The 70899-nt window shown below is 44.6% G+C and overlaps 5 protein-coding genes across 6 annotated transcripts in view; 2 read left to right on the top strand and 3 right to left on the bottom strand.

Moving 5' to 3' along the window:
* LOC311119553 (lymphoid enhancer-binding factor 1-like) overlaps window positions 1–23473 on the top strand; it is a gene marked incomplete at both ends in the record, with an annotated part of 37904 nt that extends 14431 nt beyond the window's left edge. The window contains 8 exons of the mRNA XM_084194231.1: window positions 10392–10524; window positions 17257–17377; window positions 17958–18077; window positions 18821–18986; window positions 20113–20220; window positions 22344–22392; window positions 22827–22892; window positions 23439–23473. Of these exons, the coding sequence (XP_084050357.1) occupies window positions 10392–10524; window positions 17257–17377; window positions 17958–18077; window positions 18821–18986; window positions 20113–20220; window positions 22344–22392; window positions 22827–22892; window positions 23439–23473 (798 nt within the window). The remainder of the gene's footprint in view (window positions 1–10391; window positions 10525–17256; window positions 17378–17957; window positions 18078–18820; window positions 18987–20112; window positions 20221–22343; window positions 22393–22826; window positions 22893–23438) is intronic.
* A 13297-nt stretch (window positions 23474–36770) lies between these two features.
* LOC311119554 (hydroxyacyl-coenzyme A dehydrogenase, mitochondrial-like) lies at window positions 36771–40080 on the bottom strand. Its single transcript, XM_084194232.1, has 8 exons — window positions 39885–40080; window positions 39181–39309; window positions 38908–39065; window positions 38288–38414; window positions 38038–38127; window positions 37807–37879; window positions 37488–37604; window positions 36771–37228 (listed from the first exon to the last, which is right to left on the bottom strand). Exons 1-8 carry the CDS (start codon window positions 39999–40001, stop codon window positions 37110–37112), a joined length of 930 nt encoding a protein of 309 aa, XP_084050358.1. The 5' UTR covers window positions 40002–40080; the 3' UTR covers window positions 36771–37109.
* A 1656-nt stretch (window positions 40081–41736) lies between these two features.
* LOC311119555 (cytochrome P450 2U1-like) lies at window positions 41737–49855 on the bottom strand. Of its 2 annotated transcripts, XR_014611997.1 has the most exons (7): window positions 49286–49855; window positions 47341–47659; window positions 46795–47129; window positions 46417–46578; window positions 46017–46184; window positions 45313–45579; window positions 41737–41997 (listed from the first exon to the last, which is right to left on the bottom strand). XR_014611997.1 is itself a non-coding variant. In XM_084194233.1 (6 exons), exons 1-6 carry the CDS (start codon window positions 49734–49736, stop codon window positions 45398–45400), a joined length of 1617 nt encoding a protein of 538 aa, XP_084050359.1. In that variant the 5' UTR covers window positions 49737–49855; the 3' UTR covers window positions 43287–45397. The 2 variants fall into 2 exon arrangements, 1 of the variants encoding a protein (XP_084050359.1); XM_084194233.1 differs by lacking the exon at window positions 41737–41997 and having other exon boundaries at window positions 43287–45579.
* Window positions 49856–50288: 433 nt separating this feature from the next.
* LOC311119556 (phosphatidylcholine:ceramide cholinephosphotransferase 2-like) lies at window positions 50289–67978 on the bottom strand. Its single transcript, XM_084194234.1, has 6 exons — window positions 67931–67978; window positions 56908–57525; window positions 56366–56483; window positions 55599–55752; window positions 54234–54400; window positions 50289–51067 (listed from the first exon to the last, which is right to left on the bottom strand). Exons 2-6 carry the CDS (start codon window positions 57360–57362, stop codon window positions 50882–50884), a joined length of 1080 nt encoding a protein of 359 aa, XP_084050360.1. The 5' UTR covers window positions 57363–57525; window positions 67931–67978; the 3' UTR covers window positions 50289–50881.
* A 1169-nt stretch (window positions 67979–69147) lies between these two features.
* On the top strand, window positions 69148–70893 carry LOC311119557 (bifunctional 3'-phosphoadenosine 5'-phosphosulfate synthase 1-like; the record flags this gene model as incomplete). Its single annotated transcript, XM_084194235.1, has 3 exons — window positions 69148–69331; window positions 70009–70123; window positions 70658–70893. Coding segments are annotated over exons 1-3 (414 nt in total), but the record flags the coding sequence as incomplete, so codon positions are not given.
* Between the last annotated feature and the right edge of the window lie 6 nt (window positions 70894–70899).

The following is a 70899-nucleotide window of genomic DNA, read 5'->3' as shown; positions in this document are numbered from 1 at the left end:
CAACACATCGCTCAAACAAACTTCACACAACCACAACACATCCCCCACTGAGCTTCAAAACATTGGCCCATCCCCCACACACAACCCAAACGCAACTTTCACAGAACTCAACCACCACTGAGCTTCAGAACATTGGCCCAACCCCCAATATAGCTGTAGTGAATCTTTTTAACCCATTTGACGGGGACTAGCATTTCTATAGTCCTTTTTAAGTGTTTCCCTATAGAGAGTTCTTGTTATAACTCAGTGCTTCTAATGGCCTAGTTTCCCAAAACACAAGGAAAGAACAGAGTTTCTACACTTTGAGAAAATGTTACCTGGGTCTTTTCATCAGAGCGGGCCTATTTCACACACATTATCCCAACTGGCACCTTCATGAGAGGAGAGTGTGAGCCAGTGTGATTGGTTTGCTTGGGGCAATACACTTGAAGCCAGAGGGTCAATGGTTTGGGTTATGAAACCCCCATTCAGCCTCTGTTGAATCCTCAATCTGAAAACTCAAGGATGTTGGGTAATACATCCTAATTCATCTGTGTCCTATTCAGAGCTTCTGTTGGTGATATGGAAAGATGACACTTAGCTGTAAATGGGGCCCCTTTTGTTTGCATATGCAGGCAGAGCAGGAGGGCTGTGGGGAGGTGGGTGGGTGGGGTGGGTACACATGGGAGTCTCTACTGTAGAATGTGTGTGTACATTAGTGTTTGTTTTGCAGGCTGTGTGTTCTTAGCGTTTCGCCCGTCGTGGCGTCTCGCTGCGCATTTAATGTACTGTGTTTGTGTGTTCTCCCGGTGGCGTTTGTTATTTAAGAGGGGTCTTATGATGAGTGACTGGTTCTTCACGTGTTAGATTTCCACAGTAATTCAGTCAACATCACCGTAGCATTGAAAATGGGATTTGGTCAATGCAAATAAATGTAAAGGGAGAAGTTTAAACTGAAAGGCAAAAAAAACTGGGTGTCAATGTTAATCTAAGGTTGTTCTAAATATGGATGGACACTTCTGAATAACTAGTTCAGGCAGCAATGAGCTGGCTTGAACTATTGGACTGACGCTATGAGATTGAGGACAGGGGAATGGGGGGGGGTTCCAGTTCATGGATGTACATTTCTCTCCAGGGCAGGCTTTCATTTCCTCCTCCACTCCTCTCTATCCCCTCGTTCGTTCACTCCTCCGCTCCCCTCGTACTTCTCATTACCCTGGGCGCGTGGCGCTCCCCCTTTCCCTCCCTCCCTCCATCCCTCGCTGGCGGCCTGGCTTTCTTCTCTTATTAATTGGGTTTCGTTACATTAAGCCCCCTGGCCTAAAGGCCATCCTGCCAATAAAACGTTCAATTTTTAACACTTCACTGAGAGCTGGGCTGGCTGACTGACTTCCTGGGGGTTCGAACCACTCTGGGAATGGTAATTGGTTATTTATTTAAACTTCACCCGGGTTGGTAGTGTGTTTTGGTGGAGAGGTAGTGGAGAGAGGAGAGTGGCGGTCCCTTTCTTTGTGGCCTATAAACAGAGAGAAACTGGGAGGGGGACGTTTTTGGAGGGGGTGTGTTTGGTCACCTTTGTTGTGCAAAGGTCTGGCATTATACACACACACGCAGAGCCACTGAGAGGAAACACCTGGCCAGACTATGTATGTCTCCATAGGGATTAAGTACGCCCCACACCCACAGTTCTCTCTATGTACCGTCTTTGTGTTCACAGCTTTTTACAGTAGCCCTGTACGGAGTCATCAGTGGCACTGTCTGAGAACAAGTGTTCAAACATGCTAGGAGAGCCAGGATCAGGGTTGGTTTTGCTGTCGTCTTAGTTGATCTCCCCCGTTTTCTACTTTCAGAATCCTTTTCTCTCAGCTGAGAGAGACTGATGAGAGAATTTCAGTAGAGGCTGAAGTGTCATGTTGAACTAGTCTACATGAATGTACTGTATGTATACACTGTGATTGTCCTCTCTACTGTATGTCTACACTGTGATTGTCCTCTCTACTGTATGTCTACACTGGGATTGTCCTCTCTACTGTATGTCTACACTGGGATTGTCCTCTCTACTGTATGTCTACACTGGGATTGTCCTCTCTACTGTATGTCTACACTGTGATTGTCCTCTCTACTGTATGTCTACACTGTGATTGTCCTCTCTACTGTATGTCTACACTGTGATTGTCCTCTCTACTGTATGTCTACACTGTGATTGTCCTCTCTACTGTATGTCTACACTGTGATTGTCCTCTCTACTGTATGTCTACACTGTGATTGTCCTCTCTACTGTATGTATACACTGTGATTGTCCTCTCTACTGTATGTCTACACTGTGATTGTCCTCTCTACTGTATGTCTACACTGTGATGGTCCTCTACTGTATGTCTACACTGTGATTGTCCTCTCTACTGTATGTCTACACTGTGATTGTCCTCTCTACTGTATGTCTACACTGTGATTGTCCTCTCTACTGTATGTCTACACTGTGATTGTCCTCTACTGTATGTCTACACTGTGATTGTCCTCTCTACTGTATGTCTACACTGTGATTGTTCTCTCTACTGTATGTATACACTGTGATTGTCCTCTCTACTGTATGTATACACTGTGATTGTCCTCTCTACTGTATGTATACACTGTGATTGTCCTCTCTACTGTATGTATACACTGTGATTGTCCTCTCTACTGTATGTCTACACTGTGATTGTCCTCTCTACTGTATGTCTACACTGTGATTGTCCTCTACTGTATGTCTACACTGTGATTGTCCTCTCTACTGTATGTATACACTGTGATTGTCCTCTCTACTGTATGTCTACACTGTGATTGTTCTCTAACATGCTAGTATGTTCTGACTGACTCATAGACAGACTGTGTGTAGCTTGTCATCAAACAGTCCCGCCTGAAACACAGACCGGCAGGTCACATGTGGTCAAGCAGGTGTGCAGCAATCCAGACATCAGAATAGCAGAGCGGGAATATGGGTGAAAACTCTCCAAGAAGAGTAATCGTCAAGCTGACCAGCACATTAACTTAACGTAGCAGGCGTAAAAGAAAGACCTGATTGGGGTCAGATGAAACCGGAAGCATCCGGTTTTCAGGCTTCGCCTCTTCTCTGCTTTCCCCCTAAAAACCGGATGCTTCCGGTTTCATCTGACCCGCTGAGGGTGCCAACACATTAACACATTCTGTTGTGTCTGCAGTTATACCTTTTTATCTCTCTCGGTTTCAGTATGTCTGTGTTTTTACAATGGTGTTTGTTCTTCACTGGTCGACCTTGTGGCAAGAGGTCACATCTTGCTGCTGTGATGGCACACTGGTATTTCACCTAATAGATATGGGAGTTTATCAAAATTGGATTTGTTTCTCTCTCTCTCTTCGATCTCTCTCTTCTTTCTCTCTCTCTGTGTGTGTTCAGGTGTGGCTGTTAAAGGGCCCTGGCTGCATAACAGAACAGCCAGAAGCTGAGGAAGGGCTTTTCAGTCGGCGGATTTAGCAGCATGGGGAATCATGGGAATCTGCCACTTTAGTCTCTCCGTCCCCGACTGTTTGTGGAAACGCCTCACGTGGTTCCGGCACACACTTGATTGTAGCTACGGGCACGCTGAGTCCTCATTGCATATAAATTACAGAAGTGGGAAGCGATTATTATAAACGTCCCCCTTTTTTCGTTTTCCCTCCCCCCTCACTCGGCAGGCGAGGGATAATGGAGTGGAGTACAAAAGGCAAGTGGTGACCGGGGAAGAAGAGTTAGAGATGCCAAGCAGGCAGTAGGGGAAGGGGGGGGGTTAGCCAACTGTCGACTAGCGCTGTACACTATGTAAGGGAAGGGGTGGCGATATTAGTGTTAGGCATTAGCAGTGTGCTTAAGGTTAGGTTTAAAATCAGATTTTATGACTTTTTGGCTGTCGCATAGTGACTACTGCAGAGCTGCCTCCTGAACCAGATTCTTGACAAAAAATGCTAACCTCCGTTTAAAAAGGCTTCTAAAGTTTGTTATTTCCACTTTAAAATGTCAGACTTGATTTATCCTTACTGAAAATGTATCAACCCCTACAAAAATGACAATTAAAAATTATAATCCACATAATAATTCACATTTCCTGTTGCTGCAGGATTCTTTTTCTGCTATGAGAAACTGATCAAATTAAGATGGGACATCTGAATACCCATGCAGGTATACACGCATGCATTCACAAGCACATACACAAAAATATGGACTTGGGTGCACAAACACACTGATTTGTACCAGCAGAAAGACTATGCTCCTCCACAGTGGTACCCATACTAGACCCTGACTCTGTGTGGAATACAACCTTAAATCTAACAGTAGTGGGGTCAGCCAGAAAAAGAACCGGACTGTATCCGACCACCCATCCATCCAACCGCCTTCACACAAGACACCAGTTTTCTTTACCCAAGCAACACCCCCCATTTTTGACACACACACACACACACACACACACACAGAGCAGCGCCCCAAGGCATTGAGCCTCCCTGTTCTCTTACAAAGCAAAGCGTTGGAGCTGGAGTTTCTCCTCTCAAGCACCGTAGCGCTCTGCCAGCTCCAGTTCCGCGCAATGAATTTCTCTTCAAACCACATCTAAGGCCGCTTGAAAAGGGCCGGCCAAGCCTGGTTATAAAATTCTCAAATGGAACGTTTATTTTCAAATCCGTGCCCTCTCTCTCTCTGTCTCTCTCTGTCTCTGTGTGTGAAATATGAATAGAAAAGAGAACCTAAGCCTATTATTTCTTCCCTGACAATAAAAAAGACCTCCAATATGGCCGCCAGCCGCTCCGCTGCCACAGTTTGAGCCATCGTCACGGGGATAAGAAGGGGCGATCAAATCGAGGCGACATTGCATGACCATCCACGGTCGTGGTCAAGTCGGAGCTGTGCAACCACTTTTTAAAAATCTATTCTTTGTAAACTTGGCATAAAGCAGGAAGTGATTTTAAAGGAAGGCGTGGCGCGGCTAGTCCATAAGAAACCACCTGGAGCTATTAAAGTTTTAAAATGGCAGCTCCTTCAGTGATGCCGGGTCACCTCGAATGACTTGGGTTTTCTGGGGGAACAGAAATACCCCTCCCTTCTCTTTGTGCAAGTCAACTCCCCCAAAACTCTCCTTGTCCATTTTAACATTGTGACAATTTAACATTTTATTTTGGCGTCTGTATACAGACATCTTGGTGCTGTGATTTAGGTAGAGGATGGTGCTGGTTAGTAGTGGAGCTATGGTTTAGGTAGAGGATGGTGCTGGTTAGTAGTGGAGCTATGGTTTAGGTAGAGGATGGTGCTGGCTAGTAGTGGGCTATGTTTTAGGTAGAGGATGGTGCTGGTTAGTAGTGGTACTATGGTTTAGGTAGAGGATGGTGCTGGCTAGTGGCTAGTAGTGGGCTATGTTTTAGGTAGAGGATGGTGCTGGCTAGTGGCTAGTAGTGGTGCTATGGTTTAGGTAGAGGATGGTGCTGGCTAGTGGCTAGTAGTGGAGCTATGGTTTAGGTAGAGGATGGTGCTGGCTAGTGGCTAGTAGTGGAGCTATGGTTTAGGTAGAGGATGGTGCTGGCTAGTGGCTAGTAGTGGGCTATGGTTTAGGTAGAGGATGGTGCTGGCTAGTGGCTAGTAGTGGGCTATGGTTTAGGTAGAGGATGGTGCTGGCTAGTAGTAGTGGTTCTTTGGTTTAGGTAGAGGATGGTGCTGGCTAGTAGTAGTGGTACTATGGTTTAGGTAGAGTATGGTGCTGGCTAGTAGTAGTGGTACTATGGTTTAGGTAGAGGATGGTGCTGGCTAGTAGTAGTGGTACTATGGTTTAGGTAGAGTATGGTAGTGGAGCTATTGTTTAGGTAGAGGATGCATGTGTGCCTCCTAGATTCAGTAAAAGCTGTGTCGGTCACAGAAGCCCTCAGGTTTCCCCTGGTGGATTTTGCCTTTAGCCTTAAGGACGGTACACAATGGAGGCACAGTTTATTAAGAAGTTGAGAGAAATGGGCTGTGACAGCTGCGACTGGGAGAGCACGAAAGAGGTCTTCTCCAACATGGTGGAGGCTAGGGCATTTCAAAAGCTCCTCGGCTTTCTCAGGTGCCAGAGAGTCGGTCAGCAATCGGGCCGTGTTGGTTTTTCTGCCATGGGATGGAGCTGGAGATATGGGGGGAAGTGGGTTTGTCTTTGTACCTGCATCTGACTGCATGCTTGTTAAATTGTCTCATTTTTATATATATGGTTTAGAATCCTCCCTTCTCTCTCCCTCTGTCGGAGAAGAGAACCCGAAGACTGGAGCGCTTAAATAAAAATCCTCCATCCAGGTTCTTATCTCGTTCCCACAGGGAAGCAAATGGGACCTGAAAGGCGTAATAATTAAGCGAAGAGGGGTGAGGATGGTATAATTTTAGCCCCAACTAGTATAGGCATGTCCCTGGCTGCTCCAGGCCCAAATCAGGCCCTCTATTAGGGAGTCCTCTCCAGTCCTCATCCTGGTGGGATAAAGTGCCATTAAAGCTATTTCCAGCACACAGATTATCCCCTGACCTTTGATTCTGGCTGACCTGGGTTCTCCTGGGACTTCAGGACTTTAGAGTCAGGGTTTAGGGACTAATTAGTTGCTATGAGTGAGCTAATTTTGTTTGTTTGAAGTTGGATTGAGATTATAATTTTTTTGTTGATGCTCACTCTGTTTTCGATCGGAACCCCTTTTTTGGGTGTTTTTCATCACTATGGAAATTAGTTCTGAAAATGTTGGACTATTTTGAGGCAAGATCCAACATTACGTAAGAGGTGGTTAAGCCAAATGCACTTGATATGTTCGATGCTGGAGAGTGTGTGTGTGTGTGTGTGAGCAAAAGAGAGAGGGCTGGAGACCTGGGAGTCTTGCTGCTTAACCAGGCTCCGGAATCTGACACTGATGAAGCCCCCCCCCCCCCCTTTTAGTAAGGTGTGCATAGCTGAGATCCTTGGCCAGGGTGCAGACCTAAACCCCTCCACCCCACCCTACTGCTAAACCCCTGGTTAGGACATTCCCAGATGGGGTAGGAGGAGAGGTGGTAGAGTGGTGCCAGTCTGTGAGGGTCCGGTCCGGCAACACAGGAAATTCCAGGGGGGTGGTGGACCTGCCACAAATTAGCTTGCTGAGAATGTCACCTTAGCATGAATCGCCTTGCTGCAAATGAAGCCAATGAAAGTCACCTAGTGCTGTTTATATATATATATATATATATATATATATATATATATATAATATATTTTATTTATTTATTTAGGGATATCATTTGCTAGCATTTTTTATATGTTGGGCAAGATTGGGTGTAGTCAAAATGTATAGGATGGGTTGATGGATGACTTTCAGATCAAGCGTATAGCCTTTTGAAATATCATGCTATACGTTTACCCATCATTCTTACACACACCAAAATAGATTGACAGTTTTTTCAGACAAAGCAGTATATCCTTTAGAAATGCTGTTTTGACTGTACAAGTCAAGCAGATCCAGGGCCAGTGCTGGGTGCTCTGATCGTGAATAGTAGATTTAGCATGGCTAAGCAGTACCATGTGTTCAGTGCTGTTGGAGCGTGTAAGCGGCTGGGGGTCTGGCCAGGGTGGAGGGGGTTGTGCAGGTCTCTGTGTCAGCCCAGAGGTGGGGGGTGGTAGGGAAGGGGGTGCTGTGGCCAGACCACTGCTGACGTGATTAACCCTGCCTTTTGGTTCTACCGCAGACGTCTCTAAGAGATCTCTCTCTCCTTCTCTTTCTTGTTCTCCTCTTTCAATTCAAGGGGCTTTATTGGCATGGGAAACATATGTTATTTCTCTCTCTCATCCTCCTTCCCTCTTTCTCTTGCCCTATCTTTTTCTCTCTATCACCCCTCCTCCATCCCTCATCCCTCCTTCTCCCCTCCTTCCCCCCGGCGCTGGCTCTGTAATGAACTCCTCTTATTCACCGGCTAATGACTGCCTTTGATCTCACCGTTAAGACCTCTGCTCTAACTCTACCCTGTGGGGCTCTCTCTTTCACTCTCCCCCTTCTTTCCTCCCCCCTCTGCCCTTAAGCAGGAAATAGGGGCAGTACTCACTGACCAAGGCTAAACAAAGTTTTGAGGTGTTGGGGAAAGGCTGGAAGGGGAGGACATTGAGACCTCCCTTGCAAGAAGGTGTTTTATTTTTTACTGCGCCATTAAAGCCCCCATGCAGTTTTATTTTATTTTACGTATGTCTAATAAATCTGTTTATTTCATGAAAATAACTCCATGCCACCTGAACAAAATATATTTGTAATAATTTATTTCCCTGAAATGCTCAGTCTGATTGTGTGGGCGTGTTGATACAAATGTAAATATATTTACATACACAACCCTGATTGGCGGATAGGATGGTCTAGACTCTAGAGCCTACCCCACTTACCCCTTCAAAGTAGGAGGATACATGCAGTGGGGAGAACAAGTATTTGATACACTGCCGATTTTGCAGGTTGTCCTACTTACAAAGCATGTAGAGGTCTGTAATTTTTATCATAGGTACACTTCAACTGTGAGAGACGGAATCTAAAACAAAAATCCAGAAAATCACATTGTATGATTTTTAAGTAATGAATTTGCATTTTATTGCATGACATAAGTATTTGATACATCAGAAAATAAGAACTTAATATTTGGTACAGAAACCTTTGTTTGCAATTACAGAGATCATACGTTTCCTGTAGGTCTTGACCAGGTTTGCACACACTGCAGCAGGGATTTTGGCCCACTCCTCCATACAGACCTTCTCCAGATCCTTCAGGTTTCGGGGCTGTCGCTGGGCAATACGGACTTTCAGCTCCCTCCAAAGATTTTCTATTCGGTTCAGGTCTGGAGACTGGCTAGGCCACTCCAGGACCTTGAGATGCTTCTTACGGAGCCACTCCTTAGTTGCCCTGGCTGTGTGTTTCGGGTCGTTGTCATGCTGGAAGACCCAGCCACGACCCATCTTCAATGCTCTTACTGAGGGAAGGAGGTTGTTGGCCAAGATCTCGCGATACATGGCCCCATCCATCCTCCCCTCAATACGGTGCAGTCGTCCTGTCCCCTTTGCAGAAAAGCATCCCCAAAGAATGATGTTTCCACCTCCATGCTTTACGGTTGGGATGGTGTTCTTGGGGTTGTACTCATCCTTCTTCTTCCTCCAAACACGGCGAGTGGAGTTTAGACCAAAAAGCTCTATTTTTGTCTCATCAGACCACATGACCTTCTCCCATTCCTCCTCTGGATCATCCAGATGGTCATTGGCAAACTTCAGACGGGCCTGGACATGCGCTGGCTTGAGCAGGGGGACCTTGTGTGCGCTGCAGGATTTTAATTCATGACGGCATAGTGTGTTACTAATGGTTTTCTTTGAGACTGTGGTCCCAGCTCTCTTCAGGTCATTGGCCAGGTCATTGGCCTGTGTAGTTCTGGGCTGATCCCTCACCTTCCTCATGATCATTGATGCCCCACGAGGTGAGATCTTGCATGGAGCCCCAGACCGAGGGTGATTGATCGTCATCTTGAACTTCTTCCATTTTCTAATAATTGTGCCAACAGTTGTTGCCTTCTCACCAAGCTGCTTGCCTATTGTCCTGTAGCCCATCCCAGCCTTGTGCAGGTCTACAATTTTATCCCTGATGTCCTTACACAGCTCTCTGGTCTTGGCCATTGTGGAGAGGTTGGAGTCTGTTTGATTGAGTGTGGACAGGTGTCTTTTATACAGGTAACGAGTTCAAACAGGTGCAGTTAATACAGGTAATGAGTGGAGAACAGGAGGGCTTCTTAAAGAAAAACTAACAGGTCTGTGAGCGCCGGAATTCTTACTGGTTGGTAGGTGATCAAATACTTATGTCAGGCAATAAAATGCAAATTAATTACTTAAAAATCATACAATGTGATTTTCTGGATTTTTGTTTTATATTCAGTCTCTCACAGTTGAAGTGTACCTATGATAAAAATTACAGACCTCTACATGCTTTGTAAGTAGGAAAACCTGCAAAATCGGCAGTGTATCAAATACTTGTTCTCCCCACTGTATGCATTGGTCCAGAATAATCAGATCGTGATGTCATGCTGTGGGCCAAAAACTCCATGCCACCTGAACAGGCTGAAATTACAGGTGTTTTTCCTCCCCTCCAAAATCTCTTACACTAAAAGGGCATTATAATTTTCACAATTTCAGAGTCTTATTTCGACCTCATGGAAATATAATTAAAAACAGGAAAATTGTGACTGCACCGGCTCTTTCATCTTACCAGCTCCTTTGTGTGTGTGCTACACAAATCCCCAAACGGCCGTACCCTTGTCATTTGAGAGAGGGCCGGGACTTGATTTAGCGCTGGAAAACTCTGGAAATGCTAGCTGCTAACTGACTTGAGGAAAGGTAATGTAATGCCTTATCTAATGTGCTTCTCTCTCTCCCCCCCCTCTCCAGTCCAATAAGGTTCCGGTGGTGCAGCCGTCGCATGCGGTCCATCCTCTCACCCCTCTCATCACGTATAGCGACGAACACTTCGCCCCGGGACCCCACTCCGGACACCACCCCCAGGATGTCAACCCCAAACAAGGTAGGCAATGCCCCGCTCCACTCAAATCACTAAACCAGTGGACATCATTAACCATGATAGTCCCACTAAGCACAAACCAGATTGGATGGCGTATCGCTGCAGAATGCTGTGGTAGACATGCTGGTTAAGTGTGCCTTGAATTCTAAATAAATCACAGACCGTGTCACCAGCAAAGCACCCCCACACCATAACACCTCCTCCATGCTTTACGGTGGTAACTACACATGCAGAGATAATCCGTTCACCCACACTGCATCTCACAAAGACACGGCGGTTGGAACCAAAAATCTCCAATTTGGACTCCATTGCTCGTGTTTCTTGGCCCAAGCAGGTCTCTTCTTATTGGTGTCCTTTAGTAGTGGTTTCTTTGCAGCAATTCAACCATGAAGGCCTGATTCACACAGTCCCCTCTGAACAGTTGATGGTGAGATGTGTCTGTTACTTGAACTCTGAAGCATTTATTTGGGCTGCAATTTCTGAGGCTGGTAACTCTAATGAACTTATCCTCTGCAGCAGAGGTAACTCTGGGTCTTCCATTCCTGTGGCGGTCCTCATGAGAGCCAGTTTCATCATAGCGCTTGATGGTTTTTGCAACTGCACTTGAAGAAACTTTCGAAGTTCTTGAAGTTTTCCGTATTGACTGACCTTCATGTCTTAAAGTAATGATGGACTGTCGTTTCTCTTTGCTTATTTGAGCTGTTCTTCCCATAATATGGACTTGGTCTTTTACCAAATAGGGATATCTTCTGTATACCCCCCCTACTTTGTCACAACACAACTGATTGGCTCAAACACATTAAGAAGGAAATAAATTCCACAAATTAACTTTTTAAGAAGGCACACCTGTTAATTGAAATGCATTCCAGGTGACTACCTCATGAAGCTGGTTGAGAGGATGCCAAGAGTGTGCAAAGCTGTCATCAAGGCAAAGGGTGGCTATTTGAAGAATCTCAAATATAACAACTATTTTGATTTGTTTAACACTTTGTTGGTTACTACATGATTCCATATGTGTTATTTCATAGTTTTGATGTCTTCACTATGATTCTACAATTAAAAAAATAGTAAAAATAAAGAAAAACCCTTGAATGAGTAACTAGGTGTTCTAAAACTTTTGACCGGTAGATGTCTCATGTTTTGAGGGAGCATGCAATTGGCATGCTGACTGCAGGAATGTCCACCAGAGCTGTTGCCAGAGAATTCAATGTTCATTTCTCTAGCATAAGTCGCCTCCAACGTCGTTTTAGAGAATTTGGCAGAACGTCCAACCAGCCTCACAATAGCAGACCACATCCGGCTTCTTCACCCGCGGGATCGTCTGAGACCAGCCACCCGAACGGCTGATGAAACTGTGGGTTTGCACAACCGAAGAATTGTCAGAAACCGTCTCAGAGAAGCTCATGCAGTTCCGCATTGGAACCAACTTCAGTGGGCAAATGCTCACCTTCGATGGCCACTGGCACGCTGGAGAAGTGTGCTCTTCACAGATGAATCCCGGTTCATCTGTATCGGGCAGATGGCAGACTACATGTATGGCGTCGTGTGGGCGAGCGGTTTGCTGACGTCAACGTGTGTGCCCCATGGTGGCGGTGGGGTTATGGTATGGACAGGCATAAGCTACGGACAACGAACACAGTTGCATTTTATCGATGGCAATTTGAATGCACAGAAATACTGTGACAAGATCCTGAGGCCCATTGTCGTGCCATTCAACCGCCGCCATCACCGCATGATGATGCATGGCCCCATATCGCAAGGATCTGTACACAATTCCTGGAAGCTGAAAATGTCCCAGTTCTTCCATGGCCTGCATACTCACCAGACATATCACCCAAAAGAGCATGTTCGGGATGCTCTGGATTGACGTGAATGACAGCGTGTTCCAGTTCCTGCCGATATCCAGCAACTTCACACAGCCATTGATGAGGACTGGGTGAACATTCCACAGGCTACAATCAACAGCCTGATCAACTCTATGCAAAGGAGAGGTGTCGAACTGCATGAGGCAAATGGGGGTCACACCAGATACTGACTAGTTTTCTGATCCATGCCCCTACTTTTTTTTTTAAGGTATCTGTGACCAACAAATGCATATCTGTATTCCCAGTCATGTGAAATCCATAGATTAGGGCCTAATGAATTTATTTCAATTGACTGATTTCCTAAAATGAACTGTAAATCAGTAAAATCTTTGAAATTGTTGCATATTGCGTTTTTTATATTTTTGTTCTGTGTAGTAAAGATATTCACATCACACTGTATTCATCACTACCCATCTCCACAAAGAGGCATGAAGCCAAAGCTATTCCTCTGAGGGAAATGTAACATAAGTTCACCCAACCACCTACACAAGGTGGTTAGGTGACGATCTGTCTCAGAGAAAGAAAACTAGAACACATTCCTCCACACGGCGTACTGCATCTCCCCACCTACCTGCATAAAGCAGACAGCTCCTCAGACAAGGCAAGGCAGTCGGCTTTACCGCACTGCTGAAAACCTCTTTCTCTCTTCATTTTCCTCCCTCCATTCGTCACCCTATATCTGACACTCTTTCTCTCGCTCTCTCTTTCTGTCTGTCTGGGTAAAAACGTCAAGGTAAAATCCCTGACAGGCGCTAGAGCACAAAGGCAGTTGGAAAGCCCAGGCACGGTCAGGGTGAGACTTTGGCAGAGGTTCATAGGCCTTGTACTGGTCTGGCCCCGGCCCTCCATATGCGCTCCCCTCCCCTCTTCTCCTCCCCTCTTCCTTCCGGCTGCAACGCAACAGCCCCCCCTCCTCCACTTAAAAGCAGGAGGCAGACCAGACAGGATGCGATGTGTGATGACGAGGCAGTTGAGTAAATAATCCAATATGGCCACCGTACACCAGATCCATCCAGACATCGTAGTGATCTTATGTACCTGTACACAGCAGGACAACTGAATAGGGGATTTAGTGGGAACTCACATTTGAAAGCCTACATTTGCTCCAGAAAGTCATTCACTTCCCTTGTAGCTACAGGATTTCTTTACAATAATGCTTTCCAGAGTGCTCAGTTTTTACATTTTGGTCCTCACTTACAGTCCTCATACATTTTGGTGTGAGTAGTCCCCAGGGATTGAGTATGAGTGTTGATGATAAACATAGCAGAGAATGGAGTTATATGAAGAAACCGCTGGAGGAGATCTGAGTTTAAATCGATCCACACACTCCCATAGCCTGGACTGGTCCATGTAGAAGAGATCTGCTAGATCAATTAGCTATAAATTAAGTCCCCTGGCATTTCCAGACCTAGATACTGTAAAAGAGCTAAAGATATGTAGGAAAGAGAGGGCAGTCTCTATCCATCTCTCTTTCTCTCGCTCTTTCTATCACACTTTTGCCTATTCGTTCTCTGTGTCTCTGTTATTTTATATATATATACAGTGGGGAAAATAAGTATTTAGTCAGCCACCAATTGTGCAAGTTCTCCCACTTAAAAAGATGCGAGAGGCCTGTAATTTTCATCATAGGTACACGTCAACTATGACAGACAAAATGAGAATTTTTTTTCCAGAAAATCACATTGTAGGATTTTTAATGAATTGATTTGCAAATTATGGTGGAAAATAAGTATTTGGTCAATAACAAAAGTTTCTCAATACTTTGTTATATACCCTTTGTTGGCAATGACACAGGTCAAACGTTTTCTGTAAGTCTTCACAAGGTTTTCACACACTATTGCTGGTATTTTGGCCCATTCCTCCATGCAGATCTCCTCTAGAGCAGTGATGTTTTGGGGCTGTCGCTGGGCAACACGGACTTTCAACTCCCTCCAAAGATTTTCTATGGGGTTGAGATCTGGAGACTGGCTAGGCCACTCCAGGACCTTGAAATGCTTCTTACGAAGCCACTCCTTCGTTGCCCGGGCGGTGTGTTTGGGATCATTGTCATGCTGAAAGACCCAGCCATGCTTCATCTTCAATGCCCTTGCTGATGGAAGGAGGTTTTCACTCAAAATCTCACGATACATGGCCCCATTCATTCTTTCCTTTACACGGATCAGTCGTCCTGGTCCCTTTGCAGAAAAACAGCCCCAAAGCATGATGTTTCCACCCCCATGCTTCACAGTAGGTATGGTGTTCTTTGGATGCAACTCAGCATTCTTTGTCCTCCAAACACGACGAGTTTAGTTTTTGCCAAAAAGTTATATTTTGGTTTCATCTGACCATATGATATTCTCCCAATCCTCTTCTGGATCATCCAAATGCACTCTAGCAAACTTCAGACGGGCCTGGACATGTACTGGCTTAAGCAGGGGGACACGTCTGCACTGCAGGATTTGAGTCCCTGGCGGCGTAGTGTGTTACTGATGGTAGGCTTTGTTACTTTGGTCCCAGCTCTCTGCAGGTCATTCACTAGGTCCCCCCGTGTGGTTCTGGGATTTTTGCTCACCGTTCTTGTGATCATTTGACCCCACGGGGTGAGATCTTGCATGGAGCCCCAGATCGAGGGAGATTATCAGTGGTCTTGTATGTCTTCCATTTCCTAATAATTGCTCCCACAGTTGATTTCTTCAAACCAAGCTGCTTACCTATTGCAGATTCAGTCTTCCCAGCCTGGTGCAGGTCTACAATTTTGTTTCTGGTGTCCTTTGACAGCTCTTTGGTCTTGGCAATAGTGGAGTTTGGAGTGTGACTGTTTGAGGTAATGGACAGGTGTCTTTTATACTGATAACAAGTTCAAACAGGTGCCATTAATACAGGTAACGAGTGGAGGACAGAGGAGCCTCTTAAAGAAGAAGTTACAGGTCTGTGAGAGCCAGAAATCTTGCTTGTTTGTAGGTGACCAAATACTTATTTTCCACCATAATTTGCAAATCAATTCATTAAAAATCCTACAATGTGATTTTCTGGATTTTTTTTTCTCAATTTGTCTGTCATAGTTGACGTGTACCTATGATGAAAATTACAGGCCTCTCTCATCTTTTTAAGTGGGAGAACTTGCACAATTGGTGGCTGACTAAATACTTATTTTCCCCACTGTATATATATATTTTTTTTTCATCAGCCACTCGGCTCGCTACACTCCATAGCGGGATCAGGACTTTGATCTTCTCATTAATCATTTAAAAAAATCATGGATGTTCTCATTATGGGCCCTAATAAGCTCTAATATGTGCCGGGCGGTAACGCCGGATCGAAGGTCGAACTCCAGAGCCCTTTGAACATGCAGATTTCAGACTTCACATTGTAATTTACAATGAAAAAATGAAACACTTAAAATATAATATTTTAATGAGATCATATATTGGAATACAAGGTATGTCTAGATTTGGATAAGGGTATGAAAATGTTTGAGGTAGTGTTTTCTGAGAAGCAAGGCTAGGAGGGTAAAATGGTGTGAAGCGTGTTGACGTGAGCGAGTAATTACACACCTTTTTAGTGCTTTGAGTTGGTGTTAACACTGAGCTCCCCTCCCTCCGTCTCCATCTCTCTCCCTTCCCTCCTGACTTTCCTATCCTTCTCACTTTCCCTCCACTCTTTGCTCCTTACATCCCCCATTCCTCTCTCTCTCTCACTCTCCCCTTCCTTTCACTCCCTCCCTTTCCTCCCCTCCCTCCCTAGTGCCCTACAGAGCACCCTGAGACTGGGGTGGTGAATAAGTGGGCTGGGGGTGCTGGAATCCAGCGTTGCTACAGTGGCTTTGGAGATAAGCCTCCTCTCTCTGCCCCTCTGAGGGAGTTAGACCCCTTTAGACTGCAGCCTGAGAAGAAAGAGGGAGGGGGATGGAGAGAAGGGGTGAGGGAGAAAAGCCTGGATCCATCTGGGATTAGGAGATGGTGTTAATCTGGAGGCACTTGCCTTTTCTTCTGTCTGTCTCTCTCTCTTCTGTCTCTGTCTCTCTTCTGTGTCTCTCTCCTCTGTGTCTGTCTCTCCTCTGTGTCTGTCTCTCCTCTGTCTCTGTCTCTCTTCTGTCTCTGTCTCTCTTCTGTCTCTGTCTCTCTTCTGTCTCTGTCTCTCCTCTCTGTCTGTCTCGCTCTGTCTCGCTCTGTCTCTCTCTGTGTGTGTGTGTGTGTATGTCACTGCAGGGCCTTCTACACGGGCCTACACAGCACACCTTCACTATAGCTCCCAGTCTGACATATCCATTTACTAGGGACCTTCATTTCCTTCACCCTCCCCTCCTCCCTCTCTCCGTCCCTCCATTCCAGTTTAACTTCTCTCCAGCCTCCACAACAAGCGGAGGGAGGCTGAGAGTCCTTGACCTTGAAGCCCAAGAGGCCTAGCGTTGATGAAGCGCGGGAGAGCTTAGCTGTGTTGAGGAGCCAGTGACAGTACAGAGCCCCAGTGAATGCTGTCTGCAGGGAGCGTTACAAGAAGCACAGAGACGGGCCTTAATGAACACTGATCCGCTTCTAGAGAGACGGACTGGAGGGCTACATGGGGGCAAATGCGAACCTTTCTGTGTATATTATTATAATAATACACACTTGGCACACCGCCACACACACGTACAGTTCATACACTGAATTCCAACACCGCATGGCACAGATGTCCTTGTCATGTCAGTGACATGCAGGATCAAACCATTCAAAGATGCTGGAATATCATTGGGTGGTTACCCTTCATTCACGGTTATATTATATGTTCTACCAAATAATGTACGGTATCAACAACAATATGGTAAAAACACTCTATGGAACAACGTTTCAACAACGTGTTATCTTCATGGTCGGGTCATTGAATGCATGTTCTGTTCCTTCTCATACAGGACAGTACCACTCATCCTGTCTCTCTACAGGCATGCAGCGCCATCACCCCGGGCCGGACATGACCAACTTCTACCCCCTCTCCCCTGGAGGAGTGGGACAGATCACGCCCCCACTGGGATGGTACGTTTAGGATGACACACACACAACCACCCATTCAACAAGTGAAGATTGAGACAAACTATATACAGTACTGTACATGTGGATCCATTGAGAAGGATGATCCTACAGACAGACAGGCACACAGAGGGGAAATCCAGGCCCTGGACTCTCTCATTAGGGCTGTGAACCACACTGGTTCTCTCTGTGCCCAGCACATGTCAAACAGGCCAGTCCATCAGACCGCCCCGTATGTGCTCTCGCATATTCATCTGTCTATTTAGCTGCTCAAAAGGCGCCCTGTGTCAGCGGCTCCCTCTGAGCTGCACTATGTTAGTAGCTCTCGTATGAGGCCTCACTCTGGATCTCTCTTTCCTTCTCATTTATCTTCCTCGCTCTCCCGCTCTCTCCCCCTTCTCTGGTTGGTATGTGTCTGGACAGTGCTGGTATAGACAGGAGAGGCTTTGGACCCAGATGATTTCCTCCTACCTCCCCTCTCCTGTATTTTTGTTGAATATCTATTAACTCTTATTTCACCTAGTGTGAGTATGTTGGGGAGAGAGAGGACGAGGTTCTAAAGTTAATGCATGGGTTCTTGTTCCAGGTTCTCACACCACATGGTCCCGGGTCCCCCAGGCCCTCACGCCACAGGGATCCCCCACCCGGCCATCGTCAACCCCCAGGTCAAACACGAGCCCCAGCACGACAACGACCTGATGCACATGTGAGTCCCCCAAACAGTGGCCCTTTCTGGGTCCGCTTCACACAGGGCCAGCCGTGAGTAGAGTGTAGATCAAACAAACACTCACGCCTCCCTCTCCCCTGTTACACTGAAAACACACGTTCCTACCAAAACACACCTCACTATTCTACTCCTCCTCATGGTATTAGCAGCACATTCAGAGTTCAGGATACTTCCAGGTATTTGGTGACTCAACCACATGTCCCAACAAAGCAGCAGTCCAACCTCCCCTCCCTCCTATCACCTTGATGTGAGTAGATAAGCAACAAGGGCCTCACAGAGCTGATAAGGGCCCCACCACGCATCATTTGGCCCCTGGCATCACAACATGCATACCAACAGACACAGACGCACACACCACACACAGACACACATCAAGGTCCTGTGCCACTGGGGCTACTAAGCGATTGGCAGTGTGTGTGCTGGGGGGGGAAAGGTTTGGTTGCCATTACTGGTGAAGTAATCGCTCTCTCCGCTTGAAAGCGCCAAGACTGTATGACTGTACATGATTAAAGACTCGTGGCGTCGCGGAAACCCCTTGCACGCACGCACCCTCGCTCCCAATTGGCTGAGGCGAAACAGACCCCTCGCCGTTTGTTCTCACACTCCAGGAGGCCCAGTTTCTCCATCGCAACCCTCTTTTTCTTTTTTTTTATCACCGCCGCTGTTCCCTCCTCCTTCTTTACCTCGCTCCCTTGTTCTTTTCTCGCCAATTGTTTTGCCAGGAAGCCTCAGCACCAGGACCAGAGGAAGGAGCAGGAGCCCAAGAGACCCCACATCAAGAAGCCGCTGAACGCCTTCATGCTGTACATGAAGGAGATGAGGGCCAACGTGGTGGCAGAGTGCACGCTCAAGGAGAGCGCCGCCATCAACCAGATCCTGGGACGGAGGGTACGTATGGTGAAGGGGAGAACCCATGTTTAGAGCACCCCCACCTGGGGTGGAGAACGGTTAACCACCCCCTGGTCTGAAACCTTTAGTGTGATGGTGATGGCCAGGGTAGTGTGCTAGGGGAATGGCCATAAGCCACCATTTTGGGTTCTTCTGTAAACCAAAACCACCTGAGAGCATCTCTCGTTCAGCTAGAGGGCTTCCAGATCATAGAAATGGAATCCATAGAGCGGGTCTCCCCATGCAAATCATGGAGAGTGTAATGATGTGGTGTAATAATGTTAGATGGTGTACTGTTTTATCTTTTGTTTTATATGTAATGTAGGTGCCTTAATGTGTTTGGACCCCAGGAAGAGTAGCTGCTGCCTTGACAACAGCTAATGGGGATCCCTAATAAATACATATACAAATGATGGCATAATGGGTTGACTGGTTAGAGGTTCCAAGCCCTTTCTATGGATTCTCTTTCTATGTTTGAGATCTTCCTTCAACTCTTCTACATCAAGGTCCTTCAAGGGACTAATCATGATGACCATCTCTTTGTCCGAACCTGTTACTTTCCCTCATCAGGCGGATCCACTTTCTGCCTGACTGACTAGCGGACGTTTTAACCAAATTGACTTTTTATAAAAACTTGCCGTAGATAATAATAGTGTGGTTTGGAAATGACAAAATGTGTTCCTTTTTGAGAATTGGGGTAGAAGAAAGAAACTGAATGAGAAAGAGACCGCTAGAACATGTTTAAAACCTTAACAGAAAGCCTTTTTGGTTGGGGCAGCCAGCCACAGCAAAGCTCCGTTTGCGGCCTTTGTTCAGTAATTGCCCGCTGACATAGTTTGAAGCAAAAGCGCCACTAAATTGGAACCAGTGTTTTGATATGAAATCAAAGTATTTTTTTTTCTCTCTTGCCCATATGTTAATCTGTTCATCATGTTTGCCCTTTTTTATAAAAAAAATTTACCAAACGTTTGTACGTTTTATAAAGGAATAGTTTTTCTGCACCAAAACAATAGCACCCGTGTCTTTGGAGGGGACATGAAAGTGCATACCAGTAATTGACTGTGTGCTGTTGTACCTTTTTTTTCTCTCTCCTTGTTTTGTAACCTCCCTCCATGTACTGAAACAGTGGCATGCTTTATCCAGAGAAGAGCAAGCTAAGTATTACGAATTAGCCCGCAAGGAACGGCAGCTCCACATGCAGCTCTACCCAGGCTGGTCTGCCAGAGATAATTATGTAAGTATCATACGGAAACAGATTGGCAGCGGAGAGGTGTGTGTGTGTGTGTGTGTGTGTGTGTGTGTGATTTGTCAACTGTGATTTTATTTTTCTGACCGGGGTTCAAATAATATTTGAAATTTTTCAATTACTTTTGAGTGTTTGTTTGAGTCTGCCTGACGTGCCAGATGAGCAGGGTTTGCACTTTTGGGGCTGTTCCATTGGTCACATTTAGCCAGTCAAGCTTGATCAGGCACCACTAAAATATTTCAAGTATTTCAAATATGATTTGTACCCAGGCCTGTTCAGTTTTGATGTAGGCTAATTGTTGTTTATGAATTTCAGGACAGTAGCTAGTATTCTTTGTTAGCTTTATTAACACAATGCTAGCTACAACATTCTAATAAACATTAGCCGTTTCCATGATAATGGTGTCCATTTTTAGCTGCTATGCTACAGCCTAATGTGTAATTCATAGCACTCTAATTCCATGCTATTATTACCAGCACAATGGATTGTAGTATGAGACACTGAGAATAGTGGCCTGTGATGGTGCTGCCAGTCTTTGATGTTCCGTATCAACATGGAAGCCTTGGATATGTAAACAGAGTTGATGCCCCTGCCAGGAGCGTAGACACTTAGAGTGACGAGTAGATTGCTGTGTGATTTTCAGATGGCACAGCAACAAGGGGTGTGTGGGTGTGTGTGTCAGGGCACCTGTTATGTTAGTGTCCTGTTCATCTGTGTGTGTCTGTTCCGTGTGTGTGTGAGACCGTTCCGTGTATGTGACTGTATGCTAGCGCCTGCCGTTGTTAAAAAGTGTGGCTCCAGCACTCACTTTCACTCCACCACCACAGGGGCTCTTTGTAGTGGTCATCTGCCTCCTCTCTGGACAGCCCCGCACAGCACCTCTCACCTTCTGCCTCCGTCGCCCCGCCGCCACCACACCATGCTGGGGGAAACACTGCAGGACAGGACGGTATAGGGCAGGACAATCCAGTACAACACAGTACAGACTTTAGTCTCCTTCCATGTCAACTCCTAGCCCTTACCCTATTGGTGTTGACAGATCTGATAGGCTAAAGCAATAAGCCAGGAAGTAGAGGATGACCTCATGGTCTGATGGCCTCTACCACTGTATGTGTCTCATAGAGAGAAGCTTTGCTCGCACACGTCCATTCCATCATAACACACACTTAACACCAAGCACCCCTCCAACATAAACTAAGCCCTTCATAGTACTGTACCACACACACACACACACACACTGTCGTAACTACTGTACACATCACCTGCCCCCCTCCCCCTCCCTCCCTCTCTCCTCTCTCTGTCTGCCACAGCGGTGTGAGAGGAACCCAGATTAGCTCATCATAAATAAGTGGATTAGTAGACTTTGCAGCAGGAAACCAAAGTGCTGCTCATATTTGACTAGAATGACTGTTACGCCACTATCTCTACCTATAGTCCCCCTCCCTAGGGGATTTGGCTATAAGCTATAAATCCATACACACTTACTCACAGTGGAGCTCAGTGATCAGTGCTCACTGGAGGGGGGTTGACTGACGCTCTCCATGGTAATCAGTCGAGGACCAGCTCTCCCAAGTAATATTTAGCATTTTTTATGTTTTAATTACATATTGATGTTTGGTACTAGGAGACTGAAAAAGACTACATACGCTGCTGTTGCTTCTACACTTGAAGTCTTTATATAAGTATGGTGATGGATGTTGTTTTGTTCATGATAGGTTGTTAGAGAACACACACTGATACAGGTGAGGAGAAGACAGCCAAGTTTGCTACCTGCTCCGATTGGAAGGCAAGGATGGGGTTCAAAACCTAACATTCTGGAATGGATCCTACCAAACATGTCTATGTTAATAGTTTGTTAGAGAGCACACTATACTGAAGCCAGGTGCGGAGAGGACAGAGACAGCCAGCTCTCATAGGCAGGGAGTAAAGATGGTCAGCCCCTCTGACCAATCCCAGCGTGGTGATTGGCTGCAGGCCCAGAGAGCGAGGGGTGCTGGTTGGCTGCCCGGCGGGGGATGAGTGAACAGGGCAAACGGCAGCAGGACTAAGCGTGGTGGAGGGAGGGTGAGTGCTGGAGCCACACTTTAAGCGTTCACCTCGATATTTTCTAGGGAAAGAAGAAGAAGCGGAAGAGGGAGAAGATCCAGGAACCGGCTGCAGGTAACCAACCCCTTCCCCTTTCCCTTCCTCTCTTTCCCCTCTTTCTCTCCCCCTCTCTCTCCCCCTCTCTTTTCCTCTCGATTTGTTGTTCTGTGAGATGATGAGTGTTCAGTTTGTCCTTTACAAACTCTCCATGCGGTCTCTCTTGTGTCCGTCTCTCACACTAGCCTAAGTCATTTTAACACATACATGCACCACAAGCAATAAAAGGTCTTGTCACTCTGAAACAGGCCCCTGTAATGCTGACATAATCAGAACCAGGTGTTGTGCCATGCTTGTCACACAGTATTGGGAAAGCTATAGCCGCATTTCCCTAGAAATAACCAATCAAGAGGCCCCACTTTGACCATGTGGCTAGTTTCACCTGGATTATGCATGAAACGTTTCAGCCCCGTCCACCCATAACCACCCTTCCCCTCCTCCTCCCTCTCCAGACCCCCATAGAACTCCATTCGACCCCTCCGCCCTCACTAGAGTGGGCTTTCAGAACCACCATGCAGGTACCAGTGTCACTCAACCTGCACCTCTCCTTTGTACTCCATCCCTCTCTCCTTTCTCCATCCCTCTCTCTCACCCCCCCCCCCCCCTTCCCTCTCCACTCCACCTACTTTGGGATTAGTCTGTAAATGCTGGTTGATTTAACTGCTCTCTGTGCTTTGCACTTTATTGGTCTAGCTGCTGTATGTCTCTACCACCGTGCTCTTAGCTTAAAGCTCTGTGTAAACACTGCACCGTTGTGTAGGAACCTATAGGGGGGGAAATATATATTTAGAAATCATGTAGACCACGTGCTATATTACCATTTAGATGCCTATTATCAATTTGCTTCTACATCTGCATTGCTTGCTGTTTGGGGTTTTAGGCTGGGTTTCTGTATAAGCATTTGGTGACATCTGCTGATGTAAAAAGGGCTTTATAAATACATTTGATTGAATTTCTGCTTTAGTTTGTGGTGAGGCGTTCCATTAGCCCAGTTGGCTCTCTTTTCCTCAGCTGGACATGCCTTATGTAAAGACAAACATGTTAAAAGATGCCATTTTCTGCAGGTACAGGCCAGAGAATGAAAACGGCGTACATCTGAGCATAAATGGTAAGACAACCCCCCCCCCCACCTCCTCTCCAGTCATGCCTGTCTGGTCTGGTAGTATGTATCAAGCCTTGTATACTGTTCACAGACTAATCCTAAAGGGTCCACCCTAAACTCACCATGGTCATTGTGTCAATCAGTGGAGGCTGCTGAGGGGAGGACGGCTCATAATAATGGCTGGAACGGAGTGAATGGAATGGCTTCAAACCATGTGTTTGATGTATTTGATACCAGTACACTTATTCCGCTCCAGCCATTACCACCAGCCGGTCCTCCCTAATTAAGGTGCCACCAACCTCCTGTGGTGTCAATGGTGTTAAGTCTCAAGGAGTGAGATGTGTGTGATTGTGTTCTGGGTGTATATTGACCTGGGCACTCCAATGGCAGTCTTTTGTCTGGTTAGTGAGATGATCATCTGAATCCACTGTGTGAATGTTGCAGTGCATGGCTGAGAAATTGTTGTTGAGTCCTTTCTTAAATTCAAACTGATGCCCTTTATTAGATGTAACTCAAACACGAAAATGGACAAAGTGCTCTGCATTATCTAAAACGTTAAAAAACGCAGCTTTTTTTTCCTAGTCTGACGTCTTCATAGCAGCAGATATTCCTGGAGGAGTGGGAGGTTCCGTCCCAAATGGCACCCTATTCCCTACATAGTGCACTACTTTTAACCATACCCCTATGGGCACTGGTCAAAAGTAGTGCACTATATGGAATAGGCTTCCATTTGGGACGCATACAGCCTAGGCCCAGATGGTCTGCATGTTTTCTGTTCTACCAACACTGAATGGAGACTAGACCTTCCAGACTACATCTGGGATCAGAAGGCTATGAAACACCACGCTCCACTAGAACACTGTCAAATCACATAGTTTGATAGAGATTTGTTGGCGGTTTGGTGTGAAGTGTGGATGGTCCTGCTGTGCTGTACGAGCACTATAACACACAAAGCACGACGTAATCAGTCAAATGTTCTGGGGTTTATTTGGTTGGGGTTGTTCTTTGTGAAAAGGTAAGTTGTGACAAGCGACAGTAACAGACAAACATGTAGGGCTCTTGTACCAAAGTGTCACCAAGTTTTGAAAGGGGTGAAATGAGTGCATGCACTCCATTAGATCTTTCTACCATTAGATATCTCTCTCTCGGTCTGAGGTTAGTCTTATAGCATCCTGCTGTGCACATTTTTATAGCATCCTCTCTCTCTCAATTCAATTTAAGGGCTTTATTGGCATGGGAAATGTATGTTAACATTGCCAAAGCAAGTGAAGTAGATAGTAAACAAAAGTGAAATAAACAATAAATATTTACAGTAAACATTACACTCAGAAGTTCCAAAAGAAGAAAGACATTTCAAATTTCATAGTATGTATACAGTGAGGGGAAAAAAGTATTTGATCCCCTGCTGATTTTGTATGTTTGCCCACTGACAAAGACATGATCAGTCTATACTTTTAATGGTAGGTTTATTTGAACAGTGAGAGACAGAAAAACGCATGTCAAAAATGTTATAAATTGATTTGCATTTTAATGAGGGAAATAAGTATTTGACCCCTCTGCAAAACATGACTTAGTACTTGGTGGCAAAACCCTTGTTGGCAATCAGAGGTCAGACGTTTCTTGTAGTTGGCCACCAGGTTTGCACACATCTCAGGAGGGATTTTGTTCCACTCCTCTTTGCAGATCTTCTCCAAGTCATTAAGGTTTTGAGGCTGACATTTGGCAACTCGAACCTTCAGCTCCCTCCACAGATTTTCTATGGGTTTAAGGTCTGGAGACTGGCTAGGCCACTCCAGGACCTTAATGTGCTTCTTCTTGAGCCACTCCTTTGTTGCCTTGGCCGTGTGTTTTGGGTCATTGTCATGCTGGAAGACCCATTTTCAATGCCCTGGCTGAGGGAAGGAGGTTCTCACCCAAGATTTGACGGTACATGGCACCGTCCATCATCCCTTTGATGCGGTGAAGTTGTCCTGTCCCGTTAGCAGAAAAACACCCTCAAAGCATAATGTTTCCACCTCCATGTTTGACGGTGGGGATGGTGTTCTTGGGGTCATAGGCAGCATTCCTCCTCCTCCAAACATGGCGAGTTGAGTTGATGCCAAAGAGCTCAATTTTGGTCTCATCTGACCACAACACTTTCACCCAGTTCTCCTCTGAATCATTCAGATGTTAATTGGCAAACTTCAGACGGCCCTGTATATGTGCTTTCTTGAGCAGGGGGACCTTGCGGGCGCTGCAGGATTTCAGTCCTTCACGGCGTAGTGTGTTACCAATTGTTTTCTTGGTGACTATGGTCCCAGCTGCCTTGAGATCATTGACAAGATCCTCCCGTGTAGTTCTGGGCTGATTCCTCACCGTTCTCATGATCATTGCAACTCCACGAGGTGAGATTTTGCATGGAGCCCCAGCCCGAGGGAGATTGACAGTTATTTTGTGTTTCTTCCATTTGCGAATAATCGCACCAACTGTTGTCACCTTCTCACCAAGCTGCTTGGCGATGGTCTTGTAGCCCATTCCAGCCTTGTGTAGGTCTACAATCTTGTCCCTGACATCCTTGGAGAGCTCTTTGGTCTTGGCCATGGTGGAGAGTTTGGAATCTCATTGATTGATTGCTTTTGTGGACAGGTGTCTTTTATACAGGTAACAAGCTGAGATTAGGAGCACTCCCTTTAAGAGTGTGCTCTAATCTCAGCTCGTTACCTGTATAAAAGACACCTGGGAGCCAGAAATCTTTCTGATTGAGAGGGGGTCAAATACTTATTTCCCTCATTAAAATGCAAATCAATTTATAAAAAATTTTACATGTGTTTTTCTGGATTTTTTTGTTGTTATTCTGTCTCTCACTGTTCAATTAAACCTACCATTAAAATTATGGACTGATCATTTCTTTGTCAGTGGGCAAACGTACAAAATCAGCAGGGGTTCAAATACTTTTTTCCCCTCACTGTGTGTGTATATATATATATATATATATATATATATATACACAGTGTTGTAACAACAATGTGCAAATAGTAGTTAAAGTCTCTCGCTCTCTGGCAAATCTTATAACGAAATCAAACCCTGAACCAGACAAAGATTTTCCGCTTGATTGATTCTTGACCGGTGGCTCCCCCTGTGAACCTAAATTGGACCACTTTTCTCTTATTCGTCGCCCGCACTTCGCCACTGCCTCTTTTCAAAGGCGGAGAGACTTATCTGTGATCCAATAATTAGCTGGGTCTATCCGAGGCAGGATGGACACCACGACTGATTCATTGTGACAACCTTAAACTCATATGCATAATACCAGAGAGGACTGCCACGACTCCTCATTTTATGTAGATCCCAAAGAGCCTGGATTGAGGTTTGCTTTTGGCATGGCAGACGTCAGGCAGCAAACATCTTTAAATGAACTTATTTGTCTTTCTTTTGATATCCGCCCCCCCCCAACCCCGAGAAATCAGACCTGGGTTTTGTAATGGAGTGCGTCTGTCCATTCACTCTTTATTTGTGTTGATATTGTTTGCACATTAATTTTCAGGGCGTGATTAATCAGAATACCCTTTTTAAAGGAGAGTAGGGTAAGGATCAATAAAACGTCCTTGTTTTCTCTTCTGGCATATCGGTGGTGTACTGATTTTAAATGTCTGGCTGAAAAGGCCACGCCAAAGAGGGCAGCAGTTCAACAGTGGTTAATTTCTTGGAGTGGATTGTTTATCCCCAGTGGGTCAGACACCAGACCCAGCACACTGCTGGTTCTCTTACCTTGCAGTTAAATAGCTCTCTGGGAATCTAGCTATTATTTTTGACATTGTGAAATTAGTGTTTCCTCCTTCTTGCTCTCTGACGCTTTCTCTCTCGCTCTTCCTCTCTCGCTGACACTCATTTGTTCTGTCTGACACTCATAACTTTTCACTCTGACTCATTCTCTCCCTCCCTCTGTTAGTGTCATTGTCTGACTAAGCCTGTCTGTTTCACAGGCCTTTGAGATGTGTATCTGGTCGGGACATGTCCTTAAGGCTATCTACATTTGTCCCAAAGGGAGGGAGACGACCAATAATATAGGTGGCCTTTTAATCCGACGAACAGCGTGGGCCAGGAGTCACAAACACTCATAAAAACTCCCCAGCGTTGGAACTGACTGAGTCATCTCAGTCCAACTCTTATGAACGTGCTCTTTTCTTGCCACCCGGTAACCGGAAACTTCTGTGAGAGCAAACTTGAAATTCCCCTGTTTCTTTTTTTTTTGTGCGAGGTAGTTCATCTTTAGGGGGGAGGGGGGGGCTGTTTTGAATGTATTTTTTCAAACTGCCCTAAAAAAAGGTGAGTTTGTGGTAGAGGCCAAAAATTGTGTGTTTGTGTAGGTAGCTGGTGAACTAGTGCAGTGCGGAGCGTTGAGGTGAAGGCATTCTGAGAACATACCCAGGATCCACACACGGCATGAAAGAAAGTGCTGTTCTAGCAGGAGCTGTAGTGGTCTCGCTCTTCTCTTTCTCCCAACTGTCGTTCCTCTCTCTCAAGCAGCCAGCCGCACTCTCCGGCTGCAATTAGGCAAGGTTCAGAGTCTTGCCTCCATTTCCAGAGCCGGTTGGATTTGGTGGAGGACATACACCCCCCCACCACCACAGCGTTATTAGTGACCTGGGATAATTGGAATGGTTTCGGGGGCTGTGAAACACTCAGGGTCTTGCTCTGAGTGTCTCAGCTCAGCAGAGGAGAGGAGAGGGAGCTCCTGTCTCCTCTTTTTAAAACTACACTTCACAAAGAAGAAGAAAAGAGTGGCCTTAGCATAAATCAGGGCGACAGCCACCGGCTAATGTTACTGTGGGTTAGGAAATAGAAACGGAAACGTCTGCTCCCCTCTCTCTCAATCTCTCTCACACACACAGCAGAGCTCTGTGAAGGAGAAATAGACAACCTCAGCACTTCTGTCCTTCGAGGGGTGTAGTAGCAGTAGTGGAATGTCGAACGCTCAACTATGCAGGTGTCTAACACACCGTTTTAGTCAACTCCTGGACTTGATCGCTTGCCTCCTCCTTCAGAGAAAAGGGGTCTCTTTGATACTTCTTGGGGGGCTCTAGTTTACATGTGTGAGACTGAGATGTGCAACCCCAATGACACCCTATTCCCTATATAGTGCACTACTTTTGAACAGAGCCCCATGGGCCCTGGCTAAAAGTAGTGCACTATAAAGGGAATAGGGTGTCAATTGGGACTCTGAGAATCACCTATAGCGGGGCTTTCTGTTTAGACTGGGTCTGTGGGTTTGTTTTTGGTTGAGTAACTGGCCTATTGTGCCGAGGTCTGGCCAGCTGCAGGGAGCGACCGTATGAGGGTAGAGCCTCTCCCTCCCTGCCAGGTTTTATCATGTCTTCTCTACTTCCTCTCCTTCTCCTTCTCCTTCCCTCCCCCCTTCTCTGTCTCTCCCCGGTGGCTCCTTGAGACGCTGCAGATTGAGGGGGTGGTGGGGGTGTGCTGCCTTGTAAAACGTCCCCCCTTCTGAGTCGTTATCTCTGGATCATGAAAGGCCCCCAGGTAACAGAGGGGAGAGACAGGAAGGGGAGAGAGGTCGCAGGAAGATATAATTTTTCTCTTTATTTTTTTATAAACGTGAAACTCTGTTTTGAGATGTGGCTGCTGAACAAAATGTGGCTCCTATTGTAGATGTAGGTGGAACCCCCTTCTCTCCCTCTTTTTTTTCCTCCTACTCTCTCTCGCTTTCTCCCCCTGCCCCTCCCTCCCTCCCTCCCTCCCATCCGATGGTGAGTGTGAGTGGCGGTTGAGCTCCTTTGAAGTATGCCGCAGCACAGGGAACAGTCATTGTGCGGGCCCTTTGATAGTGCCGCCCTGGCCTCCAGCCCCCAGCTTCAGCTTTGTAGCTGTGCAGTACTGCGGGGGCACACCACACACTACACCACGCCGCGCTTGGCCAGACTTCAGCGGCTCGGGCCCCCAGCGACGGAGCATCAGATGTGGGTAGAGGGATAAGGAGAGGGGGCTCCTACCGCCAGACCCCCAACTCCACCCCTTACCCCAGTCTCACCAGCACATGCCTGAGGTTTGGGCTTTTGGTGGCTCGGGGGGCGGGAGCCTTACCTCCTACCATTCCTCTCCCCACAACCAAAACCCTTCCCCTCTCCCTTCCTCTAGCCTTGCATAGACATAAACCTCCTTTATCCACTTCCCTTCATCTTCATTTCTCGTTTCTTCTCATCCCCCTCTCCCTCGTTCTGTTTTAACTGAATTCCCCCAAACATCCCCCTGTTAGCAATGATACCATTGTCAGTGTTCCCAGCCCAGACAGAACAACAATGACGTTTCTCCCACACAACCACCCTGACTTTTGGTTGGAGGTTAGAAATTACAGATGTAACTATTCTAAGTTTTCCTGTTAATGTTCTGTCTCCCGGCCAGAGAAAGTGCTGGAAGGATGAAGCCGTTTGTTTAAAACATCAATTTTCTTACATTTACATTTTAGTCATTTAGCAGACGCTCTTATCCAGAGCGACTTACAGTTAGTGAGTGCATACATATATTTTTTATTTTTATTTTTAAATATTTTTCATACTGGCCCCCCGTGGGAAACGAACCCACAACCCTGGCGTTGCAAACGCCATGCTCTACCAACTGAGCTACATCCCTGCTGGCCATTCCCTCCCCTACCCTGGACGACGCTGGGCCAATTGTGCGCCGCCCCATGGGTCTCCCGGTCACGGCCAGCTACGACAGAGCCTTCTTCTTTGGTTTTACCTCTTCCTCCTCAAGCTGAGGGTTGCCGGTTGTGGCAGTGTCACAATTCTATAGAGAGAGTGAGACTGCCTGACCCGAGAGGGCATCGCCAAACAAAACCATAGTTAAACTCTTCACAGCAAGGTGAATATCTCACCAATACGGAGCAATAGTCAGTGCAAAGGTTGGCTATCTCTGTTTTTTTTCCATCGACTGACTTTGTTTCCTGAACTTAATGCGTTGTCTCCATCACTGGTTGGATTTGAATAGCTGAAATTTTCCTTTTCTTTCCAGCCAGCCAATGCTGTTAAAACTTGATTCTGACCATTTAGATAATTTGGCAGAGAAATATCAGGTTCATTTTCAGCTTTTAATGCCATCTTGGAAAACATTTCAGTCTAGATGTACAAATTCCCGTGTTTCAGTGATTTGGAGTTGATCTCTGAACCCACTAAACCCATATTTCATAAAATAAGAACATTGTCTGTCTAGGTTTCTGACTTTGTGGTCGAGACAGACATGGCAACTGAGTCAGCTGATTTGGCATTTCCTCCTCTCCTCTCTCCCAGAACTCTTTCTTTCTCTTTTTCCTCTCCTCCTCCAGACCCCCACTCTCCCTCTCCCTCTGCCATTGTAAAGTCTACACTCCTGCCTGGGTTGGAGACCCCTCGCTCCAGTTGGCTTATTTTTAGTAATTTGTCGGCCGTGTTTTCCTTTTTAATGGCACCAAAATAAACCCCAGAGTTCCGCTGCAGTGCAGGGAAGGAGGGAGGACAGGAGGAGGGGAAGGAGGAAGAAGTAGTGTAAGGCAGGCGGGACGGGCCCAGCTGCGGGCTCTTTGATTTGCCCCGGGAAGTTGGAGGCGGCGATTGTGAGACGCGGGGCCGTGCCAGTTATCTTAACCTCCCACGCTTCAAAGACCCAGAGCCTGGGCGCCGTTGGTCTCAGTCGCTCCCCCCACCTCCCATCCCCTCCCTGGGCCAAGGAGAGAGAGAGCCAGAGCCAGGACCCGGCCTCCACTGGAACAGAGGAGCGTTTCATTTCCTGCAAAGAAGTCCAGCCGGCATTCCTGAGTGCTAACTGGGGGGAGAGGATGTGGGTAGAGGGGGAGGGGGCAGGGAAGGGGTCAAGTTGCTCCTGAATCCCGCGTTTGTGTGTTGGTGTCGGGTGGGTCTGCTATGAAGACCTGGCCTGATGCCCCCTCCTGACCCACCACCACCCACCCCCCCCCCCCCCCCCCCCCCCCCCCAAGCCCCTCAGGCTTTTTCCCAAGACCGGAAAGACCAGGCCAGGGCTTTTCATCTTGTGGCCGGGAGGGAAGGAAAAAGCTCCCCAGGAAGGGAAGAGGGTGCTGGGGCTGAGGGCTGAGGGCTGGGCTCTCAGATCCTGGGATAAAAAGGGGGCAGTGGAGGTAAATGAACAGCGACAGAGGCTCTGTCTCTCTCTCTGCGGCCCTCCTCTCCTTGGTGCGGGAGGCTCAGGGTCAGCCGTCCCTGGAAAAGGCGTCCTCCGTCCCTTTCATCCACGTGTGGTAAAGCAATCTGGAGGGAGGGAGGGGGGGGGGGAAGAGCGTGAGTGTGTGTGGTACCAGGGTGGAGTTGCAGGGCTCAGCTGACTTCTCTACCCACAAAAACACTTCTCTGACCTCACCACAAGGGAGCAGTCCTTCCACTAATACATTTTCTATCTTTCTCTCCTCACATCTTTCACTCACTACCCGGTCGGATAGCTACCTCTGAATCTCTTCCCCCTCTCTGACTTTGATCACTGATTCCATTTGATGCTCAAAAATAACCAACACCGCCTGTCCGTCAATAACTGAAGCTAACTCTGTTAGCTACGTTCGCCACAGAACAGTATTTTGAGCAAAACCGCTTTTGTGGTTTGACAAACAATTTTCCTTGCATGGATGGGTGGTTTGTGGCCGGCAGGGCTTTTTAGAAGGCCCTGTGAAGTGGACTCGAGCAGGCTGAGAAGACTCTCTCTACCTCTCCACTGCCCACACACAGCGGTGGCAGCATAAATGTCAACAAAAAGCTATAGCCTAACTAGATGGCTGGTTGCGTTCAGAGAGAGAGGGGTAGCAGTAGGTAGACGATATCAAGGTGTGAGTCAGAGAGGGGGGCAGAGCAGATTGAGCCAGCTGGGTCACAGTGACCTGATGTCAGAGAGAGATCAAAGCTAAAGCCAACCCACATCCTGTCACTAACCTTTTGACCTACTGTTCAGTCGGCAACGCCATTACTGCTCTCTGAAGACGGCAGAACTGTAGGGCTCCTTCACTCCTCCAGTGTTTGTACAGGAGGCAGAGCTAGCATTGTGAGGTTACATACATCAGAGGACGCAGCACTCAGTCACTGTATGTGGGATGTGTGAGACTGTCTGATTTCAGATGACGTTGACAGCAATGTGTTGTGGTTTCATGTTTGAGCTCCTTTTTAGTTAGTGAGGGATTTTTGAACGGGTTTATGAGTTCATTGCATCTCTCTGTTTCTGACTTGTATGAAAAAGACAGTCAGCACTCGCAAATGACGTATAACAGCAGTCACTATGGACACGTTTAGGCCCTCTGTTTTTGCCCATTGAACTGACAATGTTTCTCTCTCTGTCCTTCAGGAGGAAAACTGAACACTTTCTCCACGTCATGCAAAGCGAAGGCAGCAGCTATGGGCCTCCTGCTAGAGATGGAGGCCTGCTAGATTCCATGAACCCTCCCCCTTATCCCCAACCCCCAAGCCTCAACTCCCGTTCTCAGAGGAATACCACCCCCCCAAACTTAACTTTACACTCCTCTCCTGCAGTGACTCTCCTATCTGATGTAGAGACTCTGAACTGAACAAGACAATCACTACTAAAGACCATCAACCAACCGCATTCAAACACCCCAGCCCCCTCACTCCCCAGTCCCTCACTCCTCACATCGAACAAAAAGATGAATCCAATGTATCATGTTTTTTGGTTTTGTTTTCTTACAAGCAGCTTTATCTCAATCCAAGGCACTGCACTGAAAACAGTTCAGCGATTTCACATTGTCAAACACACTTAACACCTCCCCACACATACCCCAACACACAAAACACCCGTTTCTAAGTTATTTCTAAGTTATTTGCCACCTCCGTTCCTTTCCTTTGTACAGCCCACTATGTTCGACCCTCAACACTCCCCTCTCCTCTCTCTCACTGGATTTCAGACCACATGTTTGGGTTGCGGCCTGACCCACACCACCTTTAGACTGACTGCACTATCACAAGGAAGATGGAGGGATGTCAATCACAGGTTGTCAAGGAAACATCCTCTCAAGGCTCCTATCCTCCATTTTGTTTTTATTAACGACCAGTTGGTGCAAAAAAGATCAACGTTTTATGATTATAGCTTTTACTTTTGAGTTGGAATTAATGGAATGCTTTTTTGTATTTTGAACTTGGTTTAAATTTCTTGGTGTATATTTTCAGTGATTGTTTATTTTATTTTTATTTTTTTATATATATATATACTGGTATATATGAAAATAAGCTTTGAACACAGGAAAGCCATTTTTTTTCTTGTTAGAGTCTTGCAGAAAAATGGAAATTAAGGCTTCTTTTGATACTATTTGTAACAAATAGTGACCTTGACTCGAGTCTTGCTCAGATGTAAAATAAAGCTCAGTATGTGTACTTTTTAAAGAAACTGTCAGGATATGTCACTTTTCTTGGTATTTTTGCAGGCAACGTTAGGACAAAGGCAAGTGGTTGCTCAGAGGCCTATATTTTATTGTTCTAAACTGACATATGAAGCAGATATATATTTACCCCAGCACTTGGCAGTGTTTTTCTTTTATTGCTATCAGGGTTGGGGTCAATTCAGAAAGTAAACCAAATTCCAATTGCAATTTGACATTTTCCTCATTGGAAAGCATTGAAGAGAAGTTGGAGAATTTCAGTGTACTTCCTGAATTGACCCCAAGCCTGATTACGATGGACTTTTGTCTCTTCTCTATCTGGTAGCTAATAGTGTGGTCTTTTTGCCCATGTTGTTTATTCCATGCAAGCATTTCTGTAACATTTGATTGATTTTATGCTCTATTTTTAGTATTACTTGATTCATTTTTTATTCATTGTCGTATTTTGAATCACTGTCATCTTGGTATAAGCACTTTGCTTCCCAAGTGGTCACATTAACAGTTTCAACATGTTTTGTTTTTTTAAAGAAAAATAAAAAGGCATTGGCTCATTTGATCTCCCGACCGGAGTTATGTGATAGAAGGTATACCTTACTGACAGGGCTGGTTTCCTGGACAGAGATTAAGCCTAGTCTTGGGCTAAACACTTATTTGAATGGGGATTCTTCATTGAGCATTGTTTTTAGTCTAGGGCTAAATCTCTGTCCAGGAAACCAGCCCAATAATCTTGTAGTGTGTGATCATTAGTAGGCCTATCATATGGTTCATATCCAGAAATGCAGCATTTGTCAACACTGCCACTTAGTGGTCTTACATAGAACTACCAAGCAGAATTATTGACTATAACTCACATTCAAATCTTGAGGGGAAACTTCAAAAGGCTCTAAAACCGACCAATTAAAACTCCAGCAGCATACTGACTGAGGCTACGTTCATACAGTATTATGGCTATGCTAACGAAAGGGGAAATCCACATCTTGAGTATTGAAGCTGCTTGTAAAATAAATCCATGGAAAAAGGTGAGACGTGATGTCTCATCCTCCAAGATGATCAATTTAATGTCGGGATATAAAGAGGGTAATGTTTTTTTTTTTTTCTAATTGAATAGTAGGGATAACATCAAAGGAACTCTTGAAACAATATTAGAAATTAACAGTGGGGTTGAACAGGCAGGGGTTAAAACTGCCCATATGCATCACTGGGTATCATTAACATTAATGGCAGTGTGTGTTGGCTGAAAGGTCCAGAGGCAAATACACTGCTCAAAAAAATAAAGGGAGCACTAAAATAACACATCCTAGATCTGAATGAATGAAATAATCTTATTAAATACTTTTTTCTTTACATAGTTGAATGTGCTGACAACAAAATCACACAAAAATTATCAATGGAAATCAAATTTATCAACCCATGGAGGTCTGGATTTGGAGTCACCCTCAAAATTAAAGTGGAAAACCACACTACAGGCTGATCCAACTTTGATGTAATGTCCTTAAAACAAGTCAAAATGAGGCTCAGTAGTGTGTGTGGCCTCCACGTGCCTGTATGACCTACCTACAACGCCTGGGCATGCTCCTGATGAGGTGGCGGATGGTCTCCTGAGGGATCTCCTCCCAGACCTGGACTAAAGCATCCGCCAACTCCTGGACAGTCTGTGGTGCAACGTGGCGTTGGTGGATGGAGCGAGACATGATGTCCCAGATGTGCTCAATTGGATTCATGTCTGGGGAACGGGCGGGCCAGTCCATAGCATCAATGCCTTCCTCTTGCAGGAACTGCTGACACACTCCAGCCACATGAGGTCTAGCATTGTCTTGCATTAGTAGGAACCCAGGGCCAACCTCACCAGCATATGGTCTCACAAGGGGTCTGAGGATCTCATCTCGGTACCTAATGGCAGTCAGGCTACCTCTGGCGAGCACATGGAGGGCTGTGCGGCCCCCCAAAGAAATGCCACCCCACACCATGACTGACCCACCGCCAAACCGGTCATGCTGGAGGATGTTGCAGGCAGCAGAACGTTCTCCACGGCGTCTCCAGACTTTGTCACGTCTGTCACGTGCTCAGTGTGAACCTGCTTTCATCTGTGAAGAGCACAGGGCGCCAGTGGCGAATTTGCCAATCTTGGTGTTCTCTGGCAAATGCCAAACATCCTGCACGGTGTTGGGCTGTAAGCACAACCCCCACCTGTGGACGTCGGGCCCTCATACCACCCTCATGGAGTCTGTTTCTGACCGTTTGAGCAGACACATGCACATTTGTGGCCTGCTGGAGGTCATTTTGCAGGGCTCTGGCAGTGCTCCTCCTGCTCCTCCTTGCACAAAGGCGGAGGTAGCAGTCCTGCTGCTGGGTTGTTGCCCTCCTACGGCCTCCTCCACGTCTCCTGATGTACTGGCCTGTCTCCTGGTAGCGCCTCCATGCTCTGGACACTACGCTGACAGACACAGCAAACCTTCTTGCCACAGCTCGCATTGATGTGCCATCCTGGATGAGCTGCACTACGTGAGCCACTTGTGTGGGTTGTAGACTCCGACTCATGCTACCACTAGAGTGAAAGCACCGCCAGCATTCAAAAGTGACCAAAACATCAGCCAGGAAGCATAGGAACTGAGAAGTGGTCTGTGGTCACCACCTGCAAAACCAGTCCTTTATTGGGGGTGTCTTGCTAATTGCCTATAATTTCCACCTGTTGTCTATTCCATTTGCACAACAGCATGTGAAATGTATTGTCAATCAGTGTTGCTTCCTAAGTGGACAGTTTGATTTCACAGAAGTGTGATTGACTTGGAGTTACATTGTGTTGTTTAAGTGTTCCCTTTATTTTTTTGAGCAGTGTATTTACACCAGTATGTTACATAGTTGAAGGTTGCCTTGGAGATCATCCTTCCCTGGGAAACTGTATGAATAGAACAATCTATGGGAAGCATTTGGAAAAGTCCGTTTAATGCCACAAACTACTTACAAACCACCACATGTAAAGATGACATTCAGAATATACAGTCAAAGACAGTGGATTTGAATTCATAATACCAGTCTACCATTCTTCAGGAAGGCACTGAGGTTTGTACCAGCTGCATTTCTGTTCTAGCGTTGTCAAGATGAACCAGCGTTTTCTCTATCACTCATGCCCTTATCAGTAATGGGAGGGACTACATGATCTTGTCCAATAGGAAGTGCTCATTTTCATTTCCCGTTGCAAAACATTTTGTCACGGTGTGCTTTAATGAACAGGCTCCAGCTAGTGTTGATGCTGGGGCGGGGTTACTTGTACTTGTAGAAGCCCTCTCCGGTCTTCTTGCCGAACTTGCCATCAGCCACCAGCTTGTTCAGCATCTCACTGGGCTGCATCAGAGGGTTGTCGGGATCCTTCTCAACCCAGCCTGGAATCAAGTAATCATCACAAAAACATTTCATTTGAATTTTTGCAGGTTTCACACTTCCTGCATCTGCTTCATTTTGTTTGTTCAAATATTTATCACAATTTTCAAAGACCACCGGCACCTCTCGTCCATCAACATTCTATAACCAAAACAGTGCTCCTCCTCTGTGCCATATGAACTGCAGTTCTTTCTATTGGTCCTCTTAACTGGGATTGTAGTCTGTAATAGGAACACACTTGTGAAGCAGCCCAACACTCACCGTCAATTATGAATTTAGCTGTGTCCAGTCCTACGTAGTCCAGCAGCTCAAAGGGCCCCATGGGATACCCAGCGCCCAGCTTCATGGCAATATCAATGTCCTCCTTTGACCCGTGGCCTGACGAGAAGAGCACACAAACTCAGCCATTGATTTTGAATGAAGGGTGACATAATGGTTTCATATACAGAGCACTGTTTTTTTTAACCATAGATGTTCATACACAACCATTTGTCACATCCCTCTTGGCTCTGATGCTATTTTGATTTATATACAGGCAATCAGTTTGAATATATCTTTCAGTCATGCAGGGGTGGTGTACCTCTCTCATGTAACCTGATGGCTTCCATCATGTAGGGCACCAGCAGGCGGTTCACAATGAACCCAGGAGTGTCCTGAAGATGAACAGAACGTAGTGATGTTAGTGAACCGTTTATAACTGCAGATGATGAACATAATGTATGGTGCAATATGGTATGTGACTGTATTATCTTTAAGGTTGTACCATACTAGCGAAATACTTTATATGTATTAAAAGAAGCGAGGATCTTACTTTGCAGGACACTGGTGTCTTTCCCAGTGCTTTGCTGAAGGCGAGGAGGGAATCGAAGGTCTCCTGGCTTGTGGCTGATGTTCCAATCACCTGAAGAGGACATGTAAACAACTCAACAGCTTTCAATTGAATCTTGCTGATACATATGTTTCTAATTTAAACATCTCCATCATGACATAGAGGGAGACTATATAGAGACTTATGATAGGGAGGGATGTCCTAAAATGTACACTGTACTGTTGATCCTTACCTCTACCAGCTTCATCATGGGGACGGGGTTGAAGAAGTGCAGCCCTCCAAATCTATCCAGCCTGCTGGTGGAGCTGGCTATGTCGGTGATGGGCAGAGAGGACGTGTTGCTGGCGAAAATGGTGTGTCTTAGAGGAACCAAACACATCAGGCAATAAGCAGCAAGCAACTCCCATGAGGTACACCCCAATTAGTAACATCAATTAGTGGGCTACACAACGCCTTTCCCTTTGAAATATTTTATTTTAATTAGAATAGTCTTAAAATAGTGTATTTTAAGCACATTTCAAGGATACCAGCATAGCTTTATAGTAAGTATAGAAAAAAAGCTCAAATGCAGATAAAGGAATTTTGATATTTAGGCTAAATATTCAAAATGGCAACCCAGAATTTACATAAACAAAAAATATTGGAGATTTCAAGTCGCAGGCAGTGGAGACAGAACAGTGCTTATGTAGTCTAGCAGGGATGGTTTGGATTCACGCTCGCTTGGTGAGTAACCTTGAGACTAAAGACGTGGGTTGGACCCACAAGCTAATGCCTAGGATTTAGCTCAGTGGGATAAGACAGTCTTGTGGCATGTAGGAGACACAGGTTCAAGCCCTAGTCGGTCATACTTACGCTGGTGCCACTTTGTCCAGAGCACCAAAGAGGCCCTGTTTGATCTTGAGGTTCTCCACGATGGCCTCCAGCACCAAGTCTGTACTCCCCACCACAGACACCGCGTCTGTCGATATCGACACGTTGGCCATCACCTTCGCGATAAACTCTGCTCCTGCCTGAAACGTACATGATGACGGTCAAACCCCTGTTTGAATCAATGGTGTTATTAAAATGTGGTTCTTCCAACATTTCCTCATTGGAAACAGCAACATTAACATATTAGTGACCAACTTCTGGCTTGTCAGCAAACTTCTTCTTGACCACCCTCTTCAGGCTGCCCTCTATTCCCTTGGCGGATTTATTCAGGATTTCCTCATTTGTGTCAACTAGTACCACCGAATGGCCCGTTGTAGCAGCAACCTATTAGAAAGGGGGGACACAAGTGTGAGTCAGTCACGAGTGGGTGGGACTGGTGTTCCAGGTTTGATTGTCAAAAAGTCACTTTGGTGATACAACTCCTGAATTGAAGGGCCACGAAAGTTAGATATTAGGATGTTGAATGCAGAGGAAATGTCAGATAGGCACCAAAATCCCTTATATAACTACCTAGTTACAGTAGATATAGGCCAAAGTCCACCTCATGCAGCTATCTTCACAATCTGTTTTGCACTGATCAACCGGAGACAGCTTGTGATACATACTGTTCTTCTTACCCAGAGATGAACAACCATTGCCATTTGTTTATAATACAAAGTTGTGTAACTCATCCCCTGCATCAGGGGAATTGCCTTGGTTGGCTTCTCAAGTGGGTCTCCAGCTAGCTAATATCAAGCTAGCGGTTAACTAACCAGCAAGTAGTCGGCAAGTTCGTGCACTTCATTGCTATATTTAACTGGCTTGCAACGTTAGCTACATAGCTGGTTAGCTTACAAGCTAACTAGCTAGCTAGCAAGCTAATGTTAGCAAACAAACTTCTGTCATTAACAGTTAGCTACCTGTGCGATACCTGCACCCATCTGACCACCCCCGATGATCGTAACGTGTTTGATCGCTGCATTTCGGACTGCAGAAGAGGAGAGACCTCTGATGACTTGGTGAGTGAAGAAAGCCATGGTTTTCAAGGGGTAGAGGACCGCACCAGAATAAAGGAGCTGGCTGTGGCTGAACGTACAGGCAGACTGACACTCAGACAGCGTGGAAGGTCGTTGTAGGCAGTGGTCACGTGACTATTTAGCCCATTCCACGACCTTTCACACAGTTTTGATGAGGCGTGTTTTATTAGAGATCCCTACTATTGCTCTAATATAGGAATAAGTCAATAATAACATTGTAGTTTGATAGGATGCAATAGCACTTTCTACTGAGAAAACAAGAAGTGTGTGCAACTGTTGCATCAAAGCAAATCAAGATCATCATTTCATTTATTTTATTGCCATAATGCAATAGACAGCTCTCTTCAAAATAACTATGGTAACCTGAATGCAAATAAATCACCCATAATCCTTTCGTTTATTCCGTAACGCAGAAAGGCCTAAACTAAAACCTCAAACAGTTAATAGATATTCCAAGCTGTAATAAAATGTTCCGTTAAAATGTTCAGTTAAAACATTTAAAATTGCAAAATGTTACATTAACACACTTTTACATTCCCTGTGCACATTTTCAGCATCAAAATAAAGAAATGAAATAGCTATAAACACTGCACGGTTCCAAATGAGACAGCTCTTGTGAGAAGGTAGTAAGCAGCCCTTAATGAGTAAGATGAAACCTATAATAATATCAACATCATGGCTTCTTTGAAAACAGGTCTGTGCTAATCAACAAATCACAATCAGCTATTGTTGACAATCAACTTCAAGTCCATCCAAATAAAATCCTCATAGTGTTATTTGGGTTCAATGAGTGTTCTATGAGTTTTCTATGGGTCACAGAACCTCATGATCACTGGAATCCAAGTAGTGAGTGCCCTGCCACCAGAATTATAAATCTAGTTGTTTGGATCCTGGATGCTGATTGGACGAGCAGCGTTCCAAGCCTTGCTGTATTGGCCGTCACAGACACACCTATGCCTGCTAACAGTTTCATCTGAAAATGGTCACTGCGCCTCCATAATAATATCATGCTCATGTTGCTGTCCTAATCATCTCTTGTATTTATCTCAACTCGCACATGATTTCCCCTTGCTTCCAGCATAGCATTTAATTTGGTACAGCGGGGGTTAATATAAACCTCGCTGTCTGCCTGTCCTACCTCGGCAACAATCCTACCTCGGCAACAATGTTTCATTTTTGAATTTCGATCTCTGTAGTACCATACATAGGGTGAACCGTGCCCAGACGAGACGAGACAACTTTTTCTGAGCCAGTCGAAATCACCTATCAACGTCATTATCATAAATGCTAATAGAAAAACGTTTATTGTGTTTTTGTAAACAACAGTAGACTGAAGTATTTGTTTCAGGAAAGGAATATTATATGAAATAATTTTGGGTGAGAGCATCAAAAAAATTACCAACAAATCATGAAATAAACAAAAAACTAATTTCATTATGCATAACACAACAATAGGCATCCCCAACAAAGTTAACAGATTTAAAAAAAAAAAAAAAAAAAAAAAAGGTAATAACCAACATCGTCATGATGTTAATATTTTGAGGGAACATTGCATTTTTTCTTCAAAACTGGTATCCGTTTGGTCCAGATGAACTTTAACACACTTACATTTGAGTGGCACCTGACTTTGAAAGCTTCCCAGTCACTTTCAGTTTCAAAATGCGAAACGAACACATTCTCGAAATTACCTGGATGCAGTCTTTAATGCAATACAGTTCACACTGGAAAGGACTCTACATGGCTTCCAGGACACAGCGGCTGACTGCTCTCCAGTTGGACTCAATGTCTCTATCCCCATTATTACATTGTCCCTTCAGTCTGAGAAGTTGGGCCTCCAAATCCCTCCACTTCCGTTTCCTCGGTGGAGGTGCCTCACCTCTCTCTGCCATTGTGTTTTTTCACTCTGCCAGTGACTGACAATCTGTCAGGTGACAGATGAATAGCCAGAGAGGAGGATGGCGCACTTGCACTGCATCATTTAGTGTCCGGTGGTAAACTACAGAGAGAGAGAATATTAAAACATTAAAAGAAAGAGCAAACAGGACACAAAACGTTTGCAAACATGACGTTCTACACCTCAGGGTAGCGTCTCACAACTTGCCAGGTGCGTCTGTCATTAATAAGCGTGTTAAAATTAATCTGGACCAGAGGCAGGTAACCCCGGGGCCGTGATCTTGCGGATGACCTCAGCCAGGTGACGATCTTGCTGAAAGGGAACAGCCAATCCGAGCTGTTGGAACCTCTTCCATAGAGCTTGGTTGAAATGGAAGTAACAGCTACCGACGGTGGCTTGGTGAAACTCGGTTTCCAGTGCAGTCTTCAACAAGTTTTCAAAGTCGCAGACCTCAAGTTGAGGGCGCCAGCTGTGGTGGGTCACTCGCCTGTACACTTGCCTGTAGTGTCTAATGGTGCATTGCTCCATCAGCACATGTACTACAAAACCACGATGGCTCCCCAGTTTTGTAAAAATGTTTCTGTAGGGTCGAGGACAACTTTTAAAGGTGCCATCTATGTAGACTGTTCTGCAACGTTGCAGCGCTGTCAGGTTTTCATTCGTTGCAAACACCATTATTCCCCAGTCATTGTCGGTGTGTAACAAAAATTGTTATTGGGCCCATGTTTCAGCCCATTGGCCTTCGATCACCACTTCTTCCACAGTCCCTAGAATGGGTGGCATCGCTTCAGACCTGGCTCTTTGCATGATTGATCTGATGGACTTGAGTGATCTGAGGCTTTTGGTGGCCACACCACCTCCCTGCCGGCCCAGTCAAACACATTCCGCATTGTAAACCTGGTTTATTGGTACAGTCAGATCCCACCTCACCTCTGCTGTAATACTCTGTCAGGATGGGGTTGTGCTCACCATTCCCACTTCTGGGGGATGCACATGGTCATGGACCTCGAGTACTCATATTTGGATTTGCATCTTCAGCACCTCCACTGAATGTTGTCACCCCTTGTTTGGTGCCGGTGATACCTGAAGTCCTGATCAACTAAAATCTTTCCACCACAGTTTCCAGCCATTAAACTTCCTTGCATGGCTGCCATTTTGGCTAAGATTGGAAAGAGTTAAGACAATGACTAAGTTATATGTAGAGAATGTTTGAACACGCTTATACTCTTACTATTTTAACATTAACGGGATTCATTTGCTCAGACAACTTTGAGTGGCATGTGCTGTGACACACCCACAAAGTCAACTTGAGTTTAGAACAGGAGTTGTCAAATGTGCTGCTAGTTTTGAAAGTTTTTGAAACAGGGAAAACCTACCACAGACAATGAACATAGTTTTTTTGATGGTTTATTGGTTTTTGCAAGGTACAAAAACGATGTTACAATAAACATGCATCTGATCTGTTATTGATGGTGCTTATTTACTAATTCACAGGGATGGGCAAAAGTTACAAAATATTATACAAAATACAATTACAAAATACTCTAAAGAACAATGTTTCAAAATAAATTATAAAATACTTTTGCAAAGTAATTAAAATACACATCACATTTGCAAGTAGCCCCCTTAACAACAACATCATTCTTAGTAACGGTGGTTGTTTTATCTACCTTAGTTGAGTAAGAGTGTCTGCTAAATGGCCAAAATGTAAAGGTAAAAATAAACACTTGCAAAGCACACTGGGAATTATTCTAATGAGCTCAGCCCCAAATAATTTGTATTGTAATTACATTTGGCCTTGTTTGGGGACGGATATCATTAGAATAATACCTAGTTTGCTTTGCAAGTGTTCATGTTCACATAACATTTTGGTCATTTAGCAGACGCTTTTATTACACCATAGTGGCATCACACTTCTGCCGGTAGGGGGACCTCCTATGTCTGCAAACACTTTTTTTTTTATGGGCCTAATCATAGAATTACATATAGAATCCCTATTAATTTAATAGGATCTCTATTGGTAAAAGATTTGTCATTTAACTTTTTAAATGTATTAGCCTACCTTTTTAATGTGTCATAAACACAACCAGTCATGATGTTTTCATCGGATTGTCAAACAATTACTTCAAAATGCTAATTTAGGCTACCAGCACACGCTACTCAGGAATGGCTCATTTAGATATTTTTCTGCTTATAATTTTTGACATTTGGTAGGTTATTTGTTAGTAAACTTGTCTATAATTAGATACATGCAGCTTCTCTTCTGTCATTACCTGGTGTTCATCTAGAATACTAAATAAAGCCTCGCTCATCAGAAATGTCATAAATCGATAGAATGATCATTGCATCATCAACAATGTAGTTGACATTTGTAAAGATTTCTCTTAAATTTCTGCTTCTCTCGCGGAGCAAAGGCGTTTAGGGACCAGGGAGATTTCCAAATTACACCAATTTGACCGGTTTAAAGGGCCGAGGGAACATAGGGCCGAGGGAACATAGGGCAGAGGTAACATAGAGCCGAGGGAACATAGGGCTGAGGGAACATAGGGCTGAGGGAACATAGGGTTGAGGTAACATAGGGCTGAGGGAACATAGGGCCGAGGTAACATAGGGCTGAGGGAACATAGGGCCGAGGTAACATAGGGCTGAGGTAACATAGGGCCGAGGGAACATAGGGCCGAGGGAACATAGGGCCGAGGGAACATAGGGCCGAGGGAACATAGGGCCGAGGTAACATAGAGCCGAGGGAACATAGGGCTGAGGGAACATAGGGCTGAGGGAACATAGGGTTGAGGTAACATAGGGCTGAGGGAACATAGGGCCGAGGGAACATAGGGCCGAGGGAACATAGGGCAGAGGGAACATAGGGTCGAGGGAACATAGGGCCGAGGGAACATAGGGCCGAGGGAACATAGGGTCGAGGGAACATAGAGCCGAGGTAACATAGGGCTGAGGGAACATAGGGCCGAGGTAACATAGGGCCGAGGTAACATAGGGATGAGGGAACATAGGGTCGAGGGAACATAGGGCCGAGGTAACATAGGGATGAGGGAACATAGGGTTGAGGTACCATAGGGCTGAGGGAACATAGAGCCGAGGTAACATAGGGCCGAGGTAACAGACATGGTCCCTCTGCATAGCACCAATGTTGTTTAGAACGGACTACCAGTACTTTTGCATAGCAACTATGCAAAAATAATTAAAGACTGGGTGGCATCTGTAGCAACATGACCAAAAGAACTAACAACCAGATTTTTGTCTGGACTATATCTTCTGATGGAAGAATTAAATGGAATGAATTGAATTATCAAAATAAAGTTTTCATGAAAATATGTAATTCATTGTTATTTTAATATATTGGTAATAGTTTTATAAAAGCAATAAGGATATCGCGTCGGGCCGAACAACGTCATTTACCTGTGACTGTATTCATGATACACCACTGCCTCTTGTGCCTTATGGCTTAATTACGGTACCAGGGATCGTAGTCTGTCTGGTGGCCTCACCGCCGGGGCCTCACAGTCACAGTGTACGGGCAGGGGGCCAGGGTGAGGCCAAAGCGCCCGTGCATGGGAGGAGGGGGCAGCCCCTGGGGCAGTCTGAAACTGAGGGCCTGCAGCAGGCTGGTGAACATCAGGAACAGCTCCATCTTAGCCAGCTGCTCGCCCATACACACCCTGCGTCCTGAGAAAGGGGGAAATGAACACTGTAAAGATACACATTAAGTCGTCATTGTAAATAAGAATTTGTTCTCAACTGACTTGCCTAGTTAAATGAAGGTTCAATAAAAATTAACAAAATAAAAAACTCATGGTCATATACGTGCATGCCAATAATCCAGTAAAATTGTGAAATAAAATTATTAAAATGTTCAGTCGTGGCCTAACTGCTTCATAGTCATGTATGGGGTAGTGTGGGACTTCAATAACCCAGAGAGAGTGTGAATTAACCTTTTTAAACTTGTTTCTGTGGATTTTACAGTAGCCTAACTGTTAATGTCCACAGTAGAAATGCTTCATTCTCAGTGTATACCGTGTGACTACACTCAGTTTGCCAGTTGTAGAGCACGTCTCTAATAGGACACACACATACGTCTGTCGAGAGACTTCCTTATGACCTACCTATTCCGAACGGTATGAACCACTCCTTCCTCAGGAGCTTCCCCTGGTCGTCTAGGAAACGAGAGGGGTTGAAGTCGTCTGGCTCCTCCCACACAGTGGAATCCCTATGGACAGACCACAGGTTGGGGATGATCACTGTGCCCTTAGGGATTGTATAGCCACGGAACTCTGCAAGACAACAACAGAAGAACCATAGTAAAAGGGTTGTACTTTCCTCTGTTTCTGCTGCAGCAGCCTAGTCCCTGTTGTAGTGTTAGTCTGGTGGAACTGACCAAGTTGTTGAGAAAGCAATTCAATACAACTTTATTGATCTGACTGTGCATAACGGAAGAGTCAGGTTCTACCATAGAATTAGAATGACTAGTATGGGATTCTATCGCTATGGTTTCTCTCTCCTCACCTGTGGTCTCTGAGGCCATGTGAGGGATGGCCAGGGGGACCACCACAGTCATCCTCTGCACCTCCATGATGGTGGCCTCTGTGAACGGCAGGCTGCCTTTATCAGTGAGAGACGGGACCCTGTCTGGGCCCACCACCGCATCGATCTCCGCCTGCACCCTCTCTGTGGTGTAAACGGGTACAAATGACATGGAAAACATTATTACAAAGCAACAAGAGCATTGGGAAACAGGACACTGGATAAGTTACACATAACATTATGATTGGGAACTGTACTGCATCATCATGTTACAACAAGGAGTTCTCTTTAGGTTACATTGAATTGGTCCTCCACACCCCTCTTTCTGTATTTCAGGAACCCTGTTTGATGATGTAGTACCTTGGATATCTGGATACACGACCATGTAGAGCATCATCCACAGCACTGTGTTGGTGGTGGTATCAGTACCAGCGATGAAGAGGTCTCCTATGATGTAGAACAGATAGTCCTCTGAGAAGCTACTGTCCGTCTCCTCAGCGGCCTCCTGGGCCAGCATCTCTACCAGGTACATGTCTATGAGATCTCTGGGGTTGGCTGGGTCTAACGTCTCCCTGTGCTTGGTGATGATCTGCTTCAGGAAGGCAGTGATGTCCCTTTCCACTTGCCGTACCTCTCTGAAGACACCGAAGGGCAGGTAGTAGAGCAGGGGGAAGACATTGATGAGGACCGCTGCGCTGTTAGAATAGGATAGATAAGTTACTTCCTGTTTTTTGGGATAAAATGAAATGTGTTAAGTGCTTAATGGCACACAGCAGGAAATGCTACTTGACATCAGTGACCAGCAGCCCTCCAGTTACCAGTTCAGTTCCCACTTCTTACGCCCGGCTGGGGTTTGAACAAGCCAACCTGCCGGCTACTGATCTGCCTCTCTAACCTCTAGCCTACCTGTTGGCGATGATCTCTAGGCCGCGGGCCATCAGGTCCAGCAGGGCGCCAAACTCCCGGTCAGCGTGGTGGAAGCGCTGGCCCAGGGCGATGTAGGAGATTACGTTGGACACAGAGTTAGTTATCAGAGGAGTCAGGTCCACTCCAGAACCCTCAGTATCTTCCTCGCTGAGACGCAGCAGCTCAGATTTGACCACAGCCAGCCCCTCAAGGATACAGGGCTCCAGGCTCAACTTGCCCAGGCCAAAGTTCCGCAGCGTGGTGTGGCAGAACTTGCGCTGCCTTCTCCATACTGGGCCATAAGGTGCAAAAACTATGCCTAAGGATCAGATAAATTATAAGAGGAGAGGTCGGCTAATAATGCCCTCACTACGCACTAGTACATATGTAATTATTTACAGAGCAAAATATAATTTATATTTTATTTTCTGCTTGGAAGACCTTTGATGAGAATAATAGAATATAATAATAGAACAGAGACACAGGAGAGGAGGGCTTCTTCGGTTTATAGTTCATCCATGAAGTGCTCTTTGATCATGGGATGAAATACTATCAAACAAAAAGAAGTAGATGCTGGTTAGTAAACAATGCCGGAACAGCTTTTGTGCAAACAAACTTCCAGAAGTAATCAAGGCACTCTCATGTAGTGGTAAAAAAAAAAAAAAGCATTTATTGTTTTACGGCTTATGCATGGCAAGAATGAAAAATCACTGACGCGTTGCGGCTACAACAGCCTTCATCAGGGTGACAGAGAATAGTGGTGGACAAACAGGTGTATATCCCAACTCTCACAGAAAGTGACTCACTTCATTACCATACTGTATGTAATTGATAAAGTTAAAAAACTTGGGGAAAAACACATTCAAGATATGAAGATTAACAAAATAAACATGGCAGAACAAGAATGCAACACCACAAAATAAATGCAATATCATAAAAGGAAAAAACTAACTGTGAACACATCAGCTCATGTTACCAAACCACATATCTCTTACAGGAAGGGAAAATAATCAATTTCCTCATTTAGACCTGGCAATACAGTGGCCCTTAGTTTAAAGATCCAGAATGTTTTGCGAGAACTGGGAACCACTTCAATGGCCATGGCCTTCAGAGAGTTTGGGCTGACTATGTGTTGTACAGGCTGGAGTGTCCATATGGGTACTTTTACATAGGACTTACTTTTACATAGGACATACTAAGAGAAGGCTCAAGGACAGGGTGTCTGAACATGTCTGTGCTATAAGGACTGCTAACGTCTCAAACGCCTCCTAAAATGTGGAACGTTCTGGATCTTTAAACTAAGGGCCACTGTATTGTCAGGTCTAAATGAGGAAATTGATTATTTTCCCTTCCTGTAAAAGATATGTGGTTTATTTTTTGGTTCTCCATTCTTAAGTTTGGTAACATGAGCTCATGTGTTCAGTTAGTTTTTTCCTTTTATGATATTGCATTTATTTTGTGGTGTTGCATTGTTGTTATGCCATGTTTATTTTGTATCTTGAATGTGTCTTTTCCCAAAGTTTTTTTTTTACTTTATCATTTACATATGGTAATGAAGTGAGTCACTTTCTGTGAGAGTTGGGATATACACCTGTTTGTCCACCACTATTCTTTGTCACCCCGATGAAGGCTGTTGTAGCCGCAACGTCGTTTTTAAAACATTTTTTATTCTTACCATGCATGAGCCATAAAACAATGAAGGCGTTTTAATTTTTCCATTACATGATTACTTCTGGAAGTTCGTTTGCACAATGGCTTTTCCAGCATTGTTTACTATCCAGCATCAAATTATTTTTTGTTTTATAGAACAATAGAATATTCACTGAGCAAAACGCTCATCCAAGACCGCTCATACGATGAGTAAAAGTCGACCTCTCCAAAATGTATTGACTATTATGCTTTCATGCGTTATTACGCACAGGTTGTGTCTAGAATCAGCACTTACCTTTCCGCTTTGTCATGATGGTAACGGTGGGAATCTCTGGTCTGTCGGAGAACACATCTGCCCGGTTTGAGAGGGCATCCCTGACCACTTCATATCCGTTCAGTACTACTACCAGCTGACTCCCTACCCACATGCTGTAGATGTTACCGTAAACTTTAGCTTGTTCCGTGATAATAACTTGAGGCGATATTACAGTTCGTGTCTTTGACTTTGGGACGTTCTCCTCTCCCCGGCCTCCAAACCTCCTCCAGATGAAATTGGGAACCAGAAACCCCCCGATATTGCCAACTATTGGCCATGGTTTAGGACCAGGAGGAATATTGGAGAAATCCTGGTGTTCGCGAAATGTGTACATTAGATAATAGACTGTCACGAATACTGTCAAGGCCAGAATGCAGACATGGGACAGTGCAGAAGTGCGCAGGAGCTCGTGCCATAATTCAATAACCATGGTGTCTATCTCGGCTGCAAAGCAAAAAATGTAACCTCGTAATACTTAGAAGCGAGTTGAATATTCTGACTCGTCAAAATATTCGAAGTATATTCTGAAAGGATAAAGTGTCTGCCATGTTATTTGTGAAAGAAAACGACGCATGGTGATTTCTAGCTTCCTATTGGTAGGGGGAGAGTACGGGTGGTGTGATTGGTGCGTTGATAGATGACGGAGGCAAAGGGGTTGACCCGAGCGAGCTTCATACGTCTCCTCCTAATATCTGCACTTTGATTGGACAAAACTGAAGACAACGTGTTATTTTTTATTATGAAGGTATAAATTATGGTACATTAGAACACACCGTCATTCGCACACAATTGAAATCACAGAGGACTGTGTCAAAATGAAAATGAGAAAGCTTTGTCAAAAGTTTATTATAACGAAAAACAATATCTTACTCTTTATGCAGAGACAAAAGACTAAATGCAAATTAAAACAATTGTGAAAACAAACATCTTTAAGTTTGCTATTTTAAATTGCATGCATTTGTATTTAAATGCACATTTTGGAAATTAAAAAGTTATTCAAATCTTTATAAAATCAAATTGATTTAAACAATGTATAGCACTAGAAAATTATATTGGAGTTTTGAGTAGAGCTGCAAGTCAATGGCAAAGCACTGCATGACTTCACAACATGATGACTTCAGTTGAGTTTGTTACAGTAACATTCACAAGAATAAAGAACATTTTGCAATAAACAGATCAACTTGACCTCATAAATAAAATACATTGTAGTGGTGAAGTACAGAAGGACCAAATGTGGAGTATGTTATTCTTTGCACATAATTTCCCTATATGACCCTTCATTTCCTCACAAACTTGACATATCCTTCACATAATACTTTAAATCACATAATAGAGCATAAATACAAAATAGGTTGGTGTGTTCAAAGCAACACTGGCGGTGAATGCCTGGACTGGATCGTGTTCATTAGACACCAAACAGAAGAAAACGGACCCAAAAACTATCTGAACTTGTCCAATGAGAAACGCTCATATGTTTTTTTTGTTGCAAAACATTTTGCAACGTGTGTGCCCTAATGAACATGAACCTGGACTGGACTGGACTGGACTGGGCTGGGCTGGGCTGGGCTGGAGCCCCTACTCCTCCCGCAGGCTCTGAACTGCACTGTACTTCTTACAGGAGTTCTTAAGGCAGGCAGGGGGCCAGGTGATTGGTGAGCAGAAGGAGCAGGGCACCTGGGTCTGCACGTTCCTCTCAAAGAAGTTGAACACTGGGTTCCACCAGGTGTTGGTGAGGTAGTTGTTGGGCGAGCACCGCAGGGCCTGTCAACAAAAAAACTACTTTAAATGTGAGCATTAGCACAATAAACAAAGTCAAGTGTAGGAAGAGCCTTACTGAAGAATAAATAGGCCTCTTTATTTCTCCTCAGGCTAAAGCCCAAAACTATTGTAAACTTTGGCATAAACGTTGCCTAGCAATAGTACTAATATAGATATGTAGAACATGTAATTTTGTGGTGTCTAATTTGTGCAATTCAATAACCAATGAAAATGTTGATGATCATGTAACTGGCAACTATAAGGGAAGGAGCTGTAACAGTAAATGTCAGGCCCTATTATGACATCAGTCTTAGTTTTGACCAGCAGAGGGAGGAACACCATGCCAACAGTCTTAGTTTTGACCAGCAGAGGGAGGAACACCATGCCAACAGTCTTAGTTTTGACCAGCAGAGGGAGGAACACCATGCCAACAGTCTTAGTTTTGACCAGCAGCGAGAGTAACACCATGCCAACACAACATTGTTGACACTGCTTTCAAACAAAACGTTCACAGAACTATGGGAGGTTTACATAAACATTTCCCTGAAACATGAAGGTCATTCCGTTAACATTAGGTTAATCATTATGTTAACAAGTAGCTAGCGGTCTTTTCTTGAGGTGAATCTCACAGGGTGGGTAGAGCCATCGATCATGATCCTAGCCAGGCTTAATGGACGAGGATGAGGGTGTACTCTGAGTTGTGTAAACACTGTGGTAGGTGGTTCAGAGGAGTGTGTGAGTGCTTCTGGCATTGCACGCGCACACACGGTCTGATTCTAACACACACAGAGAGAGAGCTCGTCTGAGCTCAACCCCTAATGCACGGAAGTGTTCCAGTACACCCCCGAGGTCACTAGATGACCAACATTCTATACTCTAAACACAGTAATGTACGGGGTTAAAATACCTACCTACCGCATGAGGTTGGTTTACAACACCAAGGCATACACATAACACTATAGACAATGCTGTACTTTTGACCTCTTGAGATAATACCACTTCTGATTGACTTTTCAAAAACACTCTAAAAAGGTAATTGACAGATAGCCCTCATTTGTTGTGTGGTATATTTGTAATCTTTTCTGTAAAAAACACTTTTGAAAGGCTCTAACTGGCATGGTGATAAGCATTCTTAAACGTCCAATGCAGCCATTTTTATCTCAATATAAAAGGTAACAATTCAGTACCTTACTGTGTTTTGAAATACAATGGTCACAAAGAAACAAATAGCTTCTTAGCAAAGAGCAATTTCTCAAGCAAGAATTTTGTTAGGAATGTTTGGGAGTGGTCTGAGTAGGGAGGGGAAAACTGAAAACTAGCTGTTATTGGCAGAGAGGTTTGGAACTCTTTCTTTTTGGTCTATTAACTAATTTACCACCTGGTGATGTCAACAGGCAGGCCAAAACTACATCCCACTAAATCAGTTTGACATTTCAGCCAGTCTTTTCAAACAGCTCTTACACTAAAAGGGCATTATCATCATTTTCACAGTATTATTCCAACATCCGTGTGGAAATATTTAAGGAAATACAGGAAAATCAAGTTGACGACTGCACTGGGCCTTTAAGCTGCTGTATTGTCAACACATCCACAGAGGTCAGCAGTAGATATTGAACAAGCTGCTTCTCAAAAGGGACACTTAAAAAAATACAAATAAACACTTGTCTCATTCTCACTGGTGGGTGTAATTCAATTCACCTTATAAAGAAGGTTCATTCAACTCTTACCCTACAAGGTCCAGATCCCACAGGTTTTCTGTTCTACCTGATAATTAATTGCACCCCAGGTCTAAATCAGTCCCTGATTATAGGGGAAGAATGAAAAAAATGCAGTGGATCTGGCTTCGAGGTCCAGAGTTGAGTTTGAAGGTTCTGAAGCCTGGTAAGCAGTTTCTGCTGGACAGTATCAGTCCATCTGCAGTATCATCTAGTGTCGACTTTATCATCTCTATCCATCTGCTGTATTATCTATCTGCTTCTACTACATGATAGTATAATGTCACCTGGACGTTGGCCATGGTGTGGCACCACCAGAAGAGAAACTATTACTCTCTTCTATCATTCTAGTGTCTACAGCACACGTGTCAAACTCATTCCACAGAGGACCGAGTGTCCGCAAACAAACGTTAAAGGTGCATGCCGCCACCTACTGTGCTGGAGTGTGTGGTCAATCACGGTTTATAACATTTCTAAATCCTCCTACCTAACTCAGTACTTCTGAGAAAATAAAGAAGAACTCTACTAACTTCTAATAAACACCCCCCCCCAACCAACCAACCCCCAACCTCAATGACCCTACACTTCAATCTTTCCCTCTCTTCAACATACTTACAACAATCGCTACTCCCTTGTCCTTGATTGATGAATTAAGGTCACTGATTAGTAAGGAACTCCCCTCACCTGGTTGTCCTGGTCTTAATTGAAAGGTAAAACCAGCAGACACTAGGCCCTCCATGGAATGAGTTTGACACCCCTGGTCTACAGTATCAATATTTCATCTGGACATTGGCATGGTACCAGTGTAACTCTATCTACAGCCCTCAACTCTGGACCTCGAAGCCAGTGCTTTTTATTTTGTTCCCCTATAATCAGGGACAGATTTAGACCTGGGACACCAGGTGGGTGCAATTAGTTATCAGGCAGACCAGAAATCCAGCAGGCGCCAATCCTCGTAGAGTAAGAGTTGAATACCACTGATCTACAGTATCAATATCACAGGAGGTTGGTGGCACCTTAATTGGGGAGGACGGGCTTGTGTTAATGGCTGGAGCGGTGGAATGGTATCATACATATGGTTTGATGCCATTCCATTCGCTCTGTTCCAGCCATTATTATGAGCCGTCCTCCCCGCAGCAGTCTCCACTGATCAATATCTCACCTGGACGACCAGAAGAGAATATGTAATTTATTTTAAAGATGTTACATTGTCACTTACACCAGAAATACAGTGAAATGTGTTGTTTTACAGCATTAGCCAAAGTAGTACGGCGCCACTGGAGCAAATCAGGGTTAAATGCTTTGTTTCAGGACACAGACCGTTTTTCACCTTGGGTATTCGAACCAGTGACCTTTCGGTTACTGGCCCAACCCTCTTAACCTCTAGGCTACCTGCCACCCCATTACCATATCTAGTATCAGCATCATTCTAGATTCTAGTATCAACATCTCACCTGGACGTTGGCCATGGTGTGGTACCACCAGAAGAGGCGTGAGGTGATGAAGTAGGCCACCACCACATCCACACTGTAGTGTTCGTGGGCCACCAGGATACACACCACCCCCACAGCAGCTAGCAGCCAGCACATCAGGTGGTACCACCAGAACGTCCGCGGGGAGTCTGGGCGAGAGGAGAGACAGAACACACACTAGACCAAGGCTGCCCAACCCGCTTCCTGGAGATCTACTGTCCTGTAGGTTTTCAGTCCAACCCTCTTCCTGGAGATCTACTGTCCTGTAGGTTTTCAGTCCAACCCTAATTTAGCATATCTGATTCAGCTAGTTAAGGTCTTGTTGAGCAGCTAATAAGTAGAATCAGGTGTGTTAAATGAGGGTTGGACTGAAAACCCACAGGACCGTAGATCTCCAGGAAGAGGGTTGGACTGAAAACCCACAGGACGGTAGATCTCCAGGAAGAGGGTTGGACAGTCCTGCACTAGACGTTCTTTCATTTCATTAACCAGGTCAATGTTAAGTGGATGGCTGTGTAAACATATGAGTCTGGAGGAGAGGGGGGACAGAAACAGGGGGTTGTGTATGTCGTCAGGGAGGTCAGATGTTGCATCCTTTTTGAACAAGCCCCATATAGGAGGGAAGGTAATAGTCCAGGGGTGTCAAACTCATTCCATGGAGGGCCTAGATTCTGCTGGATTTTGTTTTTCCTGTCAATTAAGACCTAGACAACCAGGTGAGGGGAGTTATTTACTAATTAGTGACCTTAATTCATCAATCAAGGACAAGGGAGGAGTGAAAACCCACAGACACCCCCATGGAATGAATTTGGCACGTGTACTAGAGCAGGGTTTTCCATACTCGGTCCTGGGGCCCCCCTGCCCTGGGTGCACGTTTTGGTATTTGCCCTAGCACTACACAGTCGATTCAAATTATCAAAGCTTGATGATGAGTTGGTTATTTGAATGAGCTGTGTAGTTCTGGGGCAAAATGTGCACCAGGACCGAGTTTGGGAAACCCTATAATAGAGGATCAGGCCACACCTAGAAAATGTCCCTCCATCAACAAAATGTGGATCTGCCCGGTACTAACTAATCCAGAACGTTTTCAGAGATCATGATGCCGTAGCTATGGGACCTAGTTTGACCTAACAGATAATCTAATTTAATCTAATCTAGATGAGACTATTATATACGTGTGTAGTCATAGTTATCAATAATTAACAACACTCAGATCTAATCTCCCCAATAGGCTGCAGAGGAGTGACAGTACCAGTGGGAACCCTTGATGAGACTGAGTGTGTAAATGGTGGTGGAGTCACTGTGTGTGTGTTTGTGTTTGTGTGTGATTTTCTATCCAATACTCACACTCCTTAATGAACAGGTAGGTGAGGGTGAGCATGACGGTGTGTCCACTGTAGAGGAAGTCGCCACACATGAGGTGGGAGCCGGTGATGGACAGACCGCCGCCGGAGATCAACGTCAGCACACGCTGCATCTTGGCGTGAGAGTCTCCATACAGCTGAGAGAGAGATGGATGGAAAGAGAGAGAAAGAGGTAGAAGGAGAGAGAGATTAGCTTGACAGACAATTTAAGCAGCTTCAGTTACAGGAGTGAAATGAAGAACATTATACAAAACATCTCTGTAACACAAACAATGGTCCCTTGTGGCTAATTTGGTAGAGCATGGCACTTGCAACGCCAAGGTTGTGGGTTCGATTCCCACGGAGGACCAGTACAAACAAAATATAAAAATTGATGCACTCACTACTGTAAATCGCTCTGGATTACTATGAGCCTGTGTTAATGGATAGAATTGTACCTATCCAATGAAATTCCAATTAAACTCCTGTCGTCGCCTTTCTCACGTTGGATCACTGTACCACAATACCCAGAAAACCTCTAATCCCCGGGGCATATATTTCCCATCGAACTCAAGACAGGATGCAATAACGTTTGTGTCCCCAGGGTTCGAATCTTATCCTGAGTCAAAATTGTTTTTTTATGAGCAGCTATTGAGCGTGGCAGGCAGCTCGATATGAGTTCTGGAGGGAGCCAGGATGAGATCACGGCAGGACTTGGTTCACATGCCACAGCTGACACACACACACACACACACACACCCCTCTACCTACCTTGGGGGCGCAGGTGAAGTGATTGCCTGGTACAGGAAGGGTTGTGATGTACATGGTGACACAGCGGTACAGATAGAGGGTGCCAATCAGGAAGAAGAACCTCCGACCTGCAATCGACCTGGAAACAAACACACAAAGTGTAAATAAATGATGTCATCAAACAGGCCACTGTTAAAAAGGGCTTGCGGAACATTTCTCTTGGACATAGACCAGTGGAGGCTGCTGAGGGGAGGATGGCTCATAATAATGGCTGGAACGGAGCAAATGGAATGGCATCCAACCATGTGTTTGATGTATTTGATACCATTCCACGTACTCCGCACCAGCCATTACCACGAGCCCATCCTCCCCAATTAAGGTGCCACCAACCTCCTATGACATAGAAATAATGAAACTGTAATGTTCAGCATACTGTAGCACTTAATGTAGCCTACAAACACTGTCTTATACTGTTTAAGCTGAATGTTGTATAGTCTGGTTAGAATTTCACATACATGGGGATAGTCTTTGACACAGATATCCCAAGATAACCGTTCTCTTACTTGTATCTGAGGAAAAGCCACTGAATAACCCAGATCCCCACCAGGAGCATGCCGTTGATCTCGGTGACCGTGAACGCCCACTTGACCCGGTCGATGTAGTCAAAGAACTTATCGGGCAGTGGCGGGCTGCTCTCCTTCTCCGGGACCCTCTCGTGGACGACTGTGATGACCACGGTGGTCAGGACCAGGTTGAAGATGGCGTAGAAGAACGCGATGGCCGTCTTCCACCACTCCATGGGCAGCCGGTTGCCCTTGGTGTCGGGCAGCGAGATCTTGACGTAGTCCCTGTGGTGCCCCATGACCTTGCGGAGGCATCGTTTGGTGTCCGCCGGGGTGTTTTGCCCGTGTTTGGGGCAGTTGGCGTTGGGGAGAACCCCAAAGACACTTGCGAGGACCCCGCTATCACCATCCATGCCCGGATCCAGATGGGATGCAGTCGGGTCCACAAGCGCCATGGTCCAACACTGTCTACTGTCCACACACACTGCTGTACCAATGAAGAGCTCTCTGGTTCACCCAAAGTCAGCTAGTGCCTCTGAGGGCCCTGGATAAATAGGAATTAGTCCTTGTTGTTGGGCCTACTGTATTTGGTTTGACTGAGGCAAAAATGTCTTCCCCCTGAAGAAGGACAAGAGGTTAGGACTTCAGTTTCACAAAGACCATGACAACATATTACATCTGATGTGGATATTAGCCTATTTCCACATTTCAATCAACAAGGGAAGCCATTTTGGTTCAATATGAGTTTACTGTGTGCTTGTTTCCTGCAGGAGAAAGCAGAAAGGAGACACTGGAGACACTTGAGCCATAATGGAAGGATGGAATGTCTATCTGAGGGTAATCACTGGCTAATGTTCCCTCATTGTCTTCTATTTGGCTGGAGATGTCTGTTGGAAAGTCATTATGACAACCTCTTCTCATTCTTCAGGAAACAACAAGCAGCCGTACATTACACTAATATCCACTACCATTACATTAGCAAAAGGACAGTTGTAAACTGAGATACTAATTAATAATACCAGAGGTCAAGGAAGTCATCATTGCGAAATGCTAGTAGGCTACAGATGTAGGATCTTAATCTGATCACCCTGTTGCAGGAGAACTTTCCTGCAATGCAGGACATTTAAAACTTGTAGTGTATTTGAGATTTAAAAAGGCTTCTGAAGTTTGTAATTTCCTATTTGAAATTTCAGACTTGATTCACCCTTCTGAAAAATGTATCAAAACCTACAAACATTTCCATTAACTATAATCCACATAATAATTCACATTTCCTGTTGCTGCAGGATTATCTTCCTGCTCTAGCAAACTAACAAATCCTCTATCTGTATGTCCCTTTCACTGCAAACTCTTCAACTACCAGCACCTGTCCTGTGATTTAAATAGTTTGGATTTAAATACCACATATTTTTCCCCCAAAAAGCTGCCAACCTTCCAGGCAAAGAAACACAACTGTCGTGTCTCAAAATAGGTAGTCCAGGGATGACGCCAGAACCAAAATAGGAATCACTTCCCCAAAAGTTTTCGTAATGTAGCCTAAGCAAGGCTGATGGTTTCCTTTAATGCAATAGAACACTAGTACATGAAAACCCATGGCTCCATAATGATGATTTAGGATAAGGATGATGAAAAGCAGGGAGGTGGTGGAAACTTCTAGATGTTTACTTTGATTCCACTACTCTTTATATTTAGGATTAGCAAATGAAGGAGATGGAGTTTACTGTACTAGTCGTTCCTGGCTGTATCAACTTAAATGTTCCTTTTGAGTCAATCTTATCAAAATGCTCTTTGTGGTGTTTACAACTGCAGGCTACTCTAGGGGTGTTGACGTGAGTGGAAGCAGTTTAGTGTTTATTTTAACCTTTTGTAGTTGGATATTTCCCAGAAGCACTGGATCATTTACTCTTTGAAGGCTGTTATTTTGGGGACTCGGACAATTGTGCCAGACAGCCTATTTCTCAGACCTGGGTTCAAATACTATTTGAAATCATTTCAAATGCTTTATCTGTGGTTGATTGATCTTACATGGCTTAATGGACCAGTATAATAGTCAAAAAACTGCAAACCCTGCCCACCTGGCATTACAGGCAGGCTAGAGCAAACACTCAAAGTATTTGAAAGATTTCAAATAGTATTTGAACCCAGGCCTGGTGCTTTTATTTGAACTGCATGTTTGTTCGCTCCGTCAAGGAGGATCTGGAACGCTTATCAAATGATTAGTGACTTCGCCGCGGCAACGTTGTTCTCTTTCTTTCTCTTTCTGTCCTCCGCTGCCTGAGCTTATATCCCCAGCCACCTCTCTTCCTCTCTCCTCTTGTCTGACTATATCTATTCCAGCCAGGAGCGGTCCAAATGCAGGCTTCACATGTATAGCCTTAATGCCTGCATGACTGCCGCAAGTAGTTACAGTGTAGAGGCTGCTCACTGTACACCATGTGACTTGGCTTGTGTGGTCCACCATGCATGGATGTTTGGAGATACAGGAAATAGAGGAAATGGAGATTGGTTGTGAGATGCATGTAGCACATGTGTATGTAGTTGCTGTATGTAGTGTGTTGGCCGGACAGTCACTGTACTGTAGGCTAGGTCTGAGACTTGAGAGAGAGAGAGAGAGGTAAAAAAGAGTGAGAGAAGAGGGAAGGAGAGGGAGGTAGACAGCTGGGGGGGAGATGGAGGAGAGAGAGAGAGAGGGTATCTGTGGAATGCCGTAGAACCTATGGACTGTCTGGTACAGGGAGGGGACACCAATCAGAGGGCTTTGTCCTGATGCACAAGAACACACAATCCCATTCTACCAGCTGCCCATTCAGGTAAAGGACACACAGGGCTATTAGTCTGACACACACACACACACACACACACACATGTTCAAACACACAATGCATACACACATTACACATTAACACTTTACACATCCATACATTACACAGACTGCACTGTACTTTGAGGTTTTTTTGAGCTAAAAAAAGAGAGCCCAACCCATTGCTTGTCCAGTTTTCAAAGTGAGGGCATCTGGCTTGATTGAAGAGTCCTAAGCTACAGTATAACCTCTGACTCCAAGGCATGCTACAAATGAAATCTTCAGAAATTCAAAGTTCATTATTCTCTGTTGTCTTTCATTATTCGAGAACATTTTATTGCAACCACGTGCTTAAACTCTCAAAAAATGAACAACTGTAGCTACAAAAATAATTCAAGAATTGTTAATTTGATGTGGGAGTTGTAGATAGTTTACTGTCAACTTTCCAAAGGTTGACAAACTAGCCAAAACAAAGGACCATGACTTACCTAAAGCCACAGGTCCGTTGACTAGTAGTTTCCATTCGCGTGCTTCGTCTCAGTCACACGCCAGTATAAAGCACGGATTCTTGGACACAGGACCATGAGTTTATTTGGGACTGAGCATTTTTTCTTGTTTCTTTTATTGTGTCGAAGAGGATCCACATTTAAAGCAGCTATGAGCCCTTTGAGGTATTAAACCCTGGTACCAGGTCCTTACTCATTAGTGTGTATATATCTGTGATCCAAACGGGTTGATAATAATGGTTTGTTTATAACATGTTTCCAAGTTGAAACTGAATTGATATGACTTGCGCTGAATAATAATTCATAACTTTACCTTGTGTTTGTCTGATTGTGCTGTTTCATATACTGTGGAGGCATGTTATATTTCCTCAGGTGGACCATATATTATTCTTAAGGGGTATTTTACCCACTAGGTGGAGGCACTGCACTATTCTATTTATGGTTTTTAAATTGATGTAGTTCTGTCCTTGAACTGTTCTTGTCTATTAATGTTCTGTATTATGTCATGTTTCATGTTGACCCCAGGAAGAGTAGCTGCTGCTTTTGCAACAGCCAATGGGAATCCTAATAAAATACCAAATAGTTAGGCCCACACACTCAATTCCACATGCTGCTTATTAACCCACCCACTAGATACTAGGTCCAAACTGGTATGAACAGGTCCCTCAGAAGAGAGGGTCCTCTGTAGCTCAATTGGTAGAGCATGGCGCTTGTAACGCCAGGGTAGTGGGTTCGATCCCCGGGACCACCCATACGTAAAAATGTATGCACACATGACTGTAAGTCGCTTTGGATAAAAGCGTCTGCTAAATGGCATATTATTATTATTATTATTATAAGAGAGGACTACTCACAGAATTTGAATAGCAAAGTAGAGTACTTTGCATCTGACCCGAAACAGGCTGCATCCTGGTTTTCCAACTGAGTATCCAACTGAGTAAAATGTAAATGTAAAATGTATTGTAGTGCACTGTTTATCTACTGTATGGTGGTGTCATTTAGCCTTAGGCAGATTGACCTAACAGTACAAAAAATTGTTTAATTCACTGGGGAAAATCACCCCAACAACAACACTGAAGGAGAAGATACTTAATCAATAAGGCCCGAGGGGGTGTGGTATATGGCCAATATACCACGGCTAAGGGCTGTTCTTAAGCACGACACAACGCGGAGTGCCTGGATACAGCCCTTAGCCGTGGTATATTGGCCATATACCACAAACCCGGGAGGTGCCTTATTGCTATTATAAACTGGTTACCAACATAATTAGAGAAGTGAATAAATATGTTTTGTCATGCCTGTGGTGTACGGTGTGATATACCAAGGCTTTCAGTCAATCAGAATTCAGGGCTCGAACCACCCAGTTTATAATGAAGTATAAACCATGGTATAGTATTCCACTATTCCAATACAGGAGACATGAACCAAAATGGAAATGGATGCCAGTAAAATGTACTTTAAATAATGGGGCTCATCTCTGCCTGTTCTTGCTCTCTACCTCTTTTCAGTTAATGAAGTGAGAGCACTTCAGGAATGGCCTTTTTCCATTCTTCTGCACTTCAAAAGCTTCTGCCGCCTTTTAAAAGCTCCATTAACAGATACGAGTGCATCCCCGGCTTCCCCGGCTCCCACAATGCATCTTATACTGAACAAAAATATAAATGCAACATGTGAAGTGTTGGTCCCATGTTTCATGAGCTGAAATAAAAGATCCCAGAAATGTTCCATAAGCACAAAAAGCTTATTTCTCTCAATTGTTTGGCACAAATTTGTATTTCATCCCTGTTGTTAGTGAGCATTTCTTCTTTGCCAAGATAATCCATCCACCTGACAGGTGTGGCATATCACGAAGCTGATTAAACAGCATAATCATTACACAGCTGCACCTTGTGCTGGGGACAATACAATGCCACTCTAAAATGTGCAGTTTTGTCACACAACACATCTCAAGGATTGAGGGGAGTGTGCAATTGGCATGCTGACTACAGGAATGTCCAGCAGAGCTTTTGCCAGACAATTTAATGTTCATTTCTCTACCATAAGCAGCCGCCTCCAAGGTCATTTTAGAACATTTGGCAGGATGTCCAACTGGCCTCACAACCGCAGAACACAATTGCGTTTTATCAATGGCAATTTAATGCACAGAGATACCGTGACGAGATCCTGAGGCCCACTGTTGTGCCATTCATCCGCCGCCATCACCTAATGTTTCAGCATGATAATGCACAGCCTCATGTCGCAAGGATCTGTACACAATTCCTAGAAACTGAAAATGTCCCAGTTCATCCATGGCCTGTCTACTCACTAGACATGTCACCCATTGTGAATGTTTGAGATGCTCTGGATCGATGTGTACGACAGCGTGTTCCAGTTCCCGCCAATATCCAGCAACTTCTCACAGCCATTGAAGAGGAGTGGGACAACATTCCACAGGCCACAATCAACAGCCTGATCAACTCTATGCAAAGGAGATGTCTCGTGCTTCATGAGGCAAATGGTGGTCACACCAGATACTGACTGGTTTTCTGATCCATGCCCCTACCTTTAAAAAAAATGGTATCCGTGACCAACAGATGAATATCTGTATTCCCAGTTGTGAAATCTATAGATTAGGGCCTAATGAATTTATTTAAATTGACTGATTTCCTAATATGAACTGTAACTCAGTAAAATCTTTGAAATTGTTGCATGTTTTGTTCATTATAATAACTGTCATTTCAGGATGCACACAGAATGTCATGTTTACTTACAAAGGAGGCACTTGAGGAAAGGAATGGAAGGGAGAGAGTGTGTACACAAGGTAGAGACTGCGGACGCCGTCCATCCATGAAAGCACCAATTTCCTCCTAATCTATTTCGACGAGGGGGGTAAATGTTATTGCATTTAAGAGTTGCAGCTCTTGTTTCGTATAGAACACCATCTCCCTGACTCACAGAAGGTTCGCTTTCTCTTATGTAACAAACTTCTGAGAAGTTGGCTGTAAACCAATAACTGTTACTCTCTGAACAAAGCTCTAATAGGAATCCTATATCAGTAAATTACTATACACATCAAAGGCAACAGACAAATGATGTTACTGTACAAACACACAGTCTCCTCTCCTTCTATAGCGCTGAGGCCAATACTCAATGTTTTGATGCTTCACTCAAGGCTATCAAACAACAGCAGGTCCCTCAATGCTCTCCCAAGGTTACAGACAGTGCAGAGAATGTCACGAGGGTTAAAATATGCCACAGGGCTTCTATGAGTAAGTAAAGGTGTGGATATAAGTAATACGTCTATAATTGCTTTCTATTCGTATTTACTGTAACTAATATTTTTCAGAGGAGATTGGAGATATTTATTTCCAATGGCGTCCTCCGCATGACCGTACTGAGTGTGTACTGTCCAAGTGAGGTCAACAGTGAGCCTCTCCACCACGCTAGTTTTCCACTGGTCCTCCCAGCAGTGTACCACAGCACAGCCTGTTTTCCCACCAGTCCCTACTGCTGCACCCAGTGCTCTCTCTGAGTCTACAGGGATGGGTGGTGATGGGAAAATGGGCAGCCAAACCTATCCCACATGCTCTCAGACAGAGTAATGGATGGCTTGGCCGGCTCCACTTCACTCTCCCCATGTTAGCTATACTAGCTATTTCGAGAGGAGCCACCCCAGTTGCCATGAAAGCTGTATTTTACTCTAGAGGAGTTGTGCAACTGAGGCCGCCATTTTGGGGCCCGCGTAATGACATGTTACATGATAGCTGTCCAGTTATTTTGTCAGATTCACCATCAAAGGGAGGGTTAAAAATAAAGCAGAGTCACTACCAGACGTGACCCAGCCCTGTCGCAATCAGAGCTCATCATAGTGAAGAGTTAGACACAGGCAATGTAGCTATAGCTACTGTAGTGTACAGCAAGGTTCAACATTCTCTCATACACACACACACACACAGTTTTGTATTGCTACCATTGTGGGGACCAAATAATTGATTCCCATCCAAAATCCTATTTTCCCTAACCCCTAACCTTAACCCTTAACCTAACCATAACCCTAACCTTAAACCTAACCTTAACCCCTAACCCTAAAACTATACCTAACCCTAACTACTAACCCTAAACGTAACCCCTAACCCTAACCTTAATTGTAACCCTAACCCAAATTGTAACCCTAACCCCGAAGCCTAAAATATACTTTTTCCTTGTGGGGACTGGCAAAATGACCCCACTTGAGGATAGTTACAAACACACACACACACACACACACACACACACACACACACACACACACACACACACACACACACACAGCTACTGCTTCTGCTCCCACAGAGAAAATACATACACTATTCAAGAGCTTTCTGGTTTAGTTTAGAAATGTTTGGAAAGCAATCACATCATATTTGAGGAGACATTTTATGGGGAGCCCTAAGTGGACTATGATGCTAAATGCAGCATTGAAACTATGATTTTATGTTTACGTGAGAGCAGTTAATTATGCATTTTTAGACAGTGGTTTACATACACTGTGCAGGCTTTATGGCACAGCAAACACTAGTGGAATGAGGGCATGTCCCAAAACATACAGTGCCTTGCAAAAGTATTCATCCCCCTTGGTGTTTTTTCCTATTTTGTTGCATTACAACCTGTAATTTAAATTGATTTTTATTTGGATTTCATGTGATGGACATACACAAAATAGTCAAAATTGGTGAAGTGAAATGAAATAAATTACTTTTTCAAAGAATTCTAAAAAATAAATAACGGAAAAGTGGTGCGCGCATATGTATTCACCCCTTTGCTATGAAGCCCCTAAATAAGATCTGGTGCAACCAATTACCTTCAGAAGTCACATAATTAGTTAAATAAAGTCCACCTGTGTGCAATCTAAGTGTCACATGATCTGTCACATGATCTCCGTTTTTAAACACCTGTTCTGAAAGGCCCCAGAGTCTGCAACACCACTAAGCAAGGGGCACCACCAAGCAAGCGGCACCATGAAGACCAAGGAGCTCTCCAAACAGCTCAGGGACAAAGTTGTGGAGAAGTACAAATCAGGGTTGGGTTAATAAAAAAATATCTGAAACTTTGAACATCCCACGGAGCACCCTTAAATCCATTATTAAAAAATTGAAAGAATATGGCACCACAACAAACCTGCCAAGAGAGGGCCGCCCACCAAAACTCACGGACCAGGCAAGGAGGGCATTAATCAGAGAGGCAACAAAGAGACCAAAGATAACCCTGAAGGAGCTGCAAAGCTCCACAGCAGAGATTGGAGTATCTGTCCATAGGACCACTTTAAGCCGTACACTCCACAGAGCTGGGCTTTACGGAAGAGTGGCCAAAAAAAGCCATTGTTTAAAGAAAAAAATAAGCAAACATGTTTGGTGTTCGCCAAAAGGCATGTGGGAGACTCCCCAAACATATGGAAGAAGGTACTCTGGTCAGATGAGACTAAAATTGAGCTTTTTGGCCATCAAGGAAAACGCTATGTCTGGCGCAAACCCAACACCTCTCATCACCCCGAGAACACCATCCCCACAGTGAAGCATGGTGGTGGCAGCATCATGCTGTGGGGATGTTTTTCATCGGCAGGGACTGGGAAACTGGTCAGAATGGAAGGAATGATGGATGGCGCTAAATACAGGGAAATCCTTGAGGGAAACCTGTTTCAGTCTTCCAGAGATTTGAGACTGGGACGGAGGTTCACCTTCCAGCAGGACAATGACCCTAAGCATACTGCTAAAGCAACACTTAAGTGGTTTAAGGGGAAATTTAAATGTCTTGGAATCGCCTAGTCAAAGCCCAGACCTCAATCCAATGGAGAATCTGTGGTATGACTTAAAGATTGCTGTACACCAGCGGAACCCATCCAACTTGAAGGAGCTGGAGCAGTTTTGCCTTGAAGAATGGGCAAAAAACCCAGTGGCTAGATGTGCCAAGCTTATAGAGACATACTCCAAGAGACTTGCAGCTGTAATTGCTGCAAAATGTGGCTCTACAAAGTATTGACTTTGGGGGGGTGAATAATTATGCACACTCAAGTTCTGTATTTTTGTCTTATTTCTTGTTTGTTTCACAAGAAAAAATATTTTGCATCTTCAAAGTGGTAGGCATGTTTTGTAAATCCGATGATACAACCCCCCCAAAAAGCCATTTAAATTCCAGGTTGTAAGGCAACAAAATAGGAAAAATGCCAAGGGGGGTGAATACTTTCGCAAGCCACTGTAGGTTAGGATTCAGTGTATGTCCTTTCCCTCTGTCCAATTAATGAGGTTGATTTTAAATAAAGGTCAGTCAGTGAATAGATAATGGACAGTGATCAAGATGAGGTACTGCCTAACAGAGGAATATTGCGATATTGTTGTCTGTTAAGAAGGCCTTTTTAGAAACACCCCAAATGTCCACGTTTACTTTGCCTTCTTCTAATTCCTTAGAGTTCAGCTCTGTATCATTGAGTCTTCTTCTTATTGCAGTGATCGCTCTCTTTCTCCGATACCTCTCCTTCTCACTCAACAAGAGGGGCCACCGCATCGGAAGTTCAGCCGATTAGCATTGTAAACAAGCGCATGTCTGTCTTCCATCAAGACATGGGACAAAAGAACATGTGCATGTTCCTACACTTTTACATGAAAAAGGAATTCACCAACAACACACAGCAGTAGACTACACAGTAACTTTAACTGTTCTCCTTAGAAGACCAACATGGGCAGGTCTCCGGTCTCGGTTCGGGTGAAACCACTCTGTTACGCCCTGGTGGCTTAGCCACACATGGGTGGGTGCCTGGTGGATAATTTCAGGGTATGGGAGACTGCTAGGGCTCCAGTATTACAAGGCGGGCGCCGGGCGGGGGTGTGTCTGTGTGCCGAGCAGCAGGTCTCCACATTTAACATTTACTTTTCAGGAACACCCCCCCACCACCTTCATTAACCACCATGTTCTAAAAGGGGCACCAGCGTGAGGCAAAGGTTCCACCATGGAAATAGTCATTTTAATTCTAAGGGTTCTAAGGGTTCCATGAGCTGTTCTGTCTCTTGTAATTAACTCAACGGAAGGCCATTAACAGACTATCATAGACCTGCTGAAATTGGAAATGGTCTGGTATTGGATTAATGTAATGTAATTAGAAGAAGAAACATTTCAACATCCACTGTAGCCTACATCATTAGCTTGTACATTAAATGTTTTCTATTCAAATACTGTATAGTTAGCATAGTTTTGACGTTCAAAAAGAACATATCACCTGTAGAGGTGTGCCTTGTCTACAGTATTTCCTGTCCCACGTCATGCTGCCAATGAACGATAAGGAACCTGTTCTCTTGCCCGTAATAAAGCATCTTCAAATGACATCATCATTCCGTGCACAAGATTAGGCTAGTATTCTTTCACCACTGAGGCATCTTTGCTTGCTTATTTAATATTGGGAAAGATCATGTTTGAATTTGGAAACTAGGCTATTTAGTACTGTCCATGACTACAGGCTACACAGTGAATGAAAGAAAAGAAAAACGTATATTTGTTGTCGAAAAATAATTTGATTATCATAACTACAATGATGTTGCCTACTAGCAACATAACATACATTGGTGATACCAACCTGGATCACAATAGTTATCTTCATAGGTTGTAATATTCATTCCATATAATGCAATTCACTCTAGGCTATTCAGTAGCCTAGCATACGTGCATTTGGCTACTATTCATTTTATGTAGAGCATATCGTTTATCAACCTACCTGTCTTGCTTGAGATCCTCTCCAGTCGTGCGCCTTGTTCTCTTCGCGTTCAAACTCATAATGTTTACATGGCTGGAATGAACTCTGTCTTTGAGCGTGCGCTCCTCCCATACGCAAACATACAACCCCTCTCTGCATTACTGTATAGCCTAGCCTACAGTCAGCTGCAGAAACTGTCGCCAAAACCATCACTTCTTTACTTACCTGCCCACTCCTTTGTAGAAAGATTATTTAATAGCAAGCATACAATTGTTTCACCTGACCAGTGGTGATAGACATGATAAAGCAACCTTCCAATGCCCATCCATTCAAAGATATATTGCATAGCATTTTCAAATGCAAGATATGCATTTCAATCTTTTTCTAACGTTCAATAATGAATTAGGCCTACAATGTATATAACTGGATATTTGATTGCAATTCAATTTATTTTTTAAATATTTATATTTTTAAATGTCATACAAACCATTTAAGAAATAAACATGCTATATTTAAGCAAGATTGTTCACGCTTCAAAAGAGGTAAAGCCTATGCTTAGCCAACTAGACCTACATGATGATTAAGAAAAATAGGCTATTTATTCCCAGGCCTGTCCTGTAATGAGGGCATTGAATAAGTACATAGCCTATCATCACACTTCTTCCTTTGATGTGGGGGTGGGCGTTTTCCAAAGTAGTCTCCATCCACATGTAAACTACAGGGCCAACCACATGCAACATACAGTTGGCTACAAGTCTTAGTTTACAGTTCAATTCTTCATAGATAGCTTTTAATATTTTGTAATCAAGTCTGTCTTTCCGACAACTGTTTTAAATGTTGGATTATATTTATTTATTTAATTATTTTATGAATATGATTTGCCACAGTACATGATATAGTTCTTTAAAAGGTCATTTCCAATCATATAATTGAATTGGAAAAAATTCAAACTGGAGCCAAAAAACAAAAATGTCTCAATCGAAATGTATAGTCTAATCTGAACATATTTTTATCTAATGTGCATTCCGTATTTATCTCTGCGATACACACCACAGGTCATTAATAACTGGTCCAGGATATGTTATGTAATCTAGCTATGTCATCCATTGATGTCATCACGGTGTCGTTTGAGATTTGCGCGGATAAAACTGACTCCAAATCAGTTTTCAAATAACAGACAGTTCACCAGCGGATAGACATCACTTCCGATTCTGATGACGTAGGCCGTCCTCCTCGGTTCCTGTTTAAGGTTCCTCCATTCAAAGAGATAACTGTCCGTAAAAAGATAACGCGTTAGTAATTTATTTTGTAGGTCGCATAAACCGTAACTGGTGAAGAAAGCTTTCATTATAGACCGTTATGGAGACTTCCGGAAACTCTCACAAGAAACCGAAGCTGAGCAACGCATCAAGCGAGAATTGGGTGAGTTGTTGCATTCATTCACACCCCCACGACCACTGCCACGTCCACTAATATGTTGCGAAACTATTAATGTTGTCTCTTGTTTCTGCAATTTCTGTTCCCAGTAAAACATTTACTGCTATGATTAAATTATGCAATAATTTCTTAGCTGCGCGAATGGTCGTGTTACTAGGATTGGATAAATGCAACTAGTTAGCGTCTTAGAATTGCCACCAAATGCCAGACAGACAGCCATTTGTAGCTAGCTATATCTTGCACGACATTCCAAAAGCATGCTGCAGTTAGCTAGCTAGCTAACTAACTATATGATCCTGTATCTGCTGCAAAATGACCCGTGTCCCTTGATGTACATTTTTGTGTGACCCTCAAAATGCTTCTTGCTAATCTACTCAGCAGCAGCCTAGTGACAGAGAACATGCATTGGAATGTAACTTAGCCCTATGTCACCTTACTGTACATTAGGTGCAAACCAGTCCTTCAACGTTTTTGTCATAATATTGCTGATTACCTTTTGCTTAATGAGTAAGAGATGTGCCTGTCCTGTCCTGTCCTGGACTCTGTGGCTACTGTATGTTGCAAAGTCAGTCAGTGTTAGTCCTATTTGTTCCTTTGCATTTGGGGCTAAGTCAGTGTAATTTGATATGAAACTAAAGGACAGAACAATATTGTGATTGCAGGGAATGCAGAGGGCGACTAATGTGACCTACCAGGCTCACCATGTCAGCAGGAACAAGCGTGGTCAGGTGGTGGGGACGAGAGGAGGCTTCCGTGGATGCACTGTCTGGCTCACAGGTATACAGAATAACTAAAGTTCAGTTAGCTTGGTCCCAGATCTGTTTGTGCTGTCTTGTCAACTCCTAGGGTCATTGGTTGTTGTGAGAATGACCATAGGAGTTGGCAAGACAGCATAAACAGATCTGGGACCAGGTTATCGTTAGTTACAGTCTTCAATGAAATACAAATGTTTTATCAAGCCTTTCTTTCAGTCACTTTATATTCACTCACATTGTAACTCACCATTGAACAAGGTTTACTGACGTATTTGGGTTTCATGTACTACCAAAAGACAATATTAGCATTCAATCAACGGTAGCATTTTTAAAGAATGCATCACATTCATCCACGCTCTGCCTTCAATTCTAATATTGACAGGCACCATTTGTTATCATGCATTCAATGCTAACATTGATGGCCACCATTTTTGTCATTCATTCAATGGTAATATTGACCCAATGCTAAAATTGGGTATTGCTAGCTGGCTACATTCAATGCTAATATTGACCAACCACCATCAACACCTATTTCTCGCCACTCTCTCCCACCCAGGTTTGTCTGGGGCTGGGAAGACCACGGTGAGCATGGCCCTGGAGGAGTACCTGGTGTGCCACGGCATCCCCTGCTACTCGCTGGACGGAGACAACATCCGCCAAGGCTTGAACAAGAACCTGGGCTTCAGCCCCGAGGACCGCGAGGAGAACATCAGGCGTATAGCCGAGGTGGCCCGCCTGTTCGCCGACGCAGGGCTCGTCTGCATCGCCAGCTTCATTTCGCCCTACGGACGGGTGAGT

This window comes from Coregonus lavaretus (genome assembly GCF_964263955.1).
Source record: "Coregonus lavaretus genome assembly, contig: HAP1_SCAFFOLD_2220, whole genome shotgun sequence".
Taxonomy (NCBI): Eukaryota; Metazoa; Chordata; class Actinopteri; order Salmoniformes; family Salmonidae; genus Coregonus; species Coregonus lavaretus.
The sequence above is the reverse complement of the archived record's forward strand: the minus strand, read 5'-3'. Positions and strand labels throughout refer to the sequence as shown.

Coding starts and splice junctions, on each gene's coding strand:
- LOC311119554 (XM_084194232.1), bottom strand. CDS start 40,001: ATGGCTTTCTTCACTCACCAAGTCATCAGAGGTCTCTCCTCTTCTGCA. Junction 39,066..39,180: donor AGTTTGCTGACAAGCCAGAA/GTTGGTCACTAA, acceptor TGTACGTTTCAG/GCAGGAGCAGAGTTTATCGC. Junction 37,605..37,806: donor CATCAGGTTACATGAGAGAG/GTACACCACCCC, acceptor TCTTCTCGTCAG/GCCACGGGTCAAAGGAGGAC.
- LOC311119555 (XM_084194233.1), bottom strand. CDS start 49,736: ATGGTTATTGAATTATGGCACGAGCTCCTGCGCACTTCTGCACTGTCC. Junction 47,660..49,285: donor CATCATGACAAAGCGGAAAG/GTAAGTGCTGAT, acceptor TCTGATCCTTAG/GCATAGTTTTTGCACCTTAT. Junction 46,185..46,416: donor CATGGCCTCAGAGACCACAG/GTGAGGAGAGAG, acceptor GTTGTCTTGCAG/AGTTCCGTGGCTATACAATC.
- LOC311119556 (XM_084194234.1), bottom strand. CDS start 57,362: ATGGCGCTTGTGGACCCGACTGCATCCCATCTGGATCCGGGCATGGAT. Junction 56,484..56,907: donor TGGCTTTTCCTCAGATACAA/GTAAGAGAACGG, acceptor GTTTGTTTCCAG/GTCGATTGCAGGTCGGAGGT. Junction 54,401..55,598: donor CTACCTGTTCATTAAGGAGT/GTGAGTATTGGA, acceptor CCTCTCGCCCAG/ACTCCCCGCGGACGTTCTGG.